The sequence below is a fragment of the Pocillopora damicornis genome, chromosome 12 (genome assembly GCF_964200805.1).
Source record: "Pocillopora damicornis chromosome 12, jaPocDami1.2, whole genome shotgun sequence".
NCBI classification, from domain to species: domain Eukaryota; kingdom Metazoa; phylum Cnidaria; class Anthozoa; order Scleractinia; family Pocilloporidae; genus Pocillopora; species Pocillopora damicornis.
In genome coordinates, this window is record NC_142681.1 from 14,271,419 (window position 1) to 14,337,991 (window position 66,573).

General features: G+C 38.7%; 3 protein-coding genes and 2 pseudogenes across 4 annotated transcripts in view; 1 reads left to right on the forward strand and 4 right to left on the reverse strand.

Annotated features, from left to right (window-relative positions):
- Positions 1-25,572: 25,572 nt before the first annotated feature.
- LOC149036646 (uncharacterized) lies at positions 25,573-28,114 on the reverse strand. The gene is made up of 2 exons (XM_089188600.1): positions 28,105-28,114; positions 25,573-27,914 (listed from the first exon to the last, which is right to left on the reverse strand). Exons 1-2 carry the CDS (start codon positions 28,112-28,114, stop codon positions 25,573-25,575), a joined length of 2,352 nt encoding a protein of 783 aa, XP_089044726.1.
- LOC149036647 (uncharacterized) lies at positions 27,917-29,558 on the forward strand (annotated as a pseudogene).
- Positions 29,559-29,619: 61 nt separating this feature from the next.
- LOC149036648 (transcription elongation factor SPT6-like) lies at positions 29,620-32,444 on the reverse strand. 2 transcript variants are annotated; one of them, XM_089189454.1, is made up of 5 exons: positions 32,115-32,444; positions 31,945-32,018; positions 31,542-31,679; positions 30,640-30,712; positions 29,620-29,729 (listed from the first exon to the last, which is right to left on the reverse strand). In XM_089189454.1, exons 1-5 carry the CDS (start codon positions 32,326-32,328, stop codon positions 29,635-29,637), a joined length of 594 nt encoding a protein of 197 aa, XP_089045580.1. In that variant the 5' UTR covers positions 32,329-32,444; the 3' UTR covers positions 29,620-29,634. The 2 variants fall into 2 exon arrangements, with proteins under 2 accessions (XP_089045580.1, XP_089045581.1); XM_089189455.1 differs by having other exon boundaries at positions 31,945-32,015; positions 32,115-32,434.
- A 15,626-nt stretch (positions 32,445-48,070) lies between these two features.
- LOC149036649 (uncharacterized) lies at positions 48,071-60,432 on the reverse strand (annotated as a pseudogene).
- Positions 60,433-65,967: 5,535 nt separating this feature from the next.
- LOC113666236 (uncharacterized) overlaps positions 65,968-66,573 on the reverse strand; it is a 3,154-nt gene continuing 2,548 nt past the window's right edge. The window contains exon 1 of the mRNA XM_027181989.2: positions 65,968-66,573. This exon is cut by the window's right edge and continues 2,548 nt beyond it. The gene's annotated coding sequence lies outside the window, so the exon portion shown is untranslated.

The window sequence follows — 66,573 nt, forward strand, 5'->3', positions numbered from 1 at the left end:
TAAACATTTTAAGAGGCCAAAATTTGACAAACTTTTCTATCTCGTGACGAAAGACGTCAACAACAACAACGTATCGAATATCATAATTTGATTAGCGCTCAGTCAACCTTTTAATGGCAATCTTTTTTTAAAAAATTGGCTTCTGTTATTTCATATCTGAGTTCTGACAGCCTATGTTATTCAACCTGTATGAACATTCCAGAACCAAACAGCAGGATTTTATTTAGTGTAACCGGAGATAACAGCGCACACTAAAATACACCGTGACCAGTGACTCTCACGTAATTCCATCGTGTAATTATTCTGAATTACTTCTCACGTTGAAATAAAGCAGCGATTGCTCGGATATCTAGCAGACAGGAACAAATATTTTTTTGTCGTCACACCTGTCTGCATAACAGTCTCGGTTCATAACTTTGGAGGGTTCTTGTAAAAAAGAATATCGCATTCGCCTAACGAGTGGACGTCATAACTAGATTGCATAGCAACTGCACTCCGAAATCATTTCCTCCATTTTTGCAAGAAGTGCTGCCTTTGTATCTCGCATTTTGAATGAGAGATGAAAATGTTTGCACATGTCTCTTAGTATCTTGACTTTCAGGCTAGGCAACCTTCCCTCTCTTGCCAACGAGCACACATCGTAGATATCAAACATGATTGGATGTTTCAGTCCCATCTCATCCATTATTGTGTTCCTCGCCTCTCTCGAACACTCTTCGTCTACATCAGACGCGGATGCCTCTACCAAGTCGTCGTCTTCGTCGTCTACGTCTGTGGCATCATCCGATTCTTGTTGTATTTTAGATCTCTCTTTAAGGCACAATCTCGAGAAGAAACCCTGAATCTGTATGCTAGATAACCATTCTGCTCTATCGAACATTCTCTCTCCATCTATAGTGCAGGCAGTTCGCATATCCTTTGCAACTTGCTCTGGGTCTTGTTTTCTGCCAGTGTCTCGTCCAATATTAAATTTCTGTGTCAAGTACTGCCTGACATTTTGCGAAAACCGTACACTTGCACTTCTCTTATGAAGAGCCCATCCCATGGGAAGCTGTGAAGCATTTGTCAAGGGTTCTGTGGTCATTGCCACCAGTTCAGTCGAAATTTCATTCCCTAATGACAATGACTGAAAGTGATGAACCCACTCCCTCTTCACTTTGTCATAAAGACTTTCAGTCATGCTCGCAGGCACAGGACTCACATGATGAACTAGCAAGTTCATATGAAGGTCAAGGTCGGCCTGGGTCTTAAAATCTTCATCGCAACCAGGCTCAGGGCATTGATAGGTACTACCGTCGTTGCCATCATTGCTTTCTCCTGCTGATGCAATTCGTCGAGCAGTAGTGGGGAAGAATGGAATCTCCTCCACGAGATCCGTCTTTTTCTGTGCACAAATTACAATTTTATTCCATGGAATAAACTTTCCAGGCCCAACATTAGACGCTCTCCAAACGCGCAGGCCCTCATGTGTAAACTCAAAGTTGTGTAAGCTGTTGAAATTGGCAATCTTGTTAATTTCTAGGGTTGAGTTCTGTTCCTGGACTATGCACACTGACGCCGTCGTTCCCTTGACCGGTCTCTCTTTCATTGCGTTATACATGTCTTTGGCAGAAACAACATCATGGCCTTCGTTGCAGTATCTCCTGATTGACGCTTTTAACGGACACAAAATCCTGTCACACATATCTTTTCCAGCCTGCGGCTCAGAATGATCGTACCTCACAAGTTCGATTCCCTGGTGATGTCCGAGCTCTCGTAGGGATGATACCAGCTTACTGTTGTGATAGCAACCTACTTCATCTGATCTTAGAAAGGCCTTTTTTATTCCTGGATTTTGTAACTTTATGGTGACAAAGAGATTTTCAAGGACTGACAGCACTGAAAACCAGTCTTGTTAAAAAGGTGTACGTAGCAAGTTACTTCTAGGCTTTCCTCCTGTCTTACAACAACGCTACTCACATGCCAATTGATTCCCCTCTTAGCAAACCATTCTGCTTGCTTTTCCCAGAACTTCATTGCTGTAAACTTCATTGCCCAGTCAACTACTATAAATGCTTCATCTCCCTTCAAAGAGTCAAGAATTTAACGCTTGCACTGATTCTGATTCTCTTCTCTCAGGATATGCCCTTTCCATCCAAAGATCTTAGCGGCAGCATTTTTTGCTTCATAAAGATGGTCTTTCGCTTGAACCTTACCCAATTGCATTGTGTACTTAGAAATAACACCACTTACTTCTTCAAGAACACTTTTCAGCTTCTCACAATCCTCACAATTCACGTTGTGGCTATGACTGCATACTTTCTGAAAGTCAGTGTCACCAGCATCGCTCAGTGCAAAGACCCTACAGTGATCGGCACATTTGCTACCGTCCTCTTTGCAGTGATTACGGTATGTAGTCTTCAAATACAACTTGCTCTCCTGAAGCCTCTTCCGAACTTCTTTACACCAATCCTTTTCCGCTCCCACGCGTTCCAGTTCGTCTATAATTTGGAGAAAATCCTTAAAACCATCCGCTCCCTTAGCTGCAGTATTGTCTAGACCCCGCAATGATTTCCTCTGTGTGGCCCCTTGAACTTCTAGTACTCTCCACATCGTGGATTTACTTATCGGTTGAAATCCAGTTTGTTTGCAATGGTCCATGTATTGATTAATGATGGTGCACTTGGCCACCGTGCGCACCACGTTAGGTATGACAAACTCTTCACCGTTCTCAAGTTTTATGGTGCGAGTACCGTAGGCTACGTCTTGATAGTAATATGGCCTCATAGTGAACTCTAAGAAGTGGTCTAGCTGACGCTGTTGTATACGGATTCTATGACGCGGGGTTTTTTCAATGGGCACTCCAGGCCCCTCACTCTTCGCCTGTGCTCTTGCCTTCTTTATTTGTCTATCGGAGAGGTTTTCAAATGGTTGATGTAAGCGTTTAAGCTCGTTGGCTGAGAATCTATCAGCATAAATACTCAGTATTTGAGTCTTAAGTGATTTTGTGGGAGCATTCTGATAGGCGACCATAAGGGTTTGAAGGCCAACATCAATAGCTGTCTTGCACTTCTGTTCATGGTCTACGACTGCTTGGAATAACGCTTTACCATCTCTTGGAGCTATGACATCGCACACCAGCTGGCACGCTTCCCCGGCTTTTTGCTCAAATTCAGATTTTTCAGTAAAGGAGCATTTTTCCCAACAATCTACTTGGGATTCCAAATGTGTAATCCTGGGTTTTTGTACAGCATCGGCGAGGCTATCAATGCATGCATTGAAAACTTGAATTGGATCTTGGACATTTCCTCTCGTTGGTCTGAAATCCTGTATTTCTATGCTTTCGTCAAGCGCCAACACGGCTGAAGGAGTCCACATTTCGTCATTGGTGCTGTGGGATAGCCTGGAAGAACTTGGTGTAATAGGTGAGCTCATGGCTAGTTTGAACTTCTCTAGAGCGGCATCTTTGCTTAGCCTTCGATTAAAGATATCAAGTTTTAGATGAATTTGTACACATAAACTAGGTAACATGCTTTCAAAGTCAACTGGGCGCGAGTGATTAAACCTGGCACGCGCGAGCGAGAAGTTACGCGAGAGAAAGACATGGCGTCTGTTCTCTCAGATGCTTACTACAGGCTTTTCGCCGAGAGCCTTGTGCGCAGGCTAACTGCTTTAGCACTAGGCACATCTCTTTTGTAGTTTACAAAATATCTACAAAAACTGAATCGATACAAACAGATGTACCTTTCGGTGTGTCTTGCAATTAACGTAACCAAAAGGCAATTACCTCGAGATCCCTGATACAGGCAAAACTCCAGTAAGCTATGATTAATTACTAAAGTTATTTGTTAACAATTACCGCCCGTAGAGCATTTTCTTATTGGAAAAGGGTTATGTATCTCAGCTTATGTACACAACTGCATGCATCAATATCAAACGCTTTTTATTCGCACAAACTCTTTTACCTCACATAAGCGCAGGGATCATTGTCTTCTCTCTCTGTGGATTCCAAAGAAACCCATGGCATTTCCTTCACAGAAGCATTGTGCTTGTTGCAGCAGTTAATACAAATAACTGGACGTAGGAAAAAGTGGATTAATATACGAACGAGCGATTGGGGAGAAAACGGGAGAGATTGGTTGAAATCAGCCACTTCAGTATCTTAAATCACTTGTTCCTACCTGAACCTACTTGAACGAGAACGCCATACATCTTAGAAATGGCCTTTGACATTTCCAAATTGACAGAATACCGGCTCTTTGCCCCCTTGGAATCGCTACTAGGGTGTGTCGGATACTGGCACGCTGATCTTTGGCGCCAGAACTTCCCATAGGTGTGCCTATGCTTTGCACAGACCAACATTTTTGCCATAAATGAGTCATCTATATCGAACAGGCCAGCCCTTGCTAGGATAAGCTCTCCTTCCGTGACACTCTCTTTTGACAAATGGATTAAGGAGAGATGACTCTCTTCTGAGTCAGTACACTGAAGTAAATTAAACAACCCGGAAACTCCTCGTGAGTCTCCTCACGAAGTTTCTAAGGAATGCGACAGAAAGCAAGACATCTTACTGCGAATGCTGCTTCAAGAATTTAGTGTTATTAATCAAAAGCAAATCAGTACCGAAAGAAGCAATTGAATTACATCTAATAGGATTACGCACTTTACAACATAGATATGGCTAATTGTTGGAAAAATTAGGTGACACGTAACGAAATAATTTATTTCCTTTAAAAACGCGGAGTCCTTTTTTACAAGAAAGTTCTAAAGTTGTGAATAGAAACTCTCATAAAGTCAGGTGTGCAGACAAAATTTTCTCTTATTCCTGCCGACTAGAATTCTGGGCCAAAAGACGATGTTATCGCTGCTTTATCTAGATGGAAGAAGTAATTCAGGATAATTACACAATTGAATTACGTGACAGAGTCACTGGTCACGGTATATTTTAGTGTGCGCTGTTATCGCCAGTTGCACTAAATAAAATCCTGTAGTTTGGTTCCGAAATGTTCACACAGGTTTGAATAGCGTAAGCTGTCAGAACTCAAATATGAAATAACAAATTGCCATTAAAAGGTTGACTGAGCGCTAATCAAATTATGATATTCGATACTTTGTTGTTGACGTCTTTCGTCACGAGATAGAAAAATTCGTCAAATTTTGGCCTTTTAAAATGTTTAGAGTATCAATCAGTGTGGTCTAAAAGCTCTGTCCTACTATATTTTCAACTTAAAATGGCCAAAATCTAAGATTTATTGAGCTACTTATGTAAAACGGTCGGAGTTTGCTCAATGAATAATTTGCATAATCGGCTGTCACGCTAGCAAAATCGCTAAAAGTTTGAAGTCACCACGGCGAAGAAAACTAATAAGTGCAAGATGTTTTTATATTTTTCTTATGCCAAACATCTTATTAGAAGAAATCAAGAGGAGTTTTCAATGGTCTGGTCTGGACTTGAGCAATATCAACCAAGAAAGAAAGAGTACTTTTGACCAATTTCAGAAAGCTGTCTAACGTGTGTTATTAAATAAATCATGACGAACCTCTGAATATACGAATATAAAAATTGAAATGCTTTTTATACACCATACATATTACACAGTCTAAGAATACAAAAGATCTTTTGCTGCATGCGGTGTGATACGAGGACCGGGCTTTTTAACTTTTGAAATTTTTGATGTCGCAAGCGGTCAAAAAAGGGCCTTTTGCAGCTTTGACTATTGAGAGCTCTAAAAATTTTATTTTAACGTATTATTAGAAACTAATGTGGTTTTATTTACTCGCTACCAAAGGTAGATTATTGGGCAAAGTTTGAGGGAAAACTTTATTCCGATGCGAAATGCCCTGGACCGCTTTTACAGAGGTCGCCTTTTAATTTTTCTGCGAGGTCGACGTGACTTTACATTAAAGGCGATTTTTTTTTGACGGAACAAACTAGTGAGCATCATTGCACCGACTGAGAAAGTAAAAACTTGTAATTATCTCCCATGCGTTTAACCTGACAATAGCAGGCTTCATCCAGGAATTTTACAAGTTGGGTGAAGAAGCTTGCTTAAGTAAATAACTTGTCTCTTTTCGATTGAAGTAAGTAGAAAGAATCGCCAGGTGCGCCTGCGGCGTTGTAAATGCGTAACATTTTTCGGACGTACGTGATCTGGTTGAGGGTCACAGATTAGTGGGAATATTTGACCTCTCAACACATTACATACTCGTCCATGTAACGTCTCCCTTTGTTTTCTCAATTTATGTTGTCGCAAACACAGTTTTTGGGAGTCACAAAACATAAAACATATCGGGACCCAGTTTCATATTCTAATTGCAATAAATTATAAATAACAGGGGTTCTTTGAAACAATCAGTAGTGGAAAGAAAGTTTTAGATCTGCTAACTGAGGGTGTAACAAAATGTATGCAAACTCTCAGAAAAATCGGTTAAAAGCCATCGCAGGAACAGCTTCCTACATTTTACCCATTTTGAAGCGATTTCCTTGGTGAAAACCAAGAAAAACCGGGGGGGTGGTCTATCCTCCCCCGGAAAGAACCAAAACAGAGACCAGTTTGTCTGTTTGAGTTTTGGGGTAGACCCCTTAAACTTGCAAAGTTTCATTGAAATCGGTGAGATGGCATGTAGCACGACTGCCTGGTGATCTCGTGGACACACTCTTAAATTTTGGCCTCCAGATATTTCATTTCTAATGTTCTATGCATTGGAAGGAAAGTAAAATGCCCAGGAAACTGCACTTGACATCAACGTTTCATGGTCTAGGAAAAGTGTAAGGCTACCACAACAGAAACAAAAGCCAGTCACCTAAAAAATTTCAGAATGACTTCTAAATTTTGCGAAGATATTTCTTATTAAAAGCTTTTAAAATAACCGTGTAAACTGCTGCGGGCTAATTGGTCGAGAGCAAAAAGAATAAAAACCAAAGGCTTTTCTTAATTTTCTCCTACAAGGCCTACACACCTTGAACGGATCTTTTATTCTATGTTTTACTGCTACGTAAAGATTAGTCTCTATAGCACCCAAATGACTCAAAACATCGCGAAGCTGGTTAATCAAGAAGGGGTCGGTGGTTTGAAACAGCTCACAGAAAGGTTTCCAAACAAACGCGGCAAGAATTCATCTCTTTAATTTCCTTTTTAAAGCAGACCGGAGTAGGGAAGGAAGGGGGTTGGGGCGAGTAGGTTGGGGTAGGAAGGAGAATTCCTCACTACACTGATACTCATAGTTCAGGTAATAACAGAATAATTAGCGTGATGTTAAACGCCCTTAGAAATTGCCGAAGGGGGAAATAAGAAGGGTACCTTATCAAGAACACGTGACATGATCAAATTTTTTTTTTTTCGTGCATGTAATCACTTATTTATGCTTCAAGTTTTTATGTTGAAATTAATGTAATTTTTGTCAAATGAAGGGATGAAAAACTCGTTTGGCTCCCATAATTTGGTATGATCTTTTGACGCTATAACTGTTGCTGCTTGTATAACTATTTGATACTGGAACTAATATTTGACGCTAGCATACTAATCACCAGAACTTCATCGCCAGAATTTTTTTGATGATAAGACAAGTATCAAGTAACATGGGTTGTTACTTGTTAGGATCAAAGAAATGCACTGTAATGCATTGAGAAACAAAACAACCTTCTTGCGATCGTAGCGTTTGTTGATGTTTTATGCGCAGGAAAGCGTCAGTGGATCGCATGCAGACACTCCTACCAGATCCCACCACCTTGCCGCCTTAACAATGAACAACAGTGCTATATGTTTTACTCTGTAACCTGGTTAAAACAAACTCTCGCGTGGTAAAAAACAAAAATATTTTGATTCCCTAAACAACATTTTGACAACGATCTGACCTAAAAACGATCAAATCACCATGCAAACATACATTATTTCAAACATTACAATGCGAAAGTGACTTGTTGAACCAGTTTCAAAATATTGCTGCTGTAATTTTTCAACTTTATAGTAACAAAGTTCTTGACCTTGATAGCTTTTCCCATGGTTCTATTTAGAAAACCATGTACTTTTTTCCAGTCTTTTAAGCACTCAGAAGTAGTACTGGAACTCACCAAAAGAAAAACTTTCCGTAAAGATTTTACATAGAAAATTTAGGATTCTGTTAACAAAACCTGTAACCCTGTAAGACTTAAATGGCTCGTTTTTGATGCTTAAACTACTGTTTTAACTTTCCTGATTTCACTTCACTTAAGAGCCCTAAGTCAATAATGTTTCGTGCTAATTATATCGGCCGGATAAGATAATTTTTGTGCAGAAAAAAATATTCTCGGATACGTAACCAATACCTCCTTCTGAGAAGATCGGAAAAGAGAACGCAAAAAATTGAAATTAATATGCTTAATTGAAGATTGCCCTTCTTTAATTACACAATGAAATAACCGATAGAGTATTTTCTGTACTTTATCTTTTTGTTTATCCAGCTAAAAGTCTCTAAGGTCTGTTTACTTCGAGATTTTCTCATCTTCTTTCCTGTAACAAACGTAAAAAAAGAAAAACAATTATAAATAACATAATCAACATTTCTTAAATAAAGCAAATACAGTTATACCAGGCACAATATATAGGCAAATGTACACTTATATCTGATTGGCAGAGAGACGCTTTCGAAATTCTATATTTTACACCATGGAAAACGATCACCGCCGACAGTCAGCGACCAGTAAGTTAAAGCCACCTTCGCATCTAATTTTAACTTTAATTTATGAAATACCTGTCCTCACCGAGTCTTACCTCTGCTTGCCAAACTCGAGCCTTACATCATCTCCAATCAGCGTAAACGAAGCCCACTCAGACACTTTGGTAAAGCCGTTTTTTCTCATCCACTTCATGGCCTGATGAAGGGATTCACTGGCACTTTCTCCTTCAACAAGGTGTTTGTAGAACCGACTCATCAGCTGCTCTGTTGCTGAGTCTGAAATGGTCCACAGCGCAACCAACACAGAGCGAGCACCGGATCCTAAGAACAATTGCGGGCAATTCCTATAACTTCCTCGGCTCTCATCTGTCCACTTCCACTGTGAGAGCAGCTAAGCACCACCAGTTTAGCTCTGATTTTTACTCGTGAGACATCAGCCATCGTCAACATGCATGTAAGCTTCCTGTGGTAGGATAGCGTTTCGACCGATAGGAGCAGGAATGGGAGAGAGGGCAATTTCTCCCCTCTCGGCGTTACAATGCGCAGCAAAATGTATCAGGCTCACTGAACTTATCCGCTCAAGTACCGCCTGCTTCGTTGCTTTCTCGTCTACCAGAGGCGGAACACCCACCAATCGTCCGACCATCTCCGCTTCCTTTCTTGCACCTGGCAATGGTAACAGCCAATCAACGTTGGGATTGCCTATTACCAAGGCACCAGTGTTGTTGTGATAATCCTCTGGACTATCTTGAATGATCTTGAGTGTTGTCAAAGAAGGAATGACACGGATCCTATGAGTCTCCGACAGGTATTCGGCCCCCTCCTTTTCACGGAGAGCAGCAAACGGAACTTTGTACAAACAGCGGTCAGGGACGATTATGACTTCAGGCTCCTCAAGCAAATTATAAACGGGGGCAATAAACATTTTGTAACACAAAGATAGACTTGAAATGACTCCTTCGTTCTCGTCCTCGTGTTCCTCCACGAGTCGCAATCTTGCTGAGCTCTTTTGCTCGGGGGAGAGAGGTTGCAAACAATCTGCCAAAAATTTACTTAAAGGCAAATCTTTGGGCAACCCAGCCTGAACTAGATTCTCTTCCACAGATATTCTTTTAAAGTGAAGACTCCACTTGTTTTCAAGATCCACAAATGCAAATCATTTTGAAAATAAGAAATGTACAGACAAGTACAGTTATCTTCCTTTCTAGAGATGTCTTCAATGCCAAACCAAGATTGTGGATAAGCAGAGATGTGCGTCTCAACCGAGTACTTCTCTGCCATCAAGTCTGATAGGCCTATAGCTCGAATCAACTCCTCAACGTAAAGAGCATCCCGAGAATTTCCGGTGGCACAAAGCAAATTACAAAGCAGCTTGTGGGTAAATATTCCTGAGTCCTCCAGAAAGGATGTTTTGAATTGATCATTGGCGCCCAAGAAATGTCTCAGCTCCTCATACTTTTCAATGCACAGATGAAGACGCGAAAGGGAGTCTTTGATTTTATTTTGATATAAATACAAAATAGCGTGCTCTTGAAGGATTTGGAACTCTTTTCTTCTGTCTCCAATATCTCTAGATATGGATAAAGCTTTCTCCAAACATACTTCCGAAGCTTCATAATCTCCAACAGTTCTAGACAAAACTCCAAGGTTTGCAAGATCTGCTGCCTCCCCTTCCTTATCACCAATTTCAGTTCTGATAGCGAGCGCTTTGTGGAGATGCTCTTTAACCTTGTCGTACTGCCCACGAGAGTGAAACACAGTTCCCAGGTTTCCATAACATGATGCTTTTCCTCTTCTGTCGCCAATTTCAGTTCTGATGGCGAGGGCTTCTTGGAGATACTCTTTAGCCTTGTCGTATTGCCCGAGCGACTGAAACACAATACCAAGATTTCCGTAGTCAGTTGCCTCTCCTTCTCTGTCGCCAATTTTAGCTCTGGTGACAAGCGCTTTTTGGAGATACTCTTTTGCCTTGTCGTATTGCCCGAGCGACTGAAACATAGTTCCTAGGTTTCCATAACACGATGCCTTTCCTCTCCTGTCGCCAATTTCAGAATTGATAGCGAGGGCTTCTTGGAGATACTCTCTAGCCTTGTCGTAGTGCCCAAGCGACTGAAACACAGTACCAAGATTTCCGTAGTCAGTTGCCTCTCCTCCTCTGCCGCCAATTTTAGTTCTGATGACAAGCGCTTTTTCGAGATACTCTATAGCCTTGTGGTATTGCCCGAGCAACTGAAACACAGCTCCTAGGTTTCCATAACATGATGCTTCTCCTTTTCTGTCGCCAATTTCAGATTTGATGGCAAGCGCTTTTTGGAGATACTCTTTTGCCTTGACGTATTGCCCGAACGATTGAAACACAGTTCCTAGGTTTCCATAACGTGATGTTTCTCTTCTTCTGTCGCCAATTTCAGTTGTGATGACAAGCGCTTTTTGGAGATACTCTTTAGCCTTGTCGTATTGCCCGAGCGACTGAAACACAGCTCCTATGTTTCCATAACATGATGCTTCTCCTCCTCTGTCGCCAATTTTAGATTTGATGGCAAGCGCTTTTCGGAGATACTCTACAGCCTTGTCGTATTGCCCGAGAGAATGAAACACAGTTCCTAGGTTTCCGTAGTCAGTTGCCTCTCCTTCCCTGTCGCCAATTTCAGTTCTGATGACAATCGCTTTTTCGAGATACTCTTTAGCCTTGTCGTATTGCCCGAGCGACTGAAACACAGTTCCTAGGTTTCCGCAGTCAGTTGCCTCTCCTTCTCTGTCGCCTATTTCAGATTTGATGACAAGTGCTTCTTTGAGATACTCTTTAGCCTTGTCGCATTGCCCGAGCGAGTGAAACACAGTTCCCAGGTTTCCATAGCATGATGCTTCTCCTTTTCTGTCGCCAATATCAGATTTGATGACAAGCGCTTTTTGGAGATACTCTATAGCCTTGTCGCATTGCCCGAGCGAGTGAAACACAGTTCCCAGGTTTCCATAACATGATGCTTCTACTCTTCTGTCGCCAATTTCAGTTGTGATGACAAGCGCTTTTTGGAGATACTCTTTAGCCTTGTCGTATTGCCCGAGTGACTGAAACACAATTCCTAGGTTTCCGTAGCCAGTTGCCTCTCCTTCCCTGTAGCCAATTTCAGTTCTGATGACAAGCGCATTTTGGAGATACTCTATAGCCTTGTCGTATTGGCCAAGCGACTTAAACACAGTACCTAGGTTTCCATAACATGATGCTTCCCCTCCTCTGTCGCCAATTTCAGTTCTGATGACAAGCGCTTTTTGGAGATACTCTTCAGCCTTGTCGTATTGGCCAACGGACAGAAACACAGTACCTAGGTTTCCATAACATGATGCTTCCCCTTCTCTGTCGCCAATTTTGGTTGCTATGGCAAGGGCCCTTTCAAAATATTCCTTTGCTTTTAGGCTTTCGCCAAGTTTATAAAGCATAATTCCATACCCTCTGTATAAGTCAAACAGTTTCCTTCCGTATCTTTTCGCACTTATGTAGTCAGAGATATGACGATAAGCGCTGAAAAGAATGGTATAGATGTCGCTGTAAAATTGTAGCAGTGCTGAATCAAATTGGTCTTTGCTGTTTTGATCGGTGCCATTTAGCAAAATCAAACATTCGCTGCATATCTCAATGGCTTTCTGAATGCGATCTGAGTTGAGCAAGAACAGGGCAACAAATAAGGCGAGGCTCATGAAAGGTGTCATGGCTTCTGCTGTTAGGTTTCCATTGCAATCCTCACCTGTTATCAGGGAAACATTATTTTTAGTAACACAATACTAAATGGTCGATAATCTTAATTAATAACAAGTCACTTCAAACAGGAACACACATGTTAAGTTACAAAAACGGGCTGGGTCGATTACACCCGGAAACTATTTGTAACAAGTTGAAAGTGTTAGAATTCACAATATCCGCTTAAAAACAAAACCAAAAAAAATGTGAAGAAGTCGGTTGGTCACCTTTCATTTTCCTCAAGTTGGGATTTTTGCAGAACATTACATGACTTTAAAGTCATTGTACAAAGATAAAAAAATTTGACAGACTTTATCTTAACTTTTGCAATGAGAACTTTCCACATGCATAGTTTCTATAAACAACGGGGTAAGTTTTTGAAGAAACTTTGGTGGGGTATTAAAAAACTATTTGGCTTTACCAACTGAGTTGACAATGTAAATTGGCCATGATAATGAATTTCAGCCTTCGTTTACTTCCGTTTGAAAAATGTCATTAACTAAGTTCACTGTGCATTTGTCATGGAAGAAGCAAGTCCAATACATGAAATTTCAATTCCAATATTGGAACTGACAGTCAGTGTTATCTGCGTAAGGCTCTCCAGAATTATTGGAGAAGAATTGGAAATGACAGAAGACCAAGTTTATTACTGAACTGACTCAGCTTCCGTGTTGAAGTACATCGACTTTGTTAACTCGCAGGTAAGCGAACCGTAAAAACTAGACTTAACTCACTGGGTCACTGTCGTAAATAGTAGCGGAGCTCGCAGAGCGTAGCCCCAAAATTATGCAAAATAGTAGTAGCCCATCAAGCCGAAAAAATTTGGATGTACGACCGTTCGACCGTACGACCGTACAAGTTGCTTCTTTTAACATGCGTGGTCAACTGTACCGCGGGCACGCCAACGCCACGGCTTTGTCCAGTAGTTCAGTGGTCAGTGCACTGGGCTGCGAGTCGGGCGACCCGGGTTCTAGTCCTGGCCGGGGCAAGGAAAAAATACGAGCTCCGCTTTTAGGCTTGGCTAAATCTATATATTATTCTTTGACCTGGGTTTTTTGGTTCCTTCATCTCGTCACGTGATGTAAAAGAAACATTTTGCCCTTAGGTTGAATCATATTCCTACCGATTTCTGTCTTTCATCTTTTTGTGAGTGAACGTTAAAGCCAAAAATCTATTATGTACATCCTCGATGTTGGAGCAGTCTGAAGATTAGTGAAAAGTCTTACAAACTTCAAAGAAAACTTAAAGATTATCCGAAAATGGGCTTAAAGGAATGACAATGGAATTAATTGTAGTTTTAAAACAGTTACAATTGGAATATAATAAATCAATGTTAAGAAAGCTCATACAGGTTATAAACAAATAGATACCAAATGATAATCGCATAAAAAAAAAAAAAAAATTACTAAGAGTTTTGGTTTTAATATTCAGTTTTTTCTACCTTTGTTCACATTTCACTCAGGTGATAGACAGTTGTGCCTGACTTAAACTACATTCATATTTGAAAATCAAAAAGTTTCATTGTTACTAAGAATTTGTAACAGGATTTGTGATCGAACTAGAACTTCTGGTCTTTCTAATCGTATGAGGAAACTAAAAACATTTCTCTTCCCAGTGTCTCAACTTTTAAGGCAGATAATTAGGAAACCGGAAACAGAAAGAAATGGGAAAAGATAGTCCCTTCTTAATTGATAATGAAGCTCATTGATTCAATCAATGAAGAAGATTGAAGAATAAGAGGCTTGGTTATATCATGTATTGTGAGGTAAGGAAGCTACCTTTTCTCAAAGGAAACAAACTGCTACCATGTGTCATAGTCTGACTCGCTGATTTATTTTTGAGGCATTATTCGCTTTGATTAAAAACAAACAAAAAAGACAAGAATAAAATGCAAATTCAGCTTATGAAAAATCCATGGAAATCAAAAGAAATCAGAAAGGAATCAGAAAGGAATAATCCAAAATATAAGTTCTAGTTTCACCATTCTTAGTTTATTGATTTTGTTATACCGGCTGTCAAAACGTATGTGCAATGCATACCATTAGGATCACTCTATTTTATTTCTTATTCATGAATAATACAAGAATGATTAATGAGAAAATTGCTCTAGTTTTCTCGAGAACTATTCGACAGTTTAAATAATGTACCGTCCAAAATGTTTATACTGGAAATTCCCTCGCTCGATTTTATTGAAACACCGTTCTTTTGGTTCATTACCGAGATGATCACAGATGTAAGTTATTGACATTCGGGAATATGGCAACATTTGCAAAGATTGTTCATTTTAAAAGCAATGAGCGCATTTATCAGACGAATGTCCCTGAAAACGAATATAGTAAATATAATTGTCCACATGATGCCCTACCGTCGATTGCATTTACCTTTCCAAGATGATGTCACTAAACTTCTGGATAAAAAGAAAAGCCAGCAAGATTTGGCCGAATTACCCTTAATCTACCCCCTTACAGTTATGTTGGTGTTAATGCCTACTTAGTCACCGGAAATTCATTGTAAAGGACAATAAAATTTCTATTAGTTCAGCCAATTCCTTGAGCACGCAGATCGTCAAGTGATGTTCATTATGTTATTTCATAATTTTTCTTCCTGTGACAACTCGTTCTCCATAATATTCAGTAGAGTAGTTTGGTGGTTATTAGCATGTCGTCAATATGAGCGTTTACTTATCTCACGGACGGGCGGAGATTGTATGCTTGGCTTGTAAGGGTCATAACTTTTTAGGGACTGGCCAAGGGGGGAACTGGTAAGTCTACTGTGGTAAGGGAAGTCATCAACAATTTTCGAGAGGCTGGAAAAAGGTTTCTGTGGTATGTTCCAGTGGTATAGCATGCACGATCCTGTTACCGCTTCTATCGTGCATTCCTATTATGGATCAGGAATTGCAGACCTATCACGGGGACAGCTGTCTGCTTGGTTGATTGGGACGCTCGATTAACGCGAGGTGTCACTGTGGGGATGGGAATAACAGCGATGGCAAAGTAAGCTTAAAACGGCAGAAAGCGCCAGAAACTAATATGGACAGACAAGATGTGTGTACTTTTATTGATTTTACGTGTTAAATGTTGATTTCTCGAAATATTTCTCGCTATAAATCGACCATATTTCGCTCATAACTTAACACATAAGTCACACAACCCGTGACGCTATCATGAATTAATCGTTTGCTTTTTCTCGAGACGTGAACTTGGACCACCTCTGCTGACACTGATCAGTAAAGGACATTCTGCGTTATGAATATATCTTTATATGGGATTGATTTTAGTTTTTGATCACGTGATTGTTGAGACCATCAGTTTCTCAAATTAAACAATGCCTAACAATATCTTAACTACTGAGGTTGAAATATATTGTATAAAACCTTAACGGTTTGAAGAAAGAAATTTAACGGTAGAAATATAAAGCATCCGTTCAACGGTAAGATACGCTTATACTATGAATGCAATAACAGTGAATTTAAGAAAGTTTCACTCCTCTGAGAAAATTAAACCATGTCTCTTAGTGAGCGCGCAGCCTCACAACTTATCTTCCTGTGCGAGACTCTGGGGCTTAAACGGAAAAAAAAAGAAACAGATTACGGCTTTAGAAAAATATGTACCGCAGAACCCGCCGTTAGTATCCAAAGGTTTAAGTGAAGGGTATTTCGACAATGAAACGCTTGTGTACAAGTAGAAATATGGCATTTCGAATCTAGTGCGATCTCTGAATCGTTCGTTCAACCCTTCTAAACAGATTCAAGTTGATAGCTGATGTAGAGTCACAGCCACTGGAAAACCACCTGATCAAGCACCACGGATTTCCTTCAGCGAGGGACAGTCCACAACATAAATAAAGTTCTGATTTTAGTTTTATGATCATCAATTTCTCAAATTGAACGATACTCAATAACATTAGTTAATGAGGATAAATTAAACGGTATAAAGCTACAGAGATTTGAGAAGACCGCTGGATAACGAATTTATTTCACTGTGGTGGCGATTCAATCGCGCCATCAATCTTATTCGTTATAGGAAATGTCAGGCTTTAGTGTTTACCCCTTTGAAAGGTTTGATTTTCATCACAAGATCGATCCTAAGTTTCTTTTTTAACGCTAAGCTATCTTTGCGTGATAATGGACTCATTGTCTTCGTGAACTTTTCATTTTCTAGCGGGTGTGATTTGCATGATCGAAGCCAAAAATACTAAAAAAACTTAGTGACTGTATTTTGGTTTGGCACGTCACACTTTTCTAACTAATGATGGATTTGAGCATCCAAAAATGACACATCTTACTTTGTTTATTCGAAAACGCCAGGCTTCAGTGTTCATCCCTTTTAGTTGGTTAGGATTTGCATCACGAGATCGATAAGATTGAGCGTACAACTAAAGCTTCTGTCTTTAAACAGTAAGCTATCTGTGCGTAAAAACTGACCCATTGTACACGTGAACTTTTCATTTTCTTGAGGGTGTGATTTGCATGATCGAAGACAAAAATAGCAACTGAGATAATTGATAAAAAAAAAAGAAAAGAAAACGGACGGAGTGGATCGGTAATTTGCTTGAACATAACCACATCACTGGTCTTACCTTTGAAGGTGTTAATCCAATGACTGAAATATGGCAACAAGAAAATGAGGAGGTAGCTTGACTTTCAGTAATAATCAATAGTTATACTTAATTGTCCTTCATATTTCTTTTGAGAAGGGAAGAGAGGTGGGGGAAATGGACTGGACTACAGTTATGTTGTAGGATCCGCGCATCCGGAAGGGACTTTCCTCAAAACTCCCAATGGGAATAGTGCTTTTCAACCTTTTTGTTTCCTCTTTTCCTCAAACAATCGCAAGAAACTTGCAACTAGAGGGCACTAACACCCAGCGATCATTTGAATCAAAAAAAATTATATATGGCTTAGGTTCTTCCAGGTCTTTAAAAAATAACAAACAATTGCCAGCTTGACAAGCTTGCTTCTCGTTTAATTTAGTATTGATGTCAACATTACCTGATTTCTCGAAATGCGGAGAAATTTCGTTTTCGGGGTGATGGCTTTTACGGCTAACGGTTAAACGTTTGGCCATTTTACAAGTAACGGTTAACATCATACCACGAGTTGTTACCAGAAATGTTTAACAACTCGTTCCATAAATTTTTACTAGAAAATTGTTTAACTGCTAATTTTTTTTGGCCGTTTTACGGCTCACGGTTAATCTTATTAAGATTAAGACCGTCTATCAAACACTGTTACTGCCAATTTGTGATTAGGAAGAATGAAAACTGTGATTAAAAGTATTTAACAAAATTACGGAGAATAGGAACTGATCAATTATCAAATACGATCGAGAAAAAGATCAAAATGGTATGTTTTTTTTTCCTGAAGTCATTCATTATGTACGGGACGTGAACTAGTGATTCTCATTTCACGAAGTGTTAGTACAAATCATAAATATATCTCTAACCTTGCAGAAGATAGTGAGAGTTAAACTCCCCAGTTTTCATGCGACTTTCGAAAATTCAAAACGGAATTCGAATACTAATGGCGAATTAATGAGAGGAGGATCTGGAGGGCGAATCAACATTTACTCCGAAGATTTAAGTGTTCCATCTCAAACGAATGAATTTCGGTTTCGTACGTCACACTTTATAACCAACCACTGATGGATTGAACATATGTATAAAATAACTTATTCCATTCTTTTTTCACAGGAAACGTTAGGCTTCTGTGTCCATCCATTTCGAAAATTAAAATTTCATTACAAGATCGATACCAATAGAACCAAAGCTTCTTTCTTTAAACGGTAAGTTTGCTGTGAGCGATAATCAACTTTTCATGAACTGATATGGAAAACCGATCAGCAGTTTACTTCGCAATGAATCTATTTCGGTTTTGCACGTCACTTTTACTACTTCAAATCGACCATATTTGGTTCCCCATACAATTCTATAGGAAGTGTTCATTTCTTGTGAGTGACTACCGAGTCACACAACGCGTGACGCTTTCATGCATAGATACCGTTTGCTTTTTCTCTAGATGTGAGCTTGGGCCGCCTCTGCTGACATCAGCAAAGGACATTCTGCATTATAAATATGTCTTGATATAGGATTGATTTTAGTTTTTGATCACGTGATTGTAGAAACCATCAGTTTCTCGATCTAAACGATACTGAACAATCTTAGTTATAATGAGGTTGAAATATATTGTATAAAACCTTAACGGTTTTAAGAAAGCCATATAACGGTAGGGATATGAAGCATCCGATCAACGGGAAAGTACGCCAATACTATGCATGCAGTAACATTGAATTTAAGAAAGTCTTAGTTTCTATCAAGAGATTAAAACATTTCTCTTCGTGAGCGCGCAGCGTCATGACTTATCTTCTTACTCGAGACTCTGGTGCTTAAACAGAGAAAAAAACGGATAACGGCGTTTAGAAAAATATGTACTGTAGAATTCGCCGCTAGACAAAAAACAACAACAACAAAAAAAAGATTTGTGCTCGTATACCCGTCTATCGCGTCCTATTTAGGTGAAACTTTCAACAGTTAGTGGTCATATGATAAAATGTTTATTGACTTGACTGGGTTTGTATGTCACACTTTTATCCCTAATGATGTAATTGAACATGAAAAATGAGAAGTGTTATTCTATTTTTCATGGGGAACGACAAGTTTAAGTGTTGATTCTTTTAAAGCTTTCATCTACATCACAAGATTGATCACAGTACAACCTAAGTTTCTTTCTTTAAACGGTAACCTATCTTTGCGTGACAATCGACTTATTGCCTTCGTGACCTTTTAATTTTCTAGCGGGTGTGATTTGCATGATCGAAGCCAGAATTGCTAAAAAAAACTGAGTGACTGTATTTCGGTTGAGCTCGTCACACTTTTCTGACTAATGACGGATTTTAGGTCCAAAAATGAAACATCTTCCTCTGTTTATAACATGTTCAACTCTCGTAACTTAGCACCGAATCACACAACGCGTGGCGCTTTCATGAATTAATCGTTTGCGTTTCCTCGAGATGTGAGCTTGGGCCGCCACTGCTGACATCGGTGAAAGACATTCTGCATTATAACTATGCCTTAATATAGGATTGATTTTAGTTTTTGATCACGTGATTGTGGAAACCATCAGTTTCTCAAACTAAACAATGCCGAACAATCTTAGTTATGATGAGGTTGAAATATATTGTATGAAACCATAACGGTTTGAAGAAAGCGACTTTACGGTGAGGATATGAAGCATCCGTTCAACGCAAAAGTACGCTTATACTCTGTATGCAATAACAGTGAATTTAAGAAAGTTTTAGTTTCTCTGAGAAAATTAAAACATCTCTCTTCATGAGTGCGCAGCGTCATGACTTATCTTCTTATGCGAGACTGGCGCTTAAACAGACAGAAAAAAGAAAGGGATTACGGCGTTTAGAAACATATGTACCGTAGAACCCACCGCTAGTATCTAAAAACTTAAGCGAATAGTATCTCAACCATGAAACATTTGTGTACAAGTAGAAAACGGAGATTCAATTGAAGTCTACCGCAATCTTGGAATCGATCGTTAAACCCTCCTAAAAAGTATCAAGTTAATAGCTAGTGGAGATCGTAGCCACCGGAAAACCACGTAATGAAGCACTACGGATTTCCTATATCAACGTGGGACAGTCCAGTTTTATGATCATCAATTTCTCAAATTGTACAATACTCAATAACCTTATTTTAGTTAATGAGGATAAATTATACGGTATAAAGCCACAGAGATTTGAAAAAGTTGCCGTAAAACCAATTTATTTGGCCGTGGTGACGATTCAATCGCGCCATCAACCGCTTTAACGAAGGGCTAACACTCGAAACGTGACGTATCGCAAACATAAAGATCAAAAAAGTAGGTACTGGGCTTTGCCATAAGTGCCTTACCTCTCTACAGTTACTAAATAACTAAAGCTGATAAAAACCGAGTGACTAGGAAAGATTTTCAATCGCACTTACCAAGATGTTGACAGTGTGGCTGATGCTTTCAAAATGAAACAACAAAAATAACGAATTACTTTTCCCAACCTTCCTAACTTCCGCTGTCACAGTGTTTTAGGTATCCAGATCACGTGTGTTTAGGTTATTCCCTTCCCCCCTCTGGGCTTATCGAAATAAAGGGAAAAGTTTTAAATTGCATACTTCTTGTGTGCCCGTATGTCCGTCTATCGCGTTCCATTTAGGTTGAAATTTTTAACAGTTAGTGGTCATATGATAAATGCTTATTGACCGAATTTGGTGGGGCCAGTGGGGAAAATATTAAGCTCAGGGTCATGAAGAAAGGACCTCGCTGCGCCCTTACCACCCCATCAATAAGTACACAGTATTTTGGTTTCGTACGTCACACTTTTATCACTCATGATGTAATTGAATATGAAAAATGAAAAGTGTTATTCTTTTTTCAACAGGAAATGTCAGGTTTCAGTGTTTACCCCTTTGAAAGGTTTGATTTTCATCACAAGATCGACCATAGTACAACCTAAGTTTTTTTTTTTTTTAACGCTAAGCTATCTTTGCGTGATAATGGACTCATTGTCTTCGTGAACTTTTCATTTTCTAGCAGGTGTGATTTGCATGATCAAAGCCAAAACTACTAAAAAAGCCAAGTGACTCTAATTCGGTTTTGCACGTCACACTTTTGTAACTAGTGATGGTTATAAAATAATTGAGATAGTTCGCACGCTCTCAATAGGCCAACTAGTTAGTTTAGATGAGAGTATGTAAACACAGCTTGTTGGGACGTCACACTTTTAATATTTACCGGCGCAATTTGAAAACATTTCAAACTCACAGTTTTCCCAATACTCGCAAAGTAATTTCAAGTATAAGTGATAAATATCGGAATTGGAGAAAAATGTGCTAAATTTGATCTGGGGTTTGGCTTCCGTCCCTCCTCCTCAGTGAGGAACAAGAAGGAAGAAAAAGAGGAACTAGCGCTTTGCCTGCCTTGATGATCATGAACTGTGCGGCCTCGTCGAGGGAGTTCAAGTAAAGACGACAAATATGCAACAAAATGCACAGTAAAAATCGAAATGTAAAGAAACAAGGAAACATTTTGGAAAAAAACATTTTGAAAAATCGTTCTACGCGCCCTACTTTCAAAGAAACCATAAAAACTATATATCGCTGAAAAACTTATAAAGTATGGAACAAAAGTTTTAAAAAGCTTTTTTTTCCCCAGCAAATTTAGTTTCAGTGTTTTTTCTAAATAAAGAGTAAATGAAATGAAAGTTTGGAAATTTGACCGGATCTTGTTGACAGTAATCTCACAATTTCAAGGCAGTAACAAAACAGGTTTTTGTTACTGCCTTTGCTACATTACAAAAATGAAGAAGCCGTTTGTTCGTTACGGCTGAACGAAGACAAAAATCATGCTGCTTAGGTCTCTAAGGCAGGGTAATTAATTTATTTTTAAAAAATGACATTTGGTTGCCCTTTTGGTGTGCCCTGAGCAGACGCCGGTCCCTCGTAAAAATACCGAGTTATTAAGTCGATTTTGAAATAAACGCAGGGGTCACATAATCGAAAGAACTCGGTGACACAGATTGCAAAATGAGAAACTTTATAAAGCGAGACTACATTTTTCAAAATAAAAAAAACAGTGACGTGGCTTGATCAAATTTTCCTGAACTTAAGAGTCATCAGATATATTGACAACTGACATATTTAAACGTTAAGTCAAGTACATGCGTTTTCAAAGTGGGGAAACTTTGCATCGATATTGGTTGAAAGCGAAGGTACTTGATTAATTTATCTTACTTGACCAATACTGTTCCAATGCTGGACTCATGCTTAAAGACCAGCGATTATGTGTTATAAGTAGGTCCAAAATTAACGACCAATTGCCTAAATTTAGATAGATTTTGCCTTTTGGATATTTCTCAGATATCATTGGCTAATTTTCAGCTGGTTAAGATGTCACTTTTTTACCTATATATTTCTACCCTTCTTTAACTTCATTCGCTTGCAGTTTATCACTTCCCTTTATCGGAATAGTAGTTGAGATCTCCGTGCTCATCTGATTAAGTTAACAAATTCTTCCAGCTTTTTCATGATTCAATTTTGATCTCTTCAGATTCACCGTAAAAGGAAATATCTCATTCAGAAAGCAACTGGTTTCCTTGGTTTCCCATCCTGTTATCACTGAAAACTTTCCACTTGAATATTCTCTTCGCATTTTTTTTCCTCTAATTGCTGCTTACTGTTCTCTGTGAGCTTGTTAGCTTGTTTTGAAGCCAAAACAAAGGTAAAAATACAAAATATACCACCGACAGATATTGGCTACGTAAGTAATTAGAAAAAAGGCTATAAAAAGGACAATTACAAAAATGCACGGTCATTCAAGGCTTCTGTTCCTCAGTGAATGCGATGCCGATCTTTGACGAAGAAAATGGCTGTTGTACAGTTGTGTATTTTAGCGCTGTTTGTGGCTTCCACAAAAAGTAGCAGTATGTATAACATGTACTCTAACATGATCATACTCGATGACAAAGGAAATTACAATGTTTCCTACAACTACTATGAGTTCGCAGACAGACTGGAGTTTATGGTGCAAGTAAGAACCACAGGTTGAGTTGGTTTCGGTGTTGCTGGAGTAGCACCAAATAATATCAGTAACTATGATGTGGCAATAGGGGGTGTGAAAGATGACGGAACAAGCTATCTGCAGGTAGGTCGGAATAACAAAATGTAAACTATCTAAAATCAAAAGAAAAAAACGCGGGCTCGACACATGTTACGATTTTTGTCTGATTTCTTTCATTTAAGTTAAGACGCTAAATTCTGATCGCGAAAATATGTAAAATAAAAGTGAAGAATTTAACTTACAAAGTATAGTAGAGATATGGACGCAAGTCTCTAAATTTAGAGAGAAATGGCATGTTTATTGTTTATGTAAAACATTTGGTATTAGTATACTCAAATATTAATATTGTTGCTTCGCAAATTTCGTCTTTTATCAGTGGCGTTTCATCCGCTTTTATTTTTTTAGCTTAAGCCTCGTTTTAGTCAAATTCAGTTGAAAAGAAATTAAAGCCGGGTATATACCGTTTCTGTTAAGGAAACATGATTTTTTTTTTAGGATAGAAAAATGGAACATAAAATTCTAAATTTGCGTGTGTCGAATGACGTAACATATTCAAATGACCATGATTCAGTAAAATCGCTTCAGGCATTGAATATTCGTCAAGACACATTTGCTGTAAATGCAGAAGTCAACTCCCTACCCGCGGAACACTATAACATCAACTCTTGAAATTCTTGGCAATGAGTCTACTTAAATATTACGCACCATAAGTCCCTGGAATATCAGTTCCATGAAAAGGATCTGTCGCACACAGAAACCTTTAACTAATGGTTCAAGTGAAGTGTATTGGGGAATGCCTGTAATTGTGAATATAAGGTAACTTTCCTAGTAAGTAGTATCAGGCAAACAGGAAAACATCATGAACGTCAAGATCTGATGAGAGGGCGTACTCTGATCTTTTGGGCGGGTACTCAAGTACTCTTAGCCCATACCAAATCTTGTTAAGGAGCCATTTTAAGACCCTAGCTATTCTGGACTTAACTCCTCAACTTATTTTTATATCTTAGACTACCAATGAACCAGAAACTCCAGTCTATGTCTATGATCTGTTTCTCTTATCTGCTCAAAAGGTACGTTACAGTTCATAAAAGAAAATTGTAAAACGTTTCCTTGAGAGCACGCGGTGTCATAGACTGACTTATCTTCTTGCACCAGACAGTGGCGTTTTAACAGAAAAACAAACGTAGTTAATGACCAATGCAAATTAAAGCAACTGCAAAACAAGAGACTGTAATGTCAAGAATTTCCTGGGATATCAGCGAGGAAAGTTCACAATATAAATTTTGACGTTTTTGATCTGGTTATCGATGGCGTGATTGTATTGATAAGGATGAAATACAGAGTATAAAGCCACAAACGTTTCGAAAAGTTGCCTTACACCGAATACATTTAACTGTGGTGGCGACTCGTTCACAACTTGAATTAACCAGCCACCGGGTAACCCAAACATATTGACTGGCACTTGGATGTCACCCCATGTAATTGGCATGATTTTGGGTGTTTTATTAGATGACAATTTGACCGTGAAATCGCATATATCCTTAACAGCAAATAAATTATCCAAATCTATAGGTATTATTCATAAATCTAGGTTTTTTCTCTCTACTCACTCCCTTCGTACTTTATACAATTCTATGATCCTTCCATATTTGTATTATTGCAATTTAGCTTGGGCTGGTACCTTTAAGTCAAACTTTCAAAGAATTGTAACCTTACAGAAACGTGCGTTAAGAATAGTAAGCAATTCTACATACATTGCCCATGCTGGCCCTATTTTTAAGGAACTTAAACTCTTAAAATTTCATGATATCCATTCGTTTCAATTAGGTACTTTTATGTTTTCATTCGAGAACTCTACACTCCCTTCCAAATTCAAAAACTTTTTTTTACTGAATAGTCAAATCCACAATTATAATACTAGGAACGCTCAGTCCTTCCGTTTGCCACTGTGCAGAACGAACACCAGGAAGTTTTCAATTTACTTTCAAGGTCCAAACTTTTATAATTCGCTAAATTCTGACATAACTAGTTCTAAAAAGAAAGAAAGCTTAAGGAATTTCTTCTCTCTAGGTATTAACTTCTGTAAGGCAGTAATTCTTAACTAACTTACTTAATATGTGTGTGCGTGTGCGTGTGTGTACGTGTGCGCGGTCAAAGTTAATTACCATAAGTCCATATTGTAATTCTAATATAAGATTAGTTATTTTAAGTGAGAAAGCCTGACTTGTTATGAGCCTCGTGGTTTCTTTCAGGTTTTCTCGCCATTTATTTTCTGTCATCAATTTTCTTCATTTTTTTTTTTCCATCTGTAAATGTCGTATATGGCAAATAAATATTGTATTGTATTGTATTTCTCTTTGAAAATCTAGCACTGTTCTCCTACCAGGATGTAGAGGATCATTGTAATTGTACAGTATAGCCTTCCTCAAAATTGCTGTAACTGGAGCGATCAAAACTTGGACACCAGTGGTAATATCAGTCATCAAGCCTCGACTGTAAGGGTCAGATAAGGGGTTACCCTCCTCATCCAGTTCCATAGAGTACTTCGAGACTTTAACAGTTTTTGAGAACTTTCCATCAACTTCAAGACACAAGAAGTATTCTACTTGGCAAACATGCTGCTCATTGGCATTATCCAGCAAAACCACGTGTTCTCCTTTTCTGTAAAGCATGCCTTGGAGTGTTTGATCTGGTTCCACAAGTTTTTGAAAGAAAAGGCCGTGTCTGGAAAAACAGAAGGCAAGGAAGAATCAGACATAATCAAGTCAATATCCTCTTGAGATAAATGCACTTCACTGGACAGCATTCCTCCAACCAAAACCCCCTCCTTAAAGCTACTTGAAGACTCTGGGTTAGTGGCAATCAGTTTCTTAATGTGTTTAGCAGCTTTCAAAGATTTTGCACACATCTTTTGATGATCAACTTTGAAACTGGGCTCTTCTTGAGGTAGGATGGTAGCTCTCACAACTTTAAGCAATTCTCTGAAGGATTCACGTTTGGCAAATGAACATTCTATGTTCTTGAAATTGCTTGAGATGCCCACATATCGCCTTACAGCTCGTTCATAGGGATAACACCAATAGTTGTCAGGATGAGAAAATCGATAAGCATCTTCTGAAATATGCTGGAGATTGTGGACAGTAATCATACAGGCAGTCAGTCCTTGTTGCTCCTCAGTAAGAATGATAAAACGCTTTGCCAAGTACTCGAACAATTGTAAGTCATCATGAGACCACATATTACGATGGTTGAAGATAAGTTCTGTCATTGTCACTGTGAGTTGCCACAAATGGTAGTCCAATGGTTCTAGCAAGCCAGCCAAAAGCACTTCTGAGGCAGGGTAGGAAAACTTCTGGAACTCTTCAGTTTTCCAGTAGCCAAGACGGGATGATAATCCATGGGGAATCCTCCCATCTTTCAGCTCTGCAGTCCACGGGAACTTTGCTAGCCTTTCATCTGCCACTTTAGCATCAAGTTTTTCCTCAGCGATCATGTCTTTAAGTAAATTCCCCACAATGTTTAAAGGAAGATTGTGCATGACATCAAATACTGTGTCTTTTATAACATAAAATCCATACAGTTTGTGGAGTCGATGCAGTATGCTAAGTCCTGTGTAACCTGACTCTCTACTTAACCTTTCACGAAAAGTGGGGCGATCTTCATCAGCTACCTCTTTCATTTTTGCTGCAAGTTTCCGTTCTTCCCATGGGAATCTAGCATGGAGACGGTTTTGTCCATAATAGTAATGGGTTCCACCCATTGGATTAATGGTTCCTTTAACTTTATCTCTTCTGCAAGCTAAGATTCCACCTTTGATGAACTTGCCAACTTCACATTGAGCAGGATAATCTCCGGTCCAAAGTAGAAGCAAAACACGGACCACAATGTTGCCAGCTGGCAGGTGAGGAAAGTCACCCACATACTCCACTCCATCAATAGATATGTTCTCAATCTCTGAAATGAGAGGCTCAAGGAATGGATCTAGGGCATTAGGTCGCTTCTTTGGCAACATGTGACTCGGCACAAAGCTAACAACATACACCTCATCAGTTGCATTCCTATCTTTTTTGTACATATTTGCAATGGTAACTTCTAGTGCTCCACAACTATGCTGACCTGGTGATCCAAATGGCTGCCAACCATCCCAGTGACCTATAAGTGCAATATTGCGAGGCTCGCCCCGAGCAGATTTTGGTTGATGGTCTGTTCTTTCCCCACACTCTTCACACTGTATTGTGTAAACACCATCTCTTTCAGGGAATGCTTCAATTTGCTCAACTGTGATAACATTACCACAACAGTGACATCTGTATGGCAAAACCCATTCTTTGTCTGGGTTCCAGAACCAAGACAGTTCATTGAAACGACTGCCATCCCACACTTCGCACAACTCAAAGTTTGGACCAATTCCACTGATCCATACTTCTCTATTAACCCAATGGGCCAGCATCTTTTCACACATACTAGGGTCAGAGAACCATGTTTTTATCTTCTGAGAAAGCCCAAGGTAGTAGTATTTTATGTTTCCACTCTTTCCACAATGTCTACAAGTAGCACTGGGAGAATCTATAACATCCCAATGACAAGGATGACTTTGATCAAGGCAGATTTTGAACTCTTTAGGTTCCTTATAACCACATTCCTTAAGAACTTTTTCAGTTTCTCTCCAATTTTTTGGCCAGTAAGCTGTGAGACTTTGGTTACTGTGACAAAACAAGTCTTTAGCAAAAACCAATACTTCTTCAAAGTCATTTAATGTTCCTTGCATTTGGTTTACCAACATAAGTGCTCTGCATATGGCACATACAATTTCTTTCTTAAGTCTTAGCTCTCCTGAATTTTCCTCTAGTTCTGGTTGTTGGTCTGGTGATAATGATTCATAATCTCCACCGCTGGAGTCCCGCAACCAATCCTGATGAACACTAGTACTATTACCATTAGCTTCTTTTCATGGTACAAAGCAATAAGAATATCCAAAAACTAAGTAATGAAACACTTCATCACTATTCCATACTTACTAAACTGGTAAAGGCATGCTTTGACCTTCCTACTTCAAGAGATTAAGGACTGGGGCAAGTCACGAGTTAGTCCAGATTTAGACACAGTAACCATCAATGCCTTTCGGGCGCTCTACTGATTGCCATTGTATTTCTCTTCGCGCCTTTTCACTTTCCCGCCGCCTACGGATGCTTTTACGCTAGAGCATCGCAGTAACCTAATAACATGGAGGAAGCTTCAAGGCAATTAACAGAGTGGACGGTGAATGAGGTCTCCAAACGAATTCGGGAGAAGTTTAACGACGATGTGGCTAAAAAGTTCGAAGGTAAGTTGTACATATGTAGCAAATCCATATAAAAATTGTAAATTCGTTCGATCGTGAACTGTCAGTGTTCTTTGGTCCGACTTTGGAAACGTTTTGTTGCTCCTTTTTGATGCGATTAAAATCATCTTCAAATGTGCCAAAATTGAGGAAAGTTTGCTGAGATTCATTTGGTATACATGCAATCCGGACTTACATTTCACCAATTACCTGCATGCTACTATGTCTGAGTGTAAATTTGAAACGACACTTCGTTTCTTTCGTTCCCATTTTGCCTTTACGTTTTGTAACAATGATTAATGGTTTCTTCGGTTTTTCTTCCTTCAATACAGAACAGAAAATTGACGGCAATGCACTCAAACTTTTGGCGAGAGAAGGGAACACAACGCAGTATGTTGCATGCGGATTGACTACAGTCGGTGATTAGATGCACCTGAAAGAAATGATATCAGGGTTAACTTTACCTCTGGTACCGGTGTTGAGCAGGCATCGTAAAAAGCCCACAATTACAGAAATCAAAACATTGACAGAATTAAATCAAAGAATTTATAAAGCAAAGTAAGTAAACTATATATTGTAATATATTTCTCGCCTGTTCGTAAGATTTCTCCGGCATACTTTTAGCATCTTGAATTCCACATCAAGTTTCCCCAACCTTGTCGCCATTCGTAAGACGCATGCGTAGTAAGCTTCTAGACTCGTATTATGGCTTTAGACAAAATTAGTAAAATTAACGTGTTTTATTAATTAACATACGAGCCACAAGAAATAGGTGATGCTCCAACAGAATTTAAATTTTAACCTGAGTGGAAATCATTGAAGAAAAAGTGAATGTGAAAGGCATAGCTGCTGATAAACCACAAAAAGCACACTACTGATAAGACCTCTAGGAGTTCAGTTTTTACTTTCAAAACTGCATTTATTTTTTCCTGCAACTTATTGTATAGACACATCAAGATACACTTAGATTGGCACTTTCTTCTTACTTGTTTGTTATGTACCATTTTTGCTGATTTATTTTCAGAAGAAAAGCTGTTACCAGTGCAGCATTGGAGAAGTGGCCTGGAAATGATCTTCCAGTCTTTAGGAGTGATCCTGCTGCTACACAAGAACTTGCAAATTTGGTGTCTACATTGGAAGAGACCTGCCGTTTTGGACCAGCAGGGTTTAACAAGGAGGGCATCAAACAGCATGTATTAGATGTTTTGAATGAAAGAAGACGTAAAATTCGCAAAGGATTTCAAAACTTTCTCACCACTAACTGCTGACAAAATAATTTTGGCCAACAGTGAATACCTTTAAATCAGATGGTAGCACTTGGATACATCAACATTTTCAAAATACTTACGAATCTTGTAATGTTCCAGGAATTCTTCTCTTTTTCTTAGTATGTCTGTTAATAGGATTCCCTTCATCATCCACGATAAAATCATCCACATCTATGATTTGAAATAAAACAATGGGTTTTGTTAACAATATTTTAACAAGATAAATAATGGGTCCTTGTGGAACCATAAATCTGTTGTTATGATTTGAAAATATTGTTCTGCTCACAAATACAACTCATGCAACATACAACAATGTTCAGGGTGACTGTCTATTGTCCAAGTTAGCTTCTTTTTTTTTTCAGTTAAAGACCACCTTGATTACATGCATTTGGGTCAATGCCATGTGAATTCCTCTACCCCCCCCCCCCCCCCCACCTCCATTTGTCCCTCCTGACCTGCCTCTTGGCTCCTAAAAGGTCTTGTATTCTACCACAGGTGATCAGTGAAACAGCTGTCAAAGTAAGGTGACCCTTTTTGCCATGGTTACCCCTTTGTATAAAACTCAATCCACATTCACTAGCTCATTGTCTCTGTTCCTCTAAGAGCCACTCAAACTCCTTTTCAACACTGATCACTGACAAACATGTCGATACAAGGCATTCATTGGTGGGAGAATTCTCCAACTACACTTTGACAGCCTGAGCTAATTTTAATTCAGATATAGAGGGTAATCTTCTGTTCCTTTAACCCTTTAAACCCTAAGAGTGATCACCATCTAAGTTCTCCTCACAATACTACTGTTATATCATCTATCCACATTATGAGAAGACAGAGAACGATCGCCAACCCAAGAAGCTTTGATTACTAAATGATTTCTCCTTTTCAGTACCAAAAGAAGTGCACAGAGAAGAGTACAGAGAATATAGATACTGATATTAGCGTGTAAAGGGTTAAACTATTCTCTAGTAAGGTACACTGTACTCTGTTTCTTAATGAAAGCATTATAATACCACACAATCTTAATTTCCACGCCAATCTTATAGCAAAGTCAAACAAAGCTAATATAAGTCTTAAATATTACCTTCTTCTGATTCAGATTCATCAATGTCGGCATACGTGTCATCTCCTGGAGCCTCAGCTGGTTCTGCTGCAACCTACAAAGAGGAGTGTAGCAAGATAATTTATCATGGGAACAAACCCAAAAGTAGACTCAATAATCCTCACAATATTATATTTAAACAAATTAACAGTGGTTCAGCATGGTCTGTATTCTTATCGATGACAATATTCATCATTACTCCGCAACAAATTTTGACCATAGTGATGTCAAATATGGTTGTTAATAAGAGGGCACACCATGCTAAACCACTATTGATTTGTTTTTTTACCACAATATCGATGTCAAAATTTCCAAGTCATCCGTGTTTGACAGCTAGCAAAGGCATCACCTGACACAGCATTGTCTGTACTCTTATTGACAACAACAAATTGGCCAATCATATTGCAACATTACTTCCCATCGTAATAAAAATACAGAGTGGCCTATGAGCATTCTCCCTTAAATAAAGAGGCATCTTAGGTTAAGGCTGAATAGCCCACTGGTCTGGCTGCCTCAGCTAATCCTAGTTCCATAACCAAGTGGTAAGTAAGGGTACTGACAAACTCAGCTGGGCCTTTTGCATCACTTTTATGCCCTTACTACATTTATACATCATCTGTGATCTATTGCCGCACAGGTACATAGTAACATGAAATCCATCTGCTAAGGGGTACCATTTTAACACAAGATGAATCAAAACAGGTGGGAAAACACATGCCTGTGTTGAAACCTGTTTTAACATAAATACCAACAAAAAGACTTCTTTTTTCAGTTGGGAGAGCTCTTTGCATCAGTAATATCATAAACTATCATTAAAATTGAATAGTACCCAAACACAATTAAAATCAAACAAACTAGAAACAGATGTCTCCAAGCATACGTACCTCCCCACCATCATCACCACCCACAAACAGCTGGTTTGCAATCGCTTCTCGCTCTTTCACGGCAGCATTTCCAGCCAACTGATCTTCCCCTTCTTCATCAGAATCGAGCTCTTTTATTTTTTTCAAACGAGGCCTTTTCTAAAAAATGAAACAAATATTTCATTTCTCAATCAATCAAACACCACAACGAAATATTTACTGCTTAAAAAATATCCAAAAGGTCAAAAGAGAAGTGATTAAATCGAACACAAAATTGAATATTTTCGTCGAATCAATGATCGTCGGATGACAAACAAATAAAGGAAGCTTACAGTGTTTAGCTATTGAACAGGTAAATTAATTAATTGAATTTTTCACTTCTCAGGAGAGAGATGGTTAAAAAACTAAGCTGTGGTATTCTTACCCGCTTAATACTGATGCCAAGATTCTCCTCGATCAAAGACAAATCTTCCTCATCGAGCTCCTCTGCCTCATCAGCTAGAAAACATGAAGAGAAACTTCGAATACGCCGAAAACCTTCCTTTAAAAGAAAGCTGACGAATTCTTATTCGTTAAATTAATTTGCTTTTCTACCTTTCCTTCGTTTCCTATGATGGTGTCCGTGATGACCCTGCTCTTCTTCTCCAGCGCTTTCTTCAATTTCATCGTTTATAATGTCGTTCTCGTCATCTGCCTGTTCCTCTTCTTCTCCTTCTTCTTCGTCTTCATCTTCATCGTCGTCACTTTTCTCTGACAAACTTTCATCTAAGGAGTCTTCCTCCGCTTCGCTGTCGCCAAATTTTGACATAACGAAGGGTCGAGCGACAAATCAACTGACGAAAAGAAGATAACACGAGGATTGCAAGCAACGAGAGAAGAAGTTGACAAAATGGCTTACTGGCAATAGGGTGGGAGCTGGGCTCGAAGATCTGTACCAGTCTTCCTCGTCTACATGAGCCTACACGGTCATCGACAATTTTATCTTTTTTTTTTTTTTTTTTTTTTTCATTTACTACTTTTTTAATATTTTTTTTGCAATTTGTCCTTAATAGACTAAGAAAAGAACCTCCTCATCCTGAGAGGAGAGCTAATATAACCGTCTGTGTTTGAAACAGCGTGCTACAAATAAGCTACCTCTCTCTCTCTCTCTCTTTCTCTCTCTCTACACCAGGCCTTATAGACTGTCCTAGTATAATTTTCGGCATAATTTGGAAAAACGAGTATAATTTTGCTCTTTTTAAAAGTTTCACCGCCAGCATGGTCAGCGGATTTTTAGTTGTTTTTTCGCAAGAGAAAATTTTCAGAGTTATGACTTTTTGCTCTCTAAGATTGATTATTTTTAAGTTTGATCCGTGGTTCAGTCTATTTTCAAGTTTTTGAAATGTCTTGAAGAAAGAAGGTTACCACAAAACTGAGTTTTTCTTCCGTCTGGAGAACTGGGCACACCGGAAATAAAGATTGCGTCTGTCACAGTTCCCACTTTCAAGGACAACAAAAGGGTGTCAAAGAGAAACGTGATTCCATAAACAATGTATAGTTTGCAGGGGCTTAGCCAGGATTTTTCAAAGGGGGGTCACACTTTGTCAAACAAAGGGTACTCACCGCAGTTTTCACCACCTGAATGTTGTAGGTTGTTTGCTCAAAGGCATACAAATAGGGGTTCACAGGCACCTCAGTCAGTGATTTTCATGAAAAAAAAAGAGTCATCGTGCAAGATGAGTAATGTCATCTTTGAAATAAATGTGATAAATATTACGTGGAAACATTATTTTATTAAAAACAAATTGGACGGTCAACACCTCTCTTTGTGTTATTTCATCTATGGTTGCAGCTGAACTATTCAGTAAAATATGCTATTTGTTAATCAAAAATAAAATATCACTCACACGACAGGAGATTAGAAATTGTTATACGTTTACTATCTTCGCGGGAAAGGAGTTTGGTTTAGTTCGGTTTTACACACGATGTTTACGATTTTCCATCATCTGCCCTGGCTGCTCATATTAACCAATCCTATAACTTTGGTATGCGAATTATGTATTCTGCAACTCCTAAGCAATAATTAACTTCTGCTATCAATTAATCTTAAGTAACCTATACCTGTGAGGAAAAGTGACTTTGACCTCAAGTTTTACACTATGTCTTACTTATTTTGTGTTTTAAATTTTACTTTTTAGGAAAGTCCAGGGTTTCAATGATGAATTCTTTTTTTTCCTGAGAAGCCCATTTTATACACTTTAAAATGACATATTGTAGGTGTTATTCCTGTAAATGTTTGTTGAGATATGAATTAAAACTGAATGTGGACAAATTTTTGCTAATTTTTTTGGAATTTCATGGGTGCACATAAAAATTCATAAAAAATTCATTATTTATTCTTTTTCTTTCAGATTTTCAGGAAATGTTGCTGAGATGTTAATAATTAACTTCTGCTATCAATTAATCTTAAGTAACCTATACCTATGAGGAAAAGTGACTTTGACCTCAAGTTTTACACTATGTCTTACTTATTTTGTGTTTTAAATTTTACTTTTTAGGAAAGTCCAGGGTTTCAATGATGAATTTTTTTTTCCCTGAGAAGCCCATTCTATACACTTTAAAATGACATATTGTAGGTGTTATTCCTGTAAATATTTGTTGAGATATGAATTAAAAACTGAATGTGGACAAATTTGTGCGTTTTTTGTAACTGCTGGTGTTGGGTTAAGGACACGATGACTTCCCTGTGAGTGGTAGTGATGGTCCATTCTCCCCTTGCTTGCTCGTGTAGCTCTAAAGATCGAAGGATTCGCCCAATCTTTCCTTCCCTTAGAGCCAGCCGCAATTTTATGGAGCATTTTTCTTTCATTTTTTTATTTTTTTGTTTGTTCAACCAAGTGTGTAGCGAGAGATCATTCCTTGTATTCAGTCATTTGGTTTGACTATGTAAAAATCGATGGGAAAGGGACTGGGCAGGGGGATCGAAGTACTCATTTGGTTGAAGAGAAAGAGAATGTACCCTAAATAAGGTCTAAAGCTTTTTATTCAAAACTCTTTGGGTCTTAACACTTATCGAATACAGCAATTAATGGGTCTGGGGGAAAAGTTTAAACAAAACTGAAATCTTAAAGAGTCCAGTTGAAACTGTATTGCTTAAGTTTTACTGGTAAACAGTACATGAAATCATCTTGTTAGACCCCTTTAAAAACGGTTTCGTAGAAATAATTTGTATCTAGAAGATCCCTTTGCACACTAACTAATATATTTTCGGAAAAAAATCGGGAAAGTAGTTAATTGTACAATGCATTTCTGACAAGTAACTTAAGAGCCTGTCCACGAGAGCACCGGGCAATCGTGCTACATGCCATCTCACCGATTTCAATGAAACTTTGCCAGTTTAAAGGGTCTACCTCAAAACGGTTTCTGTTTTGGTTTTTTCCGGGGGGAGATAGATCACCCCCCCGGTTTTTTTGGTTTTCACCAAGGAAATCGCTTCAAAACAGGTAAAATGTATGAAGCTCTCACTGCGATGGTATTTAACCAATTACTCTGAGGATTTGCACACATATTTTTCCATCCTTAGTTAATGTTCGCCACAAGTATCAGTCAATTTGATTGACAGCTTGTCAATCAACAGAGGCAAAGAAACGACTGTGTTTTTAGACTTTTCGAGTCATCCAAATATTTGACAACTTTGAGGTCAAATATCTCCCCTTGCCAGAAAGCTACAACACTAATCTTGATTCCCCTTTATAACTCATTATTTCATCTCTGAAAATCATCAAAAAAATCTTTGGGCGCTACCGTATTTTTGTCTTGGATGCCTTGGATGTCTTGGATACTGGCATTTACGAACCCGAAGGTCTGAATCTCACACTAAGTTGTGCACGATATTTGAGGCATATCGTGAAATCGCGGTCTTCGTAACTCTCCAAATAAGCCAATACGCGCTAGAATAAGTTTCTTCTCGGACGAAACGCATGTTTGGGATACATCGACGTCTCTCAATTTTTTTTTTTAAGCTGTACACGTCTCTCAATTTTTTTTTTTTAAGCTGTACACCCACGAATTTATAGGTATGAGCTGTTGCCGTCCCTGGCCAGCGCGAGAAAAATAACATTTGGTTCTACAGTTAGTTGCAAATGAGCAAGACAACTGCACCATCTTGACTCAATCAATTCGAGTGTTAGGTTGAATTGAGGGCTTTTTAGACACTTGATTTCTTATATGGCATCACTATGAAGACGTAATACAACTGATACACCTACACTACATAGGATTAACAATGTTTGTTGTGCTGTTGCGAGAAGGAGGAAAATATTACCGGAAGTGTAAACTCTTTAAGAGTTTCAGAGACGTTTCAGAGATGTCTATCTTCGGCTGTCACAAAAAATTGACCCCCACTTAAATTCACTGGGAAAAATTACAAACTCCTTGTTGAAAAAATTGGAATTCATTTGACCGATACGCCGGTTGTTTCAATTTTGCTTTTTCCTCACGCTGTTATCAAACAGTTCATAAATTGACCAATAAATAAAGTATTTTGAACTACCGTTCGGAATTTGCCTATTTTTTCTGCGTGCAAATCAAGGGTAGACAAATTTTTTAAAACATTTGACAAGAATTTCATGGGGTTCACCTCGATAATTTTCGTCGGTCAGAGTCAAGACGCGCCAAGCTAAGCGACATCGCCCTCGAGTAAAATAATTTTCCAAAGAATAAATGTGGCGTGCGTGAGGAAACACACATTTTTTTTCATTATTGTGATCAAAGCCCAATGATGTACCTAAATAAGTAGTTACGGTATCAAACCATTGATTATGACAGGGTAAGCTAAATTTTTCTGTCGAGGTCGACGTGACTTCACATTAAAAGCGTTTTTGACGGAACAAACAAGTGAGCATCAGCGCACGAACTGAGAAAGTAAAAAACTTGTATTTATCTCCCACACGTTTCGTCTGACAAGAGTAGACTTCATCAAGGATTTTTTCAAGTAGGGCAAATAAGCTTGCTCATATACAAATAGTAAATAAGTTGTCTCTTTACTATTGAAGCCAGTGGATAGAATTCGCTAGGTGCGCCCACGGTGTGATATATGCGTGATATTTTCCGGACGTTACATGTACGAATACGTGATCCGTTTGAGGGTCACAGATTTAGTGTAAATATTTGACCCCTCAACATCACGTAATGTCTCTAGTTTACAGAGGTCTTAGAACGTTTCATTACAAAGATTTGCCTTCTGCGGGTAGAAGGCTAAAAGCGAATTTCTCAGGCGTAATTGCCTTTGATTTCTCAATTGATGTTGTCGCAAACACAGTTTTTGGGAGTCACGAAACAAAAAAACTTATCAGGACCTAGTTTCATGTTCTAATGGAAATAGACAGCAAATAAAAACACATTCTCTTGAGAAATAAAGTTATAAATAACAGGGGTTCCCTGAAACAAATAGTGATAGAAAAGAGTTTCAGTAAGTTCTGGTCAATATTGACTTTTCATAGCCTACTTCCAAATCTGAGGGAACGCGCTGAGGGAATAAAAAAACATAAATGTGTGATAATGCAAGGCAGAGAATAAAAATACAAATAAAGAAAAAGAAGCAAACATAGGAACCCGTGTTGCAGCGTGCAGATATCTTTTGAGCCAGACCTACACACCTAAGCCCGACACCATCCCAAGAAACTCGAAAGAAGTATGAACTGGCACGCACGTGCACGCAGGAAAGGCCATGACAATCGGCGAAAATAATAGCAAATGTAGATGATATTTGCAGTCAAAAAACAGGAAAATAAGATAACAGAAGGATTAAGAACTTTCTAGAAGTGTCTTCTTGAAAAAAAAAAGATAAACAATTTTTACTTCTCAGGAAAGGTCACGCAGTCACGCTACAAATACTACTTCTACGTGCAATTTCTTGATGGTGGAAAGTGGAAAAAACATTTTCCAGTCTCATTTTCTGGAAACATGACGCAGTTACAATGAATTTTATGGGGATATTGATATTTCCTATCAAATAAGGGGGGCAGAGTTTCCCGTCATCCGCGGTATGGAAAAGCCGAAGTTGTTACACACAGGAACTTATACGTCAACAAGCACGCGACATGACTTTAAAATCTCCTCTCCTGTTGCAGTTTCCTTATTATTTGTACGATAACGATAATAGACGATCAAATTATAGGCTAATGAATGTTTTGTTCTGTAAAAAGAGCCCTATTTCTTGATTTTAGCAAATCTCCAAAGTAATAAACGACAAGAGAAAGAAACGCTACGATTTTCTCTTCAATTTTTCGCCCACATGCATCTCTCTAAACGTGAAATTTTTCATTCCTACAAAAAATCTCGAAAGTTTTTCACATTTTTCACTTTTCTTGATCAATCATCTTGTATAAAGAGCCAAAAAATGTGGTTTATTTGGTCAAGCGACCGCCTAAAGCAAGAATTGCGTGACAGGTGTAGTTGAGAGAAACTTGTCACAGTCGCAGATTTTAAAAGGCATCCAAGACAAAAATACGGTAGCGCCCAAATATTTTTTTGATGATTTTCAGAGATGAAATAATGGATTATAAAGGGGAATCAAGATTAGTGTTGTAGCTTTCTGGCAAGGGGAGATATTTGACCTCAAAGTTGTCAAATATTTGGATGATCGCAGTGAGACCCTCATACATTTTACCTATTTTGAAGCGATTTCCTTGGTGAAAACCAAGAAAAACCGGGGGAGTGGTCTATCTCCCGCCGGAAAAAACCAAAACAGAAACCGGTTTGTCTTTTTGAGTTTTGAGGTAGAACCTTTAAACTGGCAAAGTTTCATTGAAATCGGTGAGATGGCATGTAGCACGACTGCCCGGTGCTCTCGTGGACAGGCTCTTAACAAGTTGTCTGTATTCTATTATTGGTGGTATATATCTGGACCCTCATGGCCAGGGAAAGGCCTATGATTTTCCTTTAAAGATGAAAGCTTACCTTGGAAACTCACCGAAGCATTTCGTTGTGCAAGCAAGGAAACTTCTTCACGCACCAAAAATGCCCCTTGAGATGGTATCTCTCACATCTAATACTAAAGCATGCATTGAAGAATATTTACCAACATAACTTTAGCTAATTAATAATTTTTGTAACGCCAACGAGGCATTGATATTTGGTTGATAGAGGTACTTTTAAAGAAGGATATATAGTTTTTACATTTGAATGCATTTAACACATAATACAACATGCTTGTCATCAATAACATTAAATTATGTTTTTATATGAAACTGAATGTGCTCAGAGGTGCTTTTAAGTTACCATTTTGATTGATATTTATTTCCCCTGGTTTTCAGCTTTTGAAAGGTAGCAGAATTTGAAGTGAATACAAGTCAAAGAGCTATAAAAGTCAAGCGAAACAGAAGTTGTGCAGCAATGCCTCCCCTGTTGTTAGTGAAGGAGAGAAATAAGTTGGGTTTTGTTCATTTTGCAGAGTCCTTTCTTCCTCTGTATTTCTTTGCAAATCCCTCATTTCATGTATCAGCTTTTGCGTTTCTTCCTCTAGATCATTAAAATTTTTCTTTCAGTCTGAAAGCTCATCTCTTGTGAGATGAAGGTCCCTTTCCGCTCCCTCAATAGACACTAGTTCACTGTATAGAATGCTTAAAGTGAGATATTTTGACTGAAGCTGTTCTCTTTTTCTTCCTTTAGTTTGCCCATATTTGCTTGCCACAACTCTTGCTTCTCTTTCTAGCCTGCCTTGGATAGGGTAGCCTGTCTCTCAACTAACTCTAAACCATGATCTGGAAACTGTGGCATTGAGAAAGTCAATATAATCACATCCATCCTGAATATTTTCATGCCATATCTTTAGTAATAGCTATGATATATTTACTGCCTGTTTAATATATGATAAAGTTGGATCTGGGACAAAGATTTTCCATTCATAGCTTCTCTGCATGTACCTTGAAATTACATCTGACATTGCTGTAATGTATTTTGGGTTTCTTATATTTTATGTGAAGGAAATCTGCATTTCTGAAATCAAATTTACAAGTGTGTAAATCTAGGCTTTCCATAAAAAGTCCCAGTTCCTCGATGTATTAGAACGCACGTGTCTGATGAACGGTTCATTCAAATCTCCAGTTCTTTCAATGGGTATACATTCTGTGCCCACACACATGGCATATCTATACAGCCGAATAAGCCAGGTTACAAAGTTTGTTTTAAACTAAAAAAAAACTATTTACATATCATATCTAAAAATTATTCTGTTACTAAAAACGTTCTTAAACCTGTCAGTGTAGATTCTAGGGACAGAGACTGACGTATTTCTAAGATTGTACCTCATGTTCTTTTCCTAAGTTAAAAACTGGAAGAACGGGCATTCGGGGTCATTCGATCTTTTTTTGTAGAGTGTCCTGTCCGCCTTCTCTAGCAAATCCCTGATATTTACATTCTTGGACATAAACTTTCTTTTCATACACTGGTCTAAAAAATTCTATATTACAGAAAGGTCGGAATCTGAGGCACCATAAACCGGCAGAGCGTAAGAAAAATTTGGTAAAACTATTGCGTTAAAAAGGTGATGATAATTGTTATTTGTACTAATTGACCAAAAGCACCTATTAAAGTTGCTAATGCATATGTAAATTACATTATAAGTTTAATATTTGTTAATTCAGGAACAAATCTGAGGTGTTTGAAAGCTAAAAGGAATAACTCATTGAAAATGTCTTAACTTTACTCTTAAGGAAACTTAAGCATGCTACAGTTCTTATTTGGTCTGGTAAATTGTTCCAGAGTGAGGGAGCAATGACTCACAAAGTGCAATTTTCATAGGAGTCAAGATTATCCTCAGAGACCTAACAATTCCTTGTTGGTGGGGTGGAGTGGAGTGTCCAAGGCATGTTATTAATTAAGGAGTCTGCCTCAACAACTTTATTCATAGGGGGTGTTTCTCTAGTTTGCTTTTCTTTTCTTTCTATAATGTTTTAGGACTTTTTACTGGTCATCTCAGAGGACAATCACTACCTCAAGAGAAAAGTCTCGGCAAGTTAGTTGTCAGGTTGATTGTAGCTTGCTAGAGATCTATCTCATGAGCTCCCCTTCAAGACATGTGCCTCACGTAAAACTATACATAGATATACATATAGGAAGTCTGTGATCTGATTTTTCTGCTGTACAGTGCTTGATACGTAGAAGTAGAGCGCAATATGTATGAGATAGGGGAAAAAACAGAGACTATACTTTCATCCCTACAAGCCTGTTTCGTGATTACTCACTCATCAGGGGATTTTATCGTGAAGAATATTCATAACCATCATTTATATAATTTACAAACTTGCATAAAGGCATGGCGGGAAATTTCAATGCTTTGTTCAATTGTTAATATACACAGTAATTGTTTGTTTCTGTGGTGGCATGAAGACACGTGTTCATTACGTTTATTGAGTGATGATAATTCAGGTTGGTGGATGATGAGTAATTTTTCTTTGAGGCAGAGGTTGCATCTTTTGCTTGCGTTGTTGTAGGGTGATCTTGATGAAAGGATGTGCCATAAAATAAAGTGGTCAATGTTATTTTCTTTAAGGGTCCAGGTATGTTTGCTGAGTTCGGTAGAGTTTCTGTTTTGTGTGTTGGAATGATGTGGTGTGGTTTCTGTATCTAGTCTTGAAGTCGTTTTCTGTAAGTCTGATGTACGTTTCAGTGGTGCTGTTGTCCTTACGTGTGACGGTGGCTCGGTAGATAAGTGATGACTGGAGGAAGTTTCAGTTAAGTGGGCATGTGTTCTTCTGTTGGCAGCTCCAAGTTTTGGCGCCTTTTGTGTTGGTGTTGGACTGGTATCCGCATTTGTCGAGTGCTTTTTGATATGGAGCCGCTCCTCCATATCAAAAAGCACTTGATGAATGCTTTTTGATATGGAGGGGCGGCTCCATATCAATAAGCACTCGAAGAATGCGGATACTGGTACACTCTACATTACGAACCACCCACAACTAACAACCAAAAAGCAGACAACGGAACAACATACTCTGGTACAACCACCCATTCAGCAAAATTGTCAGCACCAACATTGGACACAAATTCTTTGCCCTAGTAGACAAGCATTTCTCGAAAGACCACAAACTCAGAAGAATCTTTAATCGTAACAGAATCAAAATCAGTTACAGCGGCATGAATAACACTTAACAGATCATGGACAACCACAACAAATGCGTTGTTAATTCATCCAAACACATCAATGACACCATAGATAACACCAACACAAAAGACAGCAAAACTTGCAGCTGCCGACAGAAGATCACATGTCCACTTAACGGAAACTGCTTCCAGTCATCACCAATCTACCAAGCCACTGTCGCACGTGAGGACAACACCACCGCTGAGACATACATCAGACTTACAGAAAACGACTTCAAGACTAGATACAGAAACCACACCGCGTCGTTCTAACACACAAAACACAGAAACTCTACCGAACTCAGCAAACATATCTGGACCCTTCAAGAAAATAACATTGACCACTTTATTTCATGGCGCATCCTTTCATGAAGATCACCCTACAACAGCGCAAGCAAAAGATGTAACCTCTGCTTCAAAGAAATATTACTTATCTTCCACCAACCTGAATTATCATCACTCAAGAAACGTAATGAAGTTGTCTACTGTGTAACAATTGAACAGAGAATTGAAATATACCATGACGCCTATTTGCAGATTTGAATAATAGGCCTGGATATGCATATTATATATATATATTCCTTGTGGTTTAAATTTACTTTGGCATTTATGGGAATAACAGAAATTCAGTGGATGAAAAGATGGCAAAAAAAGGAGATTATACACTAACATCTGGTCCTCATAACACATTTCAGAGGTGACCTAAATAGTTAAGGCAAAGTATGCCTCCTTAAAGGAAATGTTTGAATTTATTTATGTTTATTATATGAGGGCTCAAGCCTGTTCATAGCATTATGCGACTGTGTGACATTGCATACTAGCAGCTGTTTCTTAAAATAGGAGAAACCTTGTCCCTGCAGAGCTGGGGAGATGTGTTGAACTTCTTAGTGTTTGTCAGCATGAGAGTGGCAAACTTTTGTGCATGGTGCTACTCATGTATGTGATCCATGTACAATTATATCATTACCCATTACAAATAAGAAAGTAAAAAATTGATAAAAGCTAAAATTACGGTAGAAAAAATCAAAATACAGTTTGGAATATCTATACAAAGACAAGTCTAACCCCTTGGTATGACTTTATCTTCATTGCAAACATGTAAATATCAAGATATCAAGACCAATAAAAAGAATTCTTTGGTCGAATAAAAATAGTTCAAAGTATCGATTTAAAATCTATTTACGTAGCCCTGACAATGTTTTTCTCTAGGCATAGGTGTCTAATTTTCATTAAATTTGTTTATCATTACTACAACTGTATCATTCTATTAAATCTCGAAGGGGCATATGCATTACTGACAATGCATGGCGCACAGCATCTAGTTCTCTTTGCTCACTTTTACAAAGTTTCTTTCACTTGTTTACTTTGATTTACTGACCTTCATAGATTGCTGTCTAAATGGCATATGAAGCAAATTTTTGTTTCCTTTTTCTGGCTGGTAGTTGTATTTAGGGTCTGAAATTATTGGTCTCAGTTCTTGGTGACTCAGTGACCATTTTTTACGCATAAAATGTAATACTTTATACACTGTTGTACATTACAAATTTAAAATACAAAATACTCAGAACACTGAGGAATAGTTCAAATGAAGAGCCAGGTAAAATGCTCAGAAAAGCAGGCTTTGTTTTTGATTAAAACTTTTCCATTTCTGCTTGGGTGGGCGCTGGCACTTCTGGTTTCAGAGTGGGACTTTCAGTGATGACTTCGATGTTCCCTTATCGAGATTCTCTATTGTTTTGTCAAGGTCATTTTTTATTTTCTTTGCAAATGCTTGTTCTCCAGAGTTATTGTACACTCAAGGTTTACATAAATTTTTTGGGAGCATATCTGGTGTTGTATCCATGAATACTGCTAGCATATTGAAAATGATTTTGGAGTAGATCAACTTAAGCAGGCCTTTCTACCGTAGATACAAAAACTTTGAAGTGATCGATCAATAATTGCCAAGAAGATGCACATGTAAAATGCATCTTCTGCTCTTCCTTGTCAACCAGTGTTTAGTTGGCAGTGTGGCTGTCACTTGGGATTGAGATTGACAGAGTATTCCATGATTAATCACAACTATTCTCCTGAGGGAAGTGGTAAGTGAGTTGGCACAAGTCTTGCATCTCCAGCGTCTGAACAAGTCATGTAAAATATCATCTTTCTTTTGTTGTATTGTGAACCACTAATTACCTGGAGAGTAGCTGAGTTGATAAAGGATTATGTTAAGTGGGAAGATATGTATTGAAAGGAAAAAAGGCAATTTGCAAATCCTGAAAGGTTTCTCTCAAAAACTAACAGAACTACCTATAAAGGTCTTTTATAAGTGAATAGTAATTGAAATAAAATATTCTGATGGATGTGGTCTTTTGGCTGGGTTGACTGAATTTGTGAGGAAACTGAATCCGTGATTTACCACATTGGTTTACATCAGTAGCATTCTTATGAACCTTCAGTAAAGTTTCCCCTAAAAGAAGCTTGGAAAATTTGACTTCAGATGATTTGAGGTCATTGAAGCTATGTTTCTATGCATCATGACTGCCTAACTGCTGGAAAATTGCCACCTCCCATGAGGGGTATATTCAGTGCCTAAGAAGCATCCTTTGGCACATGTAGATTTATTGAATTTTGGACCAAAAACCATAATTGGAATTTGAAGTTTTTCCGATAGGAGCTGTCAAAGAAGTGCACATTGCTCGCACAAAATGCTTTCAAGTTGGAGTCCAGTGTTTTATAAATAGTTACAAATGTAAAACCGATGATAAAAATGCCTTTGTTCATTCATTAATCTTCTCTAAGTTTGGACCATAACACTGGTGACAATTCTTTTGTTAAATTTTCCCTACATTGTGATTTTGAAGATATCTCTTCCTTGCCCATTTTTTGATGTATGGAGACCATGACTATGCACGATTGTATTAGTATATTAATAGAATCACCCTCATAAAATTGTGAAGATCCTCATCACTATTCAAAGCTGATGGAATGCTTGCCAATCAAGCGAAGTATTTTCAACGATAAGGGGTTATTTGAAATGTGCAGTAGTATGTCATCATATGTCATCATATAATAATGCACTTTTGTTCTATGCCAGTTTTTGTTCAACTGTGAACAGTTTGTTCTGACTGGTTTCCAAAATTGGACTTTACTTAAGTTTGCACTGGGCTTTGCAATTGACAGGAGAATCTTGATTAAAGTAATAAGATATACAGGGCATCACAATGCTTGTGTGATCAGACTGTTGTTAGGATACTATGATATTTGCACAATAACCAACGAGCAATTTCTCAGGTGTCTGTGAGTGGATGGAAAAACATTTTCTGCTTTCCCCAAAGTTCATTAACATAGTGAGAAACTTAAAAGTTTTACCTTTGCTTTTGCTTATTCAGTTTGCACAAGTGTTTCACCTGAGGAGATCTGTGGACTCTATACTTGTTGTGTAGCACTTGTTATACTTGTTGTGTAGCACTGACAAAACAAAAGTTAATTATAAAAGTGAAATAAGGTTGCGTTTGATCAAAAGGATATTCTTTATCAATCATCAAATCATTTTAGATTCTGTTAAAAAATAAATCAGTTAGGGAAAAAGTTATTCTAAAGATAAAATAAAGGAAGAATAAGAATTAAAGAAAAATTATCAGTAACTAATACATTACAAGAGTATTTAAAAAAAGGCTTGAGAATTGAGGTTACCAATTTCAAGCGGTTTGAGCTTTTTAAAGTAGGAAACACTCAAGTTAACCTCTGATCCAGTGCTCTGATCAGTGTGTATGTATCGGAATGTAAACAGTTTCATTTCAAATCACTCATGAAGTTTCCTCCTCTGTTGGCGCACAGTTATGTGTTGAAGTTCTCATCATTAAATTTCATTTAAGGATACTGGAATGTGAGCAGCATCTTGCAGCACTGAACAAACAGATGCAAAGGTGTATGTTTAATTAGTTCCATTGGTTTTAATTATATGTGGACAAACTGGACTTGACCGATAAATTTTTCAAGATGTTTTTTTTTTGTTTATTAACTTGGGCTGTGTTGAATATTCAAATAAACTACCAAGCCTCTTTTTGGATCATACATGTATGTGTAGAAATAATTGTGTAATCAAGTTTAATGTTATGTTGGTGGAACTTAAGTGACACTTTGTTCAGATACTGCACCATAATGGAAGAAACGTTGTATAACCTACATCTAATTCTAAAGAAATTGTTTGAGTTCTGGACTAATTTTTCCACCCGCAACACTTTGCTTAATGGCCTTCATGACATCACTTGAGCAAATCTCACCCTTCATTATCAACAGTTGACTTTGAAAGTCCACAATAGCAAAACCTGTGGTCACAATCTCAAACTCTCCTAGGAATGTAAGAATAGCTGATATTCCTCTTTTTGATGTAATAAGCAATGCTGTTGGGGTCCCTTTCTCTCAGGCACATCTTGTGGACAAATTTGTGTTTAAACACTCTCCACCTCTGTAAGCTCTTTTTGACATTGCATTTGTTTTCCCCATACTAAGCCAGCTTGACATGCTTGCTTAGTACCCTGCATTGAATTGAGGCCTAATCCATAGCAAAGCCTCAGATGTTAAACTTCCTGTCCAGATTTTACCCTTTGTGTCCAACTGTCCTCGCAGTAGAAGTGACACCATTAAGCAACAAACAGTTGGCATTGAAAAAGTGTTGGCGTGAGGTCTTTAGCTTTTCCACTTGCTCAATGTGCACCTCGACTGTCGAGTAAATAGAAACTGCGTCTCTGAATTCGACGACAACAAATGCCAATGTGAAGTTTCACAACTGAGCCCTTTGAGAGTTGATCTTCAGAAGTTCCTATATCCTATAGTTCGTAAGTGGGATGACATTTATTTCATGTCAGATGGTATCAGTTCAAATTTGAACACAAACCCACTATCTCAGTGGTCAATGTCTTCTCTTCAATCTGTTCCATTTCTTCCCTCAGGTGATTTGAGTAAGATTTCATGAGTGGATGATCTTCTTCACAGTTGGCACGAAGGAGTAAATTATTATCATCACAACTTTGTGCGCTGTTCAGCAGGTTGAGAAAGCTAACTAAGTATGCAGTGACTGTGTCATCCTTGCCAAATGGCGCACCATCTGCCTCCACTGCCACATACAGTACTCCTCACTCAGCCTAACCAAAAGATCACATCCATCAGAATATTTTATTTCAATCACTATCTATTGACAAAAGACCTTTATAAGGAGTTCTGTTAGTTTTTGAGGGAAACTCTTCAAGATTTGCAAAATTGCCATTTTCGCTTCAAAATAGGTAAAATGTATGAAGCTCTCACTGCGATGGTATTTAACCAATTACTCTGAGAATTTGCACACATATTTTTCCATCCTTAGTTAATGTTTGCTACAAGTATCAATCAATTTGATTGACGGCTTGTCAACCAACAGAGGCAAAGAAACGACTGTATTTTTAGACTTTTCGATTCATCCAAATATTTGACAGCTTTAAGGTCAAATATCTCCCCTTGGCAGAGAGTTTCTGAACCTCGTCGGTAAACATTTTCCGAAAGCCACAGGTACACCAAGATTTTCAACAAAAACAACATAAAAGTTAGTTATAGTTGCACAGACAACCTACAAACCATAATTAAGAAACACAACAGAAAAATCCTCGAGACAAGCAAGACACCCTCCACAGAAAACAACTGTAACTGCAGGAAAACAAACGACTGCCCTCTAAAAAAACAACTGCCTCACTTCAAGCGTCGTCTACAACGCCAACGTAACTACAGAAAATGACACAACCGGAAAGAATTACTTTGGACTAACTGAAGGAACTTTTAAACAACGTTACACGCAACACAAACTTTCTTTTCGGAACAGAAACTATTCAAACAGCACGGAACTATCAAAGCATATCTGGACACTCAAAGACAACAAAACCAATTTTACAATTAACTGGAGTATTTTAGCGATCGCCCCGGTCTAGAGCAACAGAAGCAAGCGGTGTCACTTGTGCCTCACAGAAAAACTTTATTTAGTTAGAGCTAAGAAGCCGTCTTAATTGAACAAAAGAACAGAACTCATTTCTAAATGCCGCCACGAGAATAAGTTTTGCCTAGCAAATTTCACAAGCCGCCAACAATAGCTCTATAGAATCTTTATTTCACATGTAGATTAGATCATCACACTAGTGAATTAATTAGCTTCTTATCTAATTTGTATATAAGGAGGTATGTTCTTCATTGAATAAAGTTCTGTCTGACGAGCGCTTAGGCGCGAAACTCAGAGTCACAGAGAATCGATGCGTCCTCTTTAATTCCTTAACTTATGAATACTTAGCTCTGCTACCACAGCATTGAGCACTTAATGCTAAGGTAGACTCTACCTCCACATTCATTTATATATATATATATATATATATGTATATAGATAGATAGATAGATAGATAGATAGATATAGATAGATAGATGATAGATAGATATAGATGTCATAGTAGCCTTGATGCTCAAGGTAACAAAGGATCACCGCCCACAGATAGGAACCAGTAAACCATAGCCACCTTCGCATCCAATTTAACTTCAAATTTAGAAATATCTTTTCGGACTGAGTCTTACCTTTGCTTGTCAAACTCGAGCCTCACATCATCTCCAATCAGCGTAAACGAAGCCTACTCAGACACGTTAGTCAAGCCTTTTTTCTCATCCACTTCATAGCCTGATGAAGGGATTTACTGGCACTTTCTCCTTCAACAAGATGTTTGTAGAACCGACTCATCAGCTTCTCCGTTGCTTTGTCTGAAATGGCCCACAGCGCAACCAACACCGAGCGAGCTCCGGATCCTAAAAACGGACGGGAAATTCCTATAACTGCCTCGGCTCTTATCTCTCCACTTCCACTGTGACAGCAGCTAAGTACCACCAGTTTGGCTCTGACTTTCACTCGTGAGACATCGGCCATCGTCAACATGTAATCTTCCTTTGGTTGGGTAGCGTTTCCACTGTTGGAAGTAGGAACGGGGGAGAGGGCAATTTCTCCCCTTTCGGCGTTACCATGAGTAGCAAAATGTATCAGGCTCACTGAACTTATCCGCTCAAGCGCCGCCTGCTTCGTTGCCTTCTCTCCTACTAGAGGCGGAACACCCACCAGTCGTCCGACCATCTCCGCTTCCTTTCTTGCGCATGGCAATGGCAGCAGCCAATCAACCTTGGGATTGCCTATTATCAAGGCATGAGTGTTGCTGTGATAGTCCTGTGGACTATCTTGAATGATCTTGAGTGTTGTCAAAGAAGGAATGACACGGATCCTGTGAGTCACCGATAGGTATTGGGCTCCCTCTTTTCACTCAGGGCAGCAAAGGGAACTTTGTACAAACTGCGGTCAGGAACAATAATGACTTCAGGTTCCTCAAGCAAATCATAAACAGGGGCAATAAACACTTTGTAACACAAAGATAGACTTGAAATGACCTCCTCGTCCTCGTCCTCCTCCACGAGTCGCATTCTTGCTAGGCTCTTTTGTTCGGGGGAGAGAGGTTCCAATTCAACCATATTTAAAGACCGATCTTCACAATCTTCAGTGGGCAAAATACCAAGACTCCGGAAACTATCAGTCAAAAACTCACTCAGAGGCAAATCTTAGGGCAACCCAGCCTGAACTAGATTCTCTTCTAGTGATAATCTTTTATAGTGGACTCCACTTGTTTTCAAGATCCACAAATGCAGATGATTGTTAAAATAAGAATTGTACAGACAAGCACAGTTATTTTTCTTTCTAAAACTGTTTTCAATGCCAAACCAAGATTGTGGATTAGCAGAGATCTGCGTTTCAACCGAGTACTTCTCTGCCATCAAGTCTGATAGACCTCTTGCTTGACCCAACTCCTCAACATAGAGAGCTTCAAGGGCATTTCCGGTATGACAAAGCAGAGTACTAAGCTGCTTGTAGGGAAATATTCCTGAGTGCTCCAGAAATGATGTTTTGAACTCATCATTGGCCCCCAAGAAATATCTCAGCTCCTCGTACTTTTCAATGCACAAATGAAGACATACAAGGGAGTCTCTGATTTTATTTTGAAATGAATACAAAAGGGCGTAATATTGAAGGATTCGGAACTCTTGTCTTCTATCTCCAATATCTCTGGATATGGATAAAGCTTTCTCCAAGCATACTTCCGAAACTTCATAATTTCCAACAATTGCAGAGAGATGTCCAAGGTTTGCAAGATGTGATGCTTCCCCTTTCTTATCACCAATATCAATTCCGATGACAGGAGCTTTTTGGAGATACTCTTTATCCTTGTCGTATTCTCCGAGCGACTGAAACACAGTACTTAGGTTTGCATAACATGCTACTTCTCCTTTTCTGTCGCCAATTTCAGTTGTGATGACAAGCGCTTTGTGGAGATACTCTTTAGCCTTGTCGTATTCTCCGAGCGACTGAAACACAGTACTTAGGATTGCATAACATGCTCCTTCTCCTTTTCTGTCGCCAATTTCAGTTGTGATGACAAGCGCTTTGTGAAGATACTCTCTAGCCTTGCCGTATTCTCCGAGCGACTGAAACACTTTACTTAGGTTTGCATAACATGCTCCTTCTCCATTTCTGTCGCCAATTTCAGCTGTGATGACAAGCGCTTTTTCGAGATACTCTTTAGCCTTGTCGTATTCTCCGAGCGACAGAGACACAATACCTAGGTTTCCGTAGTTAGTTGCCTCTCCTTTTCTGTCGCCAATTTCAGTTGTGATGACAAGCGCTTTGTAGAGATACTCTTTAGCCTTGTAATAATAATAATAATAATAATAATAATAACTTTATTTAAGTGTCAGTGTATTTTAGCACTGCTGTGCTAATTGGGGACACTGTAAATAAGGAAACAAATATCGTAAATGAACAGAAACTCGTTAAAAACCCCAACTGGTAGGAGGCAGACCAGTTGGCTATTTACAAAGCGTGCAGGAGTTGAATTCGGGGCCACCGAAGACAAATCCATCCAGTGGCAGGGAGGAGGACTTGAACCCTGGTCCTCCGGCTAACAAGTGCAGCTCCCTAACCACTAGGCCACGCTCGCCTCCTCAAATTCGTATTTGTCGTATTCTCCGAGCAACTGAAACACATTACCTAGGTTTCCATAACATGCTCCTTCTCCATTTTTGTCGCTAATTTCAGTTGTGATGACAAGCGCTTTTTCGAGATAACCTTTAGCCTTGCCGTATTGCCGAGCGACTGAAAGACAGTAGCTAGCTTTGCATAACATTCTCCTTCTCCTTTTCTGTCGCCAATTTCAGTTGTGATGACAGGCACTTTGTAGAGATACTCTTTAGCCTTGTCGTATCCTCCGAGCGACTGGAACACAGTACTTAGGTTTCCATAACATGTTCCTTCTCAATTTCTGTCGCCAATTTTAGTTTTGATGACAAGCGCTTTGTGGAGATACTCTTTAGCTTTGCCGTATTCTCCGAGCGACAGAAACACATTACCTAGGTTTCCATAACATGCTCCTTCTCCATTTCTGTCGCCAATTTCAGTTGTGATGAGAAGCGCTTTGTGGAGAAACTCTTTAGCCTTGTCGTATTCTCCGAGCGACTGAAACACAGTACTTAGGTTTCCATTACATGCTCCTTCTCCATTTCTGTCGCCAATTTCAGTTGTGATGACAAGCGCTTTGTGGAGATACTCTTTAGCCTTGTCGTATTCTCCGAGCGACTGAAACACAGTATTTAGGTTTCCATAACATGTTCCTTCTCGATTTCTGTCGCCAGTTTCAGTTGTGATGACAAGCGCTTTGTGGAGATACTCTTTAGCCTTGTCGTATTCTGCGAGCGACTTAAACACGGCACCGAGGTTTACGTAATAGGATGCTTCTCCGCTTTTGTCGCCAATTTCGGTCGATATGATAAGGGCCATTGCAATATATTCCTTCGCTTTTAGGTTTTCGCCAAGTTTATAAAACAGAATTCCATACTTGCTGTAGAAGACATGCAGTTTCCTGCCGTATCTTGCCGCATTTACGTCGTCAGAGATATGACGATATGCGCTGTAAAGAACTGTATAGATGTCGCTGTCAAATTGTAGTAGCACTGAATCAAATTGATCTTTGCTGTTTTGATCGCTGTTATTTAGCAAAATTAAACATTCGTTGCATATCTCAATGGCTTTCTGAATGCAATCGGAGTTTAGCAGGAATAGGGCTACTAGTAAGGCAATGTTCATGGAAGTTATCATCGAAGAATCGATCCTTTCACTACAACGTTCTGGGAACATTTGAAAATGTTTTTCTAGCAGTTTATCACCAAGTCAGGTCAGGTATTGGTTTGCTTGCTACTGGATAACCATAAAAACCAGTACTACCCGTCTCATGGGTCGGGAAGTCGACTCAACCGGCAACCCCGCCCCATAGAGAGCGTGGAGGGTGAAACTGGGCATCCTGACAGAATTAAAAACAATATCTGTCTTAAGGTCTGTGGTGGACCACTCCCAGTTACTCGGGGTGAGAATGGACATCCTTGTAGATGATCAACACTTCTGTCGTAAGGTTTGTGGCGGACTTTTGCAAGTCGGTGCATCGTGCAATGCATTTCAAAAAGAGCGGAGACAAACTAACCTATCATTTGGTTAGTTACTGCAACAGATGCTGGAGTCAGGTTGTCTTGGCCTATCCTTGCCACTGAAACACCTTCGTCTGCCGATAATGTGCTGCTAATCCAGCGAAAGCTAGCAGTGCTTCAGTTCTTTGCGAGCAGTTTCATAAAATGGTCAGTCAGGAAACAACCCATACCGGCTCGGACGTCGACCGGGTTAACAAGGACGAGGAACCAGTGCCAATCAACGACAGAATAGTGACTATGAGACTCCCACTACAGCGAAAGATGTATGCCACTTTCCTCAGCGTGTATGCCCCAATAATGACCAACACAGGGGAGGTGAAAGAAGATAAAGGTAAGATTCTCGCACGCGTACTTCTGAACAGGCTCAATGAACACACCTCTGATTTTCTGCTTGAGATAGGTTCAAGAAAAGTGTATCAAACAGAACACGCCACTTAATGTAGTCTTCATTGACTTCGGTAAAGCCTTCGATACTGTATCGCGACAAGGACTTTGGCAGGTACTCAAGAAATATGGCTGCACAGAGATGTTTGTCAACGTGATCGAGGCACTCCATACAGGTATGTAAGCTAACGTGGCAATGAGTGGTTCAGTTTCTAAAGACTTCTCAGTAAGCAACGGGGTTAAACAAGGGTGTGTACTGGCGCCTACACTCTTCTCGCTACTATCTGTCAGCGATGCTTGAGATGGCCTTCAAAGACACTTCAGAAGGAGTATACATTCAAACAAGGAAAGAAGCAGACCTGTTCGATGTGGCACAGCTTAAAGCTAAGAGTAAAACATCGACGAAGGTAGTAGTAGAAATGCTCTTTGCCGATGAAAGTCCCTAGCTGCACACAGTGCATGCGCGGAAGATATGCAATCTTCATTGGAGAAATTTGCGAGAACAGCCGATCAATTGAGCCTCAAAATCAACAGCGAGAAGACAGAATGCCCTTACCAACCGCCAAAGTTCCAGTTTTCAACATTACTGCTAGAAGAGATCAGCACTGGTACAGAATCACTAGTCAAGTGTAAGACTTTCAAGTACCTCGGGAGTACTGTTTCAGAGAACGCATGGCTGGAGGATGAACTATCTCTCACAATGGGAAAAGCAAGTTATGCGTTCGGAAACTTGAGAGAGAGACTGTGAAATAAACGACATGTGTCTGTTCGTGTGAAATGCAAAGTGTACAGAGCGTCAATACTGGCTTTTCTATTGTACGGTGTTGAGACTTGGACTGTCTGCTAATACAGATGAACCTAAAATGGCCCGGCCATGTTGAGAGGATGGATCACCAGCGTCTCCTTAGGCAGCTACTTCATTCACATTCATAAATCAACGGGGTAAGTTCCTAAAGAAACTTTGGTGGGGTATTACAAAATATTTTGGCTTTACCAACTGAGTTGGCAATGTAAATTGGCCATCGTAATGAGTTTCTGAAGCTGACGTTTCGAGCGTTAGCCCTTCATTAGAGCATTTGATAATCTTGGGAAACCAATGATGTTGTACTGTCAGTATTCCCCAAAGAAACCAGCAGAGAGTGGCCTGCTGTATCAACATTATACATCGTTTTCCATCTGGATTTGTACCGGCTGTCAGAGCGTATTTACAATGAAGCCTCTTGGGATCAAGTTATATGCAGTCGAGTTTAAAGCGTTCAATTCTTAGGCTAACGAGAAAGATAACCTTTTGTTACAACTTCCTGGAAAATTTCCTGACAGTCCGCAATAAGGCCTGAATGATTTAAAATTTTGTTGCAGCGGGCTATTACCAAGTAACGAGCCTACTTATCAGATGAATTTCACTGAAAACGAATCTATTCTTAGCTGATAAGAATGATGAACAATATGTGAGACCACAAAGCTTTGAAGTCCAGCATCGCGACGAATTCATTTATTTGTGCGTGATAATCGACTGATTGTCTTCGTGAACTTTCCATTTTCTAGCGGATGTGATTTGCATGATCAAAGCCAATAATAATAATAATAATAATAATAATAATAATAATAGTAATAATAATAAGCTAAATGACTGTATTTCATTTGGCACGTCACACTTTTCTAGCTAACGATGGATTTATGCATCTAAAAATGAAACATCTTACTCTGTTTAACCGAAAACGTCAAGCTACATTGTTCATCCCTCTTAGAACGGTTGGATTTGCATCACGAGATCGATCAGATCGAGAGTACAACGAAGGCTTCTGTCTTTAAACAGTAAGCTACCTGTGCGTGAAAACTGACCCATAGTATTCATGAACTTTTCATTTATTTGAGGGTGTGATTTGCATGATCAAAGACAAAGGCAGTAACTGTTCTAATAGATAAAAACGGACGGAGTGGATCGGTAATTTGCTCGAAAATAACAACATTACTGGTCTTACCTTTGAAGACGTTAATCCAGCGACGGAAATATGGCAACAAGCAAATGACATCAGAGATAGGAGGTAGCTTGACTTTCAGTAATAATCAATAGTTATACTTAATAGTCCTTGATATTTCTTTTGAGGAGGGGAGAGGTGGGGGAAATGGACTGGACTACAGTTACGTTGTAAGATGCGCGCATCCGGAAGGCACTTTCCTGAAAACTCTCAACGGCAATTCGCGCTGCTTTAACCTTTTTGTTTTCTCTTTTCCTCAGACAACTGCGAGAAGCTTGCAACAAGAGGGCACTAACACCGAGCGATGATTTGAACGATAGTAATTATATATGACTTAAGTTCTTCCTTGACTTCGAGATATAACTAACAATTACAAGCTTGATGAGCTTGTCTCCCGTTTAATTAAGTATTGATGTCAACAATACCTGATTTAACCCTGAGCGAAATTCGGGGAAATTTCATTTTCGAAGCTTACACGGCCATAGCCAAACAAGTCGCATTTGAGAATTATGGGCTCACTGTAGTAGAGGGAGGGTCTCAATGGGGTGATGGTTTTTACGGCTAACGGTTAAAATTTTGGCCATGTTACAGCTGACGATTAACATCATTTCATGAGTTGTTAGCAGAAATTGTTTTTTTTGAGGTTAAATTTTTTTTACGACTTATGGTTAAAATTTTACAATTTTTAGCTTAACGCTTAAATATTTTTGGCTGTTTTATTGCTGTTGGTTAACCCCATTGAAACCCCCCTAGAAGTATACGACGTCTTAAATCAGTGGTAAATAACTGACATCAAAAAGGTTTTTACCGTGATTGTTTGCTATCATATGCAACTGACACCATAGATATTTCACAGGTTATGTACTATTTACTAGTTATAGTTCTCACTAGAGCTGCCCCCGCCCTACAGTACCATTTTCTATTGTTTTTTTTTTGAGTTGGGCTTGTTGTTTACAGTTGTGTAATTTTTCTGTTATGTTGTTACGGAATTGCGGCTCAGTACTTTGGTTTTAGTAATTTTGGATCTCAAAATACTACAAGTGTACAAAATGTAGTTTTGGGAAGTGCTTGGGATGTTTTTTTTTGCTATGTGGTTTAACTTAGGATTTGTTTGTTCTTCACGATCAAGAAGAAGCAGGATGTAGGGACTTGGGTGAGTTTTGAAATTGGAATGTTATAGGTGGCAGACTTGCCTCTGACAAATCCAGAAATTGCCGAGTCTTTCGGCTTTGTGCAATAAGCTTGATTTGCGGCTGACAAATCGGAGTTAACCGAGTCTTTCGGTCAAAATGCTAAACTTACACCGTCTTCTGAGCATCGGTGAAATTATTTCTGTATTAACTTCTGTATAACACAAATGAAACTCTATAACTCTGAGAATAATCCAACATCAAAGCAAACGAGTTAGAAGCTCAACTTTTTCATGTATTTGATATCTGGTTATACTTTAATTATGCTGCAAGTTCTTTGCTTTAAGTTCTCACGTTAGCTGACTGAGCTGCGGACCCTCCACCGCCTTCGATCGAGACTTCACACAACTGTTTCTCTTTTGACGGATTTTGATCACCTTTTAAACTCAAAACTACCTTTAATTGTTAGAAAGATGCTATACACACTTACCGTTGGACTTGGAAACGCTTCTCGACGCTTTTCAGGGACGCTTAACTCGAAATCTCGACAAGGACAAAGCTTGTATTAAAGACGCCGATCCCAATAGTACTCGCGCGCGTTTTTGCTGGCCGCCCATGACCATTTGCGGGAAAAACGTTGATACCTTGCGGCCGTGCAAGCGATCAAATCGAGATTTTTTCTGGTTATGATCTACCGAAAATACCTACATTCTCTCTTCTCCAGTCTTCCTCTATATTACGCGGGGAGTCCTAAGGTGCCTCCTCGGGTTTTTGGCCCTCTGGGGCCAAAAACCCTGCGGGGGCAATTAGAATCTGAGGAGTTGAGAAAATTTTTTAAATAGGAGAGGATACCTCTCTAAGTATCAAGAGGGTCGCAAAGGGATGTTGCCATGGCTTTTACGGCTAACAGTTAATATCTTTCCATTGTTGTCACTAGAAATGTTTTTTACGGTTAACTCTTTTGCCAATAACGGTTAAAATTTGTCAATTTTCACGCCTAACGGCTAATTTTTTTGGCCGTTTTACGGCCAACGGTTAACCTTATTAAGACCCTCTATCAAACACTGTTACCGCCAATTTTTGATTAGGAAAAATGACAACTGTGATCAAAAGTATTTAATGAGAGGGAGATATGGAGAGCGAATCAGCATTTACTCAAAAGATTTAAGTGTTCTAACTCAAACGAATGAATTTCGGTTTTGTACGTCACAACTTTATAACCAATGACGGAATTGACCATGCAAAAATAACTTATTTCAATCTATTTTTAAAAATGCCCATCCCTTTCAAAGATTGGAATTTCATTACAAGATCGATACCAGTAGAACTAAAGCTTCTTCCTTTAAACGGTAAGCCATCTATGCGCGACAATCAACTTTTCATGAACTAATATGGAAAATCGATCAACAGTTTACTCCGCAGTGAATCTATTTCGGTTTTGCACGTCACACTTTTATAACTACAGATCGACCATATTTGGTTCCACATACTATTCTTTACAACGTGATCAATTCTCGTAACTTAACATCGAGTTACAAAACGCCTGACGCTTTCATGAATTAATCGTTTGCTTTTTCTCGAGATGTGAGCTCGGGCCGCCTCTACCGACATCAGTAGAGGACATTCTGCATGATAAATATGTCACAATATTGGATTGATTTTAGTTTTTGATCACGTGATTGTGGAAACCATCAGTTTCTCAAATTAAACAATGGTTAACCATCTTAGCCAATTGGGTTGAAATATATTGTATAAAACCTTAACGGTTTGAAGAAAGCCATTTGACGGTGGAGATATGAAGGATCCGATCAACGGAAAAGTACGCTTATACTATGTATGCAATAACATTGAATTTAAGAAAGTTTTAGTTCTTCTGAGAATTTTAAAACATCTCTTCTCGTGAGCGCGCAGTGTCATGACACATCTTCTTATGCGAGACTCTTATGCGCTTATACAGACAAAAAAAAGATTTGTGCTCATATGCCCGTCTAAGACTGTTTTATTTCCAATCCAACAAAAGCTGCCATAAGCAGGCATTCAAAAATAAAAATCTATGATAATACAAATAGGGATTTTAGGGCAAAAGGGTAATTTATTTAGATCTTGTGAGTATAGTTGTCAGTTGGGTAACATCTCCTTGCAAGTGCATTGCCTTACCTCAACTTTTCATTTTTTTTTTTTTTTTCTATCAAAGAAATAAAAAATGTTTCAACTTAGGAGGGAGAGGCCACTCCTACACGGTGGATGTGGTGACCATGCCCACCACGTCAACCATATTAAAAACATAAAATATGAATCAAAATGAAATCAACTGTCTCTCATTCATTTTATAAATGTAAATTTGCAGCAGATTAATTCAGCCATAACTGCAAATGAAAACTTCTTACCAAGCCTGAGGGCCATACAAGAGAACATTTTCCTGAGTTCCTCACAAAAACAACGGATGGCCAATATTCCTCAGTAGAATTTGAGCAAGAAAAGTTAGCAAGTGATTTATCACATTGCAACTGGACTAAACTTTTTAGTTTTAAATTGGTGCTTTTCAAAACAAAAATACATGGATTATGATCGTTTCACAGGAAACGGTCTGCATAGAAAAGTGCAGAACAAGTAAGAACCAGATCAGTGCTGGTAATTACCTCCATACTACCGTAGTTATTCGGTTGTAAGGCGCACTCGGCTATAAGACGCCCCCCCAATTTGGCAATTTCATTATTGCATGTTTTCAAACTGAAAATATCGCTAAAATACTTGGTTATAAGGCGCATCGTTGTTTGGGGAGTAAAGATCGGTCAAGTTTATTGTAAATTCTTTCACAAACTTACAAAAAAGCGAAAAAGTCGCGTATTGATTTTAGTTTACCGTTAATTATTATCAATATACGCGGCCAAATAGAAAATCGGCCTCTTCAAAACACACGCTCAGCGGGCCGCAAAAGACTGACAGCGGGCTGCTAATGCATTATCAGCCCTACAGCTTACATGATGATTTGAAGTGACTTTAAATTCGTCATTCACTTAGCTTGTATTGTTAAAACTCGCATTCTTGATATCATTTGGCCTTGTTTATTGATAATAATGATAATGACATGACTTTTTGGGAAATGATGCTTCCCCTCGTCTGTCGCCGATTTCAGTTGTGATGGCAAGCGCTTTTTGGAGATACTCTTCAGCCTTGTCGTACTGACCAAGCGACTGAAACACAGTACCTAGGTTTCCATAAGATGTTGCTTCCCCTCGTCTGTCGCCAATTTTAGTTCTGATGACAAGCGCTTTTTGGAGATACTCTTCAGCCTTGTCGTATTGGCCAAGCAACTCAAACACAGTACCTAGGTTTCCATAACATGATGCTTCCCCTCGTCTCTCGCCAATTTCAGTTCTGATGACAAGCGCTTTTTGGAGATACTCTTCAGCCTTGTCGTATTGGCCAAGCAACTTAAACACAGTACCAAGGTTTCCGTAGTCAGTTGCCTCCCCTTCTCTGTCGCCAATTTCAGTTCTGATGACAAGCGCTTTTTGGAGATACTCTTCAGCCTTGTCGTATTGGCCAAGTGACTCAAACACAGTACCTAGATTTCCATAACATGATGCTTCCCCTCGTCTGTCGCCAATTTCAGTTCTGATGACAAGTGCTTTTTTTAGATACTCTTCAGCCTTGTCGTTTTGGCCAAGCGACGTAAACACAGCACCTAGGTTTCCGTAGTCAGTTGCCTCCCCTTCTCTGTTGCCAATTTCAGTTCTGATGACAAGCGCTTTTTGGAGATACTCTTCAGCCTTGTCGTACTGGCCAAGTGACTCAAACACAGTACCTAGGTTTCCATAACATGATGCTTCCCCTCGTCTGTCGCCAATTTCAGTTCTGATGACAAGCGCTTTTTGCAGATACTCTTCAGCCTTGTCGTATTGGCCAAGCGACTGAAACACAGTACCAAGGTTTCCATAACATGATGCTTCCCCTCGTCTGTCGCCAATTTCAGTTCCGATGACAAGCCCTTTTTGGAGATACTCTTCAGCCTTGTCGTATTGGCCAAGCAACTCAAACACAGTACCTAGGTTTCCATAACATGTTGCTTCCCCTCGTCTGTCGCCAATTTCAGTTCTGATGACAAGCGCTTTTTGCAGATACTCTGCAGCCTTGTCGTATTGGCCAACGGACAGAAACACAGTACCTAGGTTTCCATAACATAATGCTTCCCCTTCTCTGTCGCCAATTTTGGTTGCTATGGCAAGGGCCCTCTCAAAATATTCCTTTGCTTTTAGGCTTTCGCCTCGTTTATAAAGCATAATTCCATACCCTCTGTATAAGTCAAACAGTTTCCTTCCGTATCTTTTCGCACTTATGTAGTCAGAGATATGACGATAAGCGCTGAAAAGAACGGTATAGATGTTGCTGTAAAATTGTAGCAGTGCTGAATCAAATTGGTCTTTGCTGTTTTGATCGGTGCCATTTAGCAAAATCAAACATTCGCTGCATATCTCAATGGCTTTCTGAATGCGATCTGAGTTGAGCAAGAACAGGGCAACAAATAAGGCGAGGCTCATGAAAGGTGTCATGGCTTCTGCTGTTAGGTTTCCATTGCAATCCTCACCTGTTATCAGGGAAACATTATTTTTAGTAACACAATACTAAATGGTCGATAATCTTGATTAATAACGAGTCACTTCAAACAGGAACACACATGTTAAGTTACAAAAACGGGCTGGGTCGATTACACCCGGAGACTATTTGTAACAAGCTGAAAGTGTTAGACTTCACAATATCCACTTAAAAACAAAAAACAAAAAAAAGTGAAGAAGTTCGTTGGTCACCTTTCATTTTCCTCAAGTTGGGATTTTTGCAGAACATTACATGACTTTAAACTCATTGCACAAAGATAAAAAAAACTGACAGACTTAATCTTAACTTTTGCAATGAGAACTTTCCACATGCATAGTTTCTATAAACAACGGGGTAAGTTTTTGAAGACACTTTGGTGGGGTATTAAAAAACTATTTGGCTTTACCAACTGAGTTGACAATGTAAATTGGCCATGATAATGAATTTCAGCCTTCGTTTACTTCCGTTTGAAAAATGTCATTAACCAAGTTCACTGTGCATTTGTCATGGAAGAAGCAAGTCCCATACATGAAATTTCAATTCCAATATTGGAACTGACAGTCAGTGTTATCTGCGTAAGGCTCTCCAGAATTATTGGAGAAGAATTGGAAATGACAGCAGACCAAGTTTACTACTACCATTTGCGGAAACAGAAAGAAATGGGAAAAGAGAGTCCCTTCTTAATTGATAATGAAGCTCATTGATTCAATCAATGAAAAAGATTGAAGAATAAGAGGCTTGGTTATATCATGTATTGTGAGGTAAGGAAGCTACCTTTTCTTCAGGGAAACAAACTGCTGCCATGTGTCATAGCCTGACTCGCTGATTTATTTTTGAAGCATTATTCGCTTTGATTAAAAACAAACAAAAAAGACAAGAATAAAATGCAAATTCAGCTTATGAAAAATCCATGGAAATCAAAAGAAATCAGAAAGGAATCAGAAAGGAATAGTCTACAATATAAGTTCTAGTTTCCCCATTCTTAGTTTATTGATTTTGTTAAACCGGCTGTCAAAACGTATGTGCAATGCAGACCATTAGGATCACTCTATTTTATTTCTTATTCATGAATAATACAAGAATGATTAATAAGAAAATTGCTTTAGTTTTCTCGAGAACTATTCGTCCAAAATGTTTGTACTGGAAATTCCCTCGCTCGATTTTATTGAAACACCGTTCTTTTGGTTCATTGCCGAGATAATCGCAGTTGTAAGTTATTGACATTCGGGAATATGGCAACATTTGCAAAGATTGTTCATTTTAAAAGCAATGAGCGCATTTATCAGACGAATGTCCCTGAAAACGAATATAGTAAATATAATTGTCCATATGATGCCCTACCGTCGATTGCATTTACCTTTCCAAGGTGATGTCACTAAACTTCTGGATAAAAAGAAAAGCCTGCAAGATTTGGCCGAATTACCATTAATCTACCCCCTTACAGTTATGTTGGTGTTAATGCCTATTTAGTCACCGGAAATTCATTGTAAAGGACAATAAAATTTCTATTAGTTCTGCTAATTCCTTGAGCACGCAGATCGTCAAGTGATGTTCATTATATTATTTCATAATTTTTCTTCCTTAGGGTGGCATAACTGATCTAACTGCGATGGACACTGAAGCCTGGCGTACCCTATTAAACGGGAATAAAATGTTTCATTTTTATATGCTCAAATCTGTCATTAGTTATAAAAGTGGGACTTACGAAATCGAAATCGATTTACTTCGCAGTAAATTGCTGATTAGCTCTTCATCGATTCATGAAGAGTCGGTTATCACGCACAGACAGCTCACCCTCTAAAGGAAGAGGCTTCAGTTGTACTGTGATCGATCTTGTGAAGAAAATCTAACCTTTCCAAAGGGATGAACAACTAAGTCTGACGTTCCCTGTTGAAAAAAAAAAAGATGTTTCATTTTTACGGGTTCAAATCCATCATGAGTTATAATTGTTTGACGTACGAAAACAAAATGCATTTAAAGTTTTTTAATAAAATTTGCCAATACATAATTTATTCTAGAAACAATACATTACCTACAATGAACCACTTACAACAGACAACAATACGATATTAACACGATGAAATAGAATAGAATTCTGTTCACAATTCAAAATAGAGACTGAATGACACATGAATCAAATACATTTATTTGTATGCGGGTTTGTACGGGTGTGTATGTGTGTAGATGTATGCATGGATGTATACGTATGTGAATTGGACCACTTTATCATTCGAGGTAAACCGCTGGATAGCTCTCCGTATCTTCCTTTCAGAGATAGAAAAAGTTTTAATGAATTTTATTAATTCTTTATCTATATTCGATTTCCATTTTTCACAAAAAAATTCTACGCAATGATGGCTCTACAGCACAATGTTTGGCAGTTGACTTTGAAGAGTTTATGATGTAAATTGGCTACGGCAGAGCCTAACACTGACGTTTCGCGCATTAGCCCTTGATCAGAAGTTTCACTCACTAAACTGTCATTTGGGAAAGTCAGCGAGTGACGTGAGGTCACTAAATGAGCTGTATCATCAGGAATATCATTTACTTAGCCCACCTCACTTCGAATTGTACAAGGGCTAACGTACGAAACGTCAGCTTTAGAAAAACTCTACGGTGGCCAATTCAAATTATCAACTCAGTTGATAAAACCAAACTTTCTTGTCACGTCCTTCATTGACACGCACAGTTTCTTTAAAATCATTCCCTCTTCACGACCTTGAGGAGGTCGGATTCGGAAAGCCAGTGTGTGACGTGAGGCCACTATATAAGCTGTATCATCAGGAATATCTTTTACTTCACCCACCTCACTTCGAATTGACGAAGGGCTAACGCTCGAAACGTCAACTTTAGAAAAACTCAACGGTGGCCAATTCACATCATCAACCCGGTTGATAAAACCAAATTTTCTTTTCACATCCTCCTCTGACATGCGCAGTTTCTCTAAAACCTTTCCCTTTTTATGACCTTGAAGAGGTCGGATTCGTTAGAGGGTGACTCTAAATAAATCAACTTTACCCGCGCAATTTTAATCAACGAGATTAATACTTAAAGCTCTCAATGGTATTTAAAGCTTTTATACCGACCTTGTGGTTTTTGGTTATGTCTTCCTCTATCGAATATATTTTTCACTTTTTATCGTAGCGAGATATCACAACCGTCTTCCGCCAGGTCACTGAATCAAACAAAACATGATCGAAGTGTTATTCCTCTTTATATTACACAAAAAAATTGAACTATTTCGTTTGTTTGAAACAGACAGTACTTACCACGACCTTTAGACATAGGTGCCTTGCCTTAAAGCAAGAAATCTCTACCAGACTGTTTGGTTTTTTGTGGAACATACGTCACCGGTCACTCATATCAAACAGCCAATAGAATTTGATCCTCTGCCGCTATGTGGCACTTTCGCAGTCGTTCTCGTCCTCAGGCCTACCGTTTCTCTCGGCCGGAAGCCCATCCACGCCGAGCAAATGCAAACCTCAGATGGTAATTTTTTTATTTATTGACATTGAATCATCAAACACTCATAATTACTTTTGATTAGTCAAGATGCGATAAAGCAGCAGCAATCGAGACGTTCACTTAATTCATGTCATAAAATTATAATGGGAGAACTCTAATAAGATAAAACATAGGCATGCGTAGCATGCAAAAGTTATTTTTTTCAGCTTGGTAGGTCGAGATGGGACACTCTGTGTTCCTAATATTTCACAACTTTCAAAAGAACGAAAATATCGCGTTACTTCACTTTAACAGAAAGAAAAAAACTTACTCTATCTAAATTCACACAGGTATTTTGTGATCTATCGTCTCTATTGAGTAAATACTTCTGAGCAAAAATAAAATACATTGGTGCCACGCTCATTGTAGTCTTCTTCGCAGCCGTTGTTTGACCCCGTCACACAACGCCATGTATTCCAGTCAGAGAGTGAGTGCGTTGCGTGAAGAGATTTTTATTAGACATCTATAAGGGACAGGTACTTTTCTGTCTTCCAGGTTCACTGACATGTTTCACGCAATTTGATCGATGAATTTTGCAAAATGCTCAGTCTTAGTTTCTTTTTTTTATTCATTATTTTAAGCGTGCCGTTATGAAAACGAAATCATATCAAACCAAAAATGCCTAAGCTACAACTTTAACTCAAAGGAAAAAGATAGATTTGTCATCTATCTCACCGCTTTAAAAATCAAAGGAAACTGAGAATAAGTCGTGGTTACATTACGTTTGAATGTGTTTTGAGGGTAATTAAATTCCTCTTCACAAAAACATACACTTTTACATGTGTAAACATAGGCAGCCAATGGGTAACTCTTGGATATAGTTGAAACTACTTGGAATTACTTTGAACTGCTGGGGTGATGTCGGGTGAATAGTCAGAATTCACATTTTGGCTATCGTTTTACCGTCACCATTCCTTAAACTTCACTTTTTGCCACAAAAGCTTATACTATAGCAGATTTTTTGACGTAAAATTTGTATGAATGTGCTGCGTGTTGTGAATAAGTTACTCGCTCCATTCCTCCTCGTTCTTTTCAAATAAGTTTCCTTTGGATAGCAATTGAATCCCGACAAAATTTCAAATGAACGATTGGCTGGTTGGCTGTAAATTTAGGTTCCCTCCTTTAACAATAACTCATAACTTTTTTGGTTCATTTTTTGCGCTGTTGTCCACCCCCACCGGTATATTTCATAGGAGATCTTGGGGAGGGGAGTGGGGAGGAGTAAGAGGGTGGCTGTTGGTGGCAAGGTTTTTTTTGTGTCATTTTTATTAACCAATCAGGAAACTGAAACTGGGTCACGACGCAGCGTGTCGCCGTTTGCACATCGATCAGCAGTTTTTGAAATGGCTTCGAGGAGTTCTTTGTCAAGAAGGAAGATTCACTGCGACACCTGAAGTCCTCTTCTCAACTTCACACGATCCATCATTACCATTGTCATTAAAGTCAGTAATTAATTGTTTGGTGTAATTATAATGTCTTTGAGTAGCTTCAGAAAACTCAGAATTTCTTAACTGACCCTGTACCTGAAATTACTATCTAGTAATTTCAGGTACAGAATCAGTTGAATGTATTTCAGCATAATCAGTGCTTGCGTCTAAATTACTGAGGAATTCCTTCCATTCATTACTTTGATTTGCAAGAGCATCATTGGCATCATCATTCATATCGGGATTATCAATTTTCCTGAACTTCTGTATACTCATTTTGAAACAATTCACTTGTCTTAACAAGGTATTTTGGCGCTTCATTGGAAAGAACAGTTGAAACATAGTGTCCAATATCTAATTTGGCTTAAATTCTATAACGCGGATTGTCAAGTTTAATGCATCTACAACTGCATGTATAACAAGTGGATCAGCCCACGTAAGCTAAATACCTTGACCATAAATGTTTCGTAATACTTTCGATGAATCTTTCTGGATTGTCACTCATAAATTGAACACCAGTGCTACGAACATTCATATAATAGCCAGGTTCACCATACAACTTATGGGACACAACTCAAAAGAAGCAATCACCTGCACCACTAACATCTAATATTCACAAGCTATGTTGAGTTGATCGAGATTGTAACAATTCATTAAGATTGTTTGCATTATTTCCCTGAGTAACAGGTCCTATGTTTGACTCAATATCACCTGAAGTAACTTTGCCCTTGAAACAAAATACTTGCGATTTCGTTTCTTACACTTTATTGAATGACATCGAACAAAATGTACAAATTCATGATAAAACTACTGAATACTTCATGTCTTTTTATACTTTGCAGTCCTTTTTTTGAAAATATAAACATAATCAATAGCAAAATATAACCTTGAACCTTTTGCACGAGTGATTCTGTTACCGTGACGTCATAATCTATCCTATTACACTATAAGAAACTTGATTAGTAAACGATTAATAATGATAATAGGACCGAGTGGAATCCAATTCGGTCTGTAATCATACAAGTGATTAACAAAATCGGACGACCGCGAAGTGGGAGTCCGATCTGTCAATCACGAGTAAGATTACAGACAGAATTGGGCGACACAAAGTCCTGTCACCAATCAATCATAACCATTACAATTTCAGGAAAAAAACATTTAGGACAAACATCTTCAGTAGAGACAACGTCTAAAGCAAAACATTTGGAAATTTCCCAGTTTTTTTTTTTCAGGGTAAGTGCTTGTTGCTATGGTTATTGTGATCAATTCTGTGATTGGTGGATATAGCTGAGTAGACTGAGTATGATTGGCTGCTTCAACTATCCGATTACACTTTCCGATTAGAACTATATAG

What these genes read in the sequence shown, in the direction of transcription:
- LOC149036648 (XM_089189454.1), bottom strand. Translation starts at nt 32,328, where the DNA reads ATGTCAAAATTTGGCGACAGCGAAGCGGAGGAAGACTCCTTAGATGAA. An exon ending in TCATAGGAAACGAAGGAAAG is followed by an intron (nt 32,019 to 32,114) that starts GTAGAAAAGCAA and finishes CATGTTTTCTAG; the next exon opens with CTGATGAGGCAGAGGAGCTC. An exon ending in TTGGCATCAGTATTAAGCGG is followed by an intron (nt 31,680 to 31,944) that starts GTAAGAATACCA and finishes TTCATTTTTTAG; the next exon opens with AAAAGGCCTCGTTTGAAAAA.